The sequence below is a fragment of the Magnolia sinica genome, chromosome 3, assembly GCF_029962835.1.
Source record: "Magnolia sinica isolate HGM2019 chromosome 3, MsV1, whole genome shotgun sequence".
Classification (NCBI taxonomy): Eukaryota; Viridiplantae; Streptophyta; class Magnoliopsida; order Magnoliales; family Magnoliaceae; genus Magnolia; species Magnolia sinica.
Window position 1 is genome coordinate 58,714,601 of NC_080575.1, and position 72,089 is coordinate 58,786,689.

The 72,089-nt window shown below is 41.3% G+C and overlaps 2 non-coding genes across 2 annotated transcripts; both read left to right on the forward strand.

Moving 5' to 3' along the window:
* Window positions 1-35,372: 35,372 nt before the first annotated feature.
* On the forward strand, window positions 35,373-35,479 carry LOC131241631 (small nucleolar RNA R71). Its single transcript, XR_009169191.1, has one exon. It is a non-coding gene; the product is annotated as a small nucleolar RNA R71 (small nucleolar RNA).
* Window positions 35,480-45,072: 9,593 nt separating this feature from the next.
* LOC131241877 (small nucleolar RNA R71) lies at window positions 45,073-45,179 on the forward strand. The gene has a single exon (XR_009169443.1). It is a non-coding gene; the product is annotated as a small nucleolar RNA R71 (small nucleolar RNA).
* Window positions 45,180-72,089: the final 26,910 nt, after the last annotated feature.

A 72,089-nucleotide genomic window follows, 5' to 3' on the forward strand; every position in this document is an offset into this window, starting at 1 on the left:
ATATGCTGGGGCACAAAAAATTTGCATCCAAAGCATCATCAGGGTTTACATTATCTGCTCTGACTTATGTTTTGTGGGGCCACTGTAATGCCGATGGTATATCCACTTCATTTATCCATTGCACTTGCCTATTTTAGGACGTGGTTTTTAAAAATCAATAAAATTCAAATCTCAAATAAGCCACCCCACAAAAAGCAGTGGTGATTGAATACACACTATTGAAAACTTCTTGGATGCTACAACAATTTTAGATCTGGCTGATATTGGTTTTTCCTTTACTTCCCATGGGAATCAACTTATGAACAGATTAGATGGCATATAAGAATCAGGTGAGCCTTGGGAAAGTTTCAACGTGAGCATTTTCACCCCCACTATTTCCTTTGGCGTGGCCTACTTGAACTTTTGAACGATACTGCTAGATTACATCATAACATTGGCTGCCACAACGAATGAAGTGGATATAATTAACACAGATGTCATGTGGCCCTCACAGCGCTTAAGGTTACAGGGGATTCCTGCAACCTTTTGTTATAGGCAACTCACGTTTATGATATACCATCACTACAACAGTAGTATCTTATAGTGGTGGATTTTTCTGCGGCTATATATGTGTAAATCTGTCGTTATAACCTATAGCGGTGGATAAGCAGTGGAATAAGTATCGGCCATTGTTGCCACCGTAGCTATATATTTAGTGCTGGATGGCTAACATATGTCCGCCGGTATATACCATTAAAATACCGACGTGAATACTGCAGTCTACTGTGAACGTGTTGTTTTTTGTCTTAAATCTTATCAGAAATAGGGCATGTCAATGTCATCGATAGTATGTTTTATGCCACCTTTGATGGCATCGAACAATGCTCGATCCCATCAAGATTTTTCAGATTTTCTTCAGTTGATCACCAGACTATCAAGGTGTCTTTTCGATGCCATCGGAGGGTGCTCGATAACATCGAAGGAAATGTTCAATGCCATCGAACATAACACGATGCAATCAAGAATTTTCAAAAAAATCATGTTTTGTCTCTAGACAATTGAGGTGTTTATTCAATGCCATTGATGTGGCTTCAATGTCATCAATGTGGTTTCAATGCCATCGAAGAATTAATTTCCATGACATCAAAGACTTTTCAATGCCATTGACGGATTCCGCGTAGATTTTTTGAAGAGTTGCGATTTTGCGCAATTTGCTTCCGATTTTGCTTGGGATCCTTCAATAAGCTATATGTATGGGTGTAAACGGGATTGGAAGTGATAAGTAGGGTTTCTAATTCGTCCAAAGGGTTTCAAGGGTGTAGAAAAGGGTTTGATTCGAGGTTGTTTGAATTGGGTAAGCTCTCTTCCTTTGTAATTTATGCTTTCAAAGTGATCATTTGTCGCTTTGTGCCATGGTTTTTTCCCAAAAGGATTTTTCCATGTTAAAACCATTGTGTTCTCTGTGTTTTCTTAGTGTGATTGGATTACTTCTTTTAATTCTACTCTATGTGCTTCTGTGGTCCCCCAACAAGTGGTATCAAATCTAGATTGGGGCACGGGCTTGAATATGTAAGCAAAAGTATCAATGGCTATAAATCCTAAGTATGATATTGAGAAGTACTCAGGCGAAAATAACTTTGAGTTGTGGAAGATTAAGATGATAAGTCTAATAACTCGGCAAGAGCTGGATGAGGCTCTTGAGGAGTGATGTACGTCTATGGATGATGATGATGATTGGAGAATTCTAGATAAGAAAGTTAAATCCTTAATCCGTTTGTGTCTAATAGATGAGGTTCTCTACAATGTCATAAGGGAGAAAACCACAATGGAGTTGTGGGCAAAATTAGAGGACATTTATACGAAGAATTCCCTTAAAAATCGTCTACACTTGAAGTTGCAGCTATTCAGCTTCAAGATGGCAGAGGGTGGAGATGTGGAGGCCCAAATCAGTAATTTTAAAAAGTTGATTTGCAAGTTGCTAAACATGAAAGAAGTGGTCAAAGATGACGATCAGGCATGTATATTGCCGAATTCTCTTCCGGCATCTAGTCTTTCAGGGACTCTTTGTGCGCTGGTAATACATGCCTCAATGTGGACATCATTTTCTTAACCCTTCATAGAAAGGCCATGAGAAAGAAAAATGGTAGCATAGGGGCCGATACTGATGCACTGCTTACGAGGGACAGGAATAATGAGTGAGATACAGGATCCTCTCGGTCGAGATCCGAATCCAAGGGCAAAGGCAAGTTAAAGTGTTGGAACTATGGGATGGTTGGGCACATGAAGAAGGATTATACAAATCCTAAGTCAACGAAAGAAAACTCAAAGGCTTCTTCCAGGGAGGCCAACACTACTATGTCTGATGAAGAGACAAGTGAAGGTGATGTGTTGTCAGTGTCTATGATTAGACACTTATACAATGATCATGGAGACAAGTGGATCCTTGACATAGGGGTTTCATATCACATGACTCCTCAGTAGAAATGGTTCACCAGTTACAGGGAGTGTGATGGTGGATAGGTGTTTATGGGCAATGACAATGCCTATAACGTTGTGGCTATTAGTACGGTGCATATCAAGATGTCCAATGGGATGGAGCGTACCTTGACCGAGGTCAAGCACGTTCCTGATATAAAGAAGAATTTGATTTCTCTAAGTGCACACGAAATAATAGGGTGCAAGTTCACCAGTTGTAATGGTGTCCTTAAACTTTCTAAAAAGACGAGCTATCGATGTCCTAGAGGGGGGTGAATAGGACAATGCAAATAATTGAAATAAAAGCGAAATATATAAATAATACAAAATCTCAATCGCCTAATTATTGAAACCTTGATTCTAAATAATTCGTAGGACAACCTTCATCCAGAATATTAGGCAAAACAACCTTATTTCACGAATGTCTTTAAAATCAATCTTTCAAACTAGCAAGAGAAGATAAAAATAATTACAGCATTTACCATAAGAATAAAATAGATAACATTCACCATCAAAGAGAATAAAGCATTCACCACAAGGCACAAAGGGGTTATAGTGGTTCGTGCTTAAAACAGTCACACCTACTCCACTCCCAAAATTACTACCCTCATAATTTTGGCTTTCACTATAACAGAGTTTTCACAGGCTCACCTTAACAACCTTATATAGTTCCTTGTGATTTTTACGGGCTCGCCACAATAAAACCCCTTTTGTGATTTTGATGGGCTATCACAAACAAAAACCCTCTTTGTGATTTTCATAGGCTATCACAAATCAACCCACTGAGATTTTCACAGAATATCTCAGAAAAACCTAAATGAAGTAAAGCAATAAAGGACTTATCTTCAAATATCAATTCGAAGAAGCAGTTAAAGCTTGTAGCAAAGATCTTCTTTCTTGTAAATTGGTGAGGCAATATTCGCTCAAAAGAAAGAGTATAGGGTTTTAAAGATTTTTAGAAATGAAAAACCTAAGTGTTACTGATTCAATTCTCTTAAATATCAAGAGGAGTATATACTACTCTTTTAAAATAAGATTGAAATAATCTTGAGAAATGGAATCAAATAAGCTTAAAAAGAAACATATAAATACCACACAATTAGCTTGTTGAGAACCAAAGCTTCTCTCTTACTTGCAGAAGGTTTAGAGTGATTTTTTGTTGTTATTTATAATGAGAGAAGACCTCTATTTAAACAAAGAGATTGGAAATTCGACTAGCCTAAGAATAGGTTCGGCTGGCTGAATTCTACCGGATTCGCTCCAATTGCTATCGGATTGTGCGGGATAAGATTTATCCAAAGTTTGGCTAGCCCGATGATAAATTCAGCTGGTAAAATTCTCACGAATTTTAAAAATGTGCATTGCTAGATTTTCGCATTGCTAGATTTTGGCCCAAACTTCACTCGGGCTAGCCGAACTTCAGGTTAGGCTGATCGAACCAAAAGTTAGGCTGGCCAAATTTTCAATAAATTTTGACTTTTAGTCTGAACTTGAAGGTAGGTTAGCCGAGGAAGTTAAGCTAGTCGAACCAAAAGTTAGGCTGACTGAACTCCAGAGAAAAAACACTAATAAAAACCCAAAAATGAATAGACTTTTGAAAGTACCTAACTTAAGGTCTTTCTAGGGTTATATCACATGTTATTTAGCAAATACATGGGGTCGACTTGTCTTGAATTTGTCTTGAAATCGGGCGACATCTTCTTGAGATGATAGGCCAATCTTGAGCTGATCTTCAAACATGTAGAGTAGTTGCAATTCCATACTTGTGATCTGACTTATAATTCTTTTGTCTTACAAAATTTGACAACCTTATGTGTGCTAAACATTTAAGCACTTAAAATCTCCTCCTTTGTTAATTTCATGACAAAACACATATACATCCATACACATCACATCATACAAACATACATAAATCATCTCATGGACTCATCCATCATTTTGAAGCTTTGGTTGAAAAGGTCATCTACACACCACTTGTAGTATATCTTTTATCACGCCCCAGACTCGGAAACTGGGCTCATAAAATTCCCAATCGCCAAATCCAGCACTGACAACCTCCATAGTACACCATTCTCGGCTCTTGGCACCCACATACCAGGTTCCAATCCTAAGATCCTACAAGGAGGATTTTCAACATAATTTGTTTCATAAGAAGCATAACCATAAGCATAACCCATAATAACAACAAGAAACATTACCACATATCTAATAATATCAAAAAAATTTGGGTACAAGACATAAAAGGAAATACAATATGGATATCAAAAACTCCATAAACTCAGTCGAATGCTCCTACCTCAGCTCAACTACATCCTAGCGTCACCTACACGCATCTATCGTGCATAAGCTTATCGAAAGCTCAGAGGGTGGTGTACGTGGGTGCGCAATATAGGTGTCAGGCATACAATACAAGTCCATAAATCATATAATATCAGGTAAACGAAAATACTAACAAGTCCATGAATGTCATAAACCTTATTTAAAATGCGTAATCATAGTAAACCAAATGCCATATGCGGGGGATACAATGCAATATGACGCCATATGCGGAGGATGTAAAGCAATAAGGTATTATATGCGGAAGATGTAATGCAATAAGATGTTATATGTGAAAGATGCGATGCAATAAAATGTTATATGTGGAAGATGCAATGCAATAAGATGCCATATGCAGGGGATCATGTTGCTAGAGTGTGAAGTCAGGATGATAGTGTGTAGTATCGTAAGCCATAGGGCCCACCATAAGGGACTTCTATCCAAACCAGTCTCATACCTAAATTTGGATAGCTAGACTCAATGTGGTAAAGTCCTAATCTCAGGTTGGTCGCATACCTAACCAAAATCGTGGCTATTGCGAATGTACATATAATGGTATAATTGCATACTACCAGCCCGAGTGGCTAGTGAATGGATGAATGAGTCAATGTTGAACATGCAACCTCCACTCGATAGATCCACATATCAGTACCGCACATCTCTAGGATAACATATATTAGTACAGTTCCTCTCTAGACAATCATCGGGGTCTAATACACTCCACGTCAGCTTGCTACCCCATCTAAGTGCACAACTGGGTGAGTGGAAGAGACCTCACTTTTCACCTACCAATATCGGGCCCGGCTCGTCGATAACAGACTCATTCCTCAAGTTGGGTCAAACTCAGCCTAGCTATTGCCCCCTCACTCGAATGAGTAAGGCCATACCCCCTTCCAACCGACCATGACACAATGGGAGACATGGCCAACTGGTATTCGGCTATCATGCACTCATGCATCCACTCGTCTAGACATTGGAGTATCCGCTGGCCTCGGGAGTTTAGGGACTTTCATCCACGGACATATAACATGCCCATATGCTAGAACCAAACATTTCTAATGTCCCATCTAACCATCCACGATATGCCTGTGAAGGTCGCAGCCCTGATGTCACTACGGTGAATAGTGATTATACCACATAAAATGAGATGCATGAGTCATACCATCCAATCATGTATCAAACCTACGAATAACATACGATCATGTAAGGCAACTCCGTCTCACAGGGAGTCCCATAACCAATCAGCCCAATGTCATATGCTATGGTCAATCACTCCTCACAACAAGCATACATATGATGCGTATGGGCATGTATCATGATGTAATCATGTCACGCCCCAAACTCTGAAACTGGGCCAATAAAATTTCTGATCGCCGAATTCGGTGCTAACAGCTTCTGTAGTATCCCATTCTCGGCTCCCAACACACATATGCCAGATTCCGATCATTAGGTCCTACAAGGAGAATTTTTAGTGTGATTTTTCTTGAATGGTTAATCTGTTTAAGTGGTTACACATTTTATACATGGTATCAATGCATATCGAAGAGACAAACCTATTCAATAAAGTATATAAGCATGATTATAAGGCAGACAATAATAATCCACAATCGACCTTCTCTAGCATGACACATATGAAAAGTATAAACCAAGTGACATACTCCCTTTACAACTATAGGAGTCTATACAGCATGTCTAACATTAGCCTTCCAAGGCTCTGGATAATCCAAGATGGGGACGGTGGGTCTAGCCCATATGTCGAGATAGGTTCTATACACCTGATACCACATATTCTTCCATCTACAACATGGAGGTGATGATGATGTACTAATGTCAAGGATGCGCCTTACACTCATCCCAAGAAGGCGAACTATGTGGACGATATATATACATAACATGTGGTCCTAGCAATCGATCACAAAGGTAGGATACTTCCTACGTGGTAAGTCAAGCGAGTACACAACAAGTGATCCTTCTCATTATCTTTATCGTACAATGACCAGGCTTTTCTATGGGGCCCGATATGAATAAAAGGCAGGCCTTGATATAATTCACACGCCCAAGACTATGTGGCTTTACAAACAGATGGGGTAGCTCACTCATCATCTAAGTGGGCCTCTATTTTGGGTCACTAAACTTAAACAAACACATGTATCTAGGCGGTCTACATTTACCATGGAAGGCCTGGTATGAACACAATGAGGGCTCCAATACTTGGGTAGTCCTACAAGATGTGAGAGGCATCATTATCAATGGGGCCCAGTGGTTTGGGGTAGCCCAACAAGAGAAGGTGGGTGTCATAGGGGCCCAATGGTTTGGGATAGCCTAATCATGGCAAGGTATATCTGCCACTCATATAAGATTTGAGTGAAGGGAGGAAGAATGGGGAATGGGCTTAACAATGGGCCCTGGGGAGACTTTAATAGTGTGGTCCACTTGGGATTTCATCTGACTCATGATGGGGCCCCTGGCCCTTATGCTAGCTGGGAAGGTAGATGGTTAGCCTGTGTAGAACACATATGTCAAGGTGGGTAGCCCAAAGCCTAGAAAATGGACAAATAGTGCGCATATACACACAATATGGTGGGCCGCATAGGGCAGCCCCGTGGTCTAAAACGGATGGACTATGTGCATATGATACACCCATCAAGGTAGGCTTCAAGGTTTGGTCAATCCTTCTAGCATCAATGGGGGCCCAACATTTGAGATGGGTCATACTAGTAATAGTGGGGGCCCAACGATTTGGGTTAGCCCACTAAGAGGAGATGAGAATGGGCCTAACAACGGGCCCAAGGAAGGATTACAATGTGGACATTTAACCGTCATTGCTCTTACAATGTGGACATTTAACCACCATTGCCCCCGAGGCATGGCTTATAGAATCTATCTCATGATGGGGGCCCAAGGTCCTTATGCTAGCTAGGAGATGGATGGGCATCATAAACATAAATATATCATGGTGGAATCACACATCACAATTGGGCCTTATCTCATAGGCCTCATATCACCACAATGGGCCTATCATATATCATATTAGGCCTCATCATATGGGCCTCTCATACATCACATTGGACCTCACTCATGGGCCTTACATACATCACATCGAGATTTATACAAGGGCCTCATATATATATATATCACTTTGGGCCTCATCATAAGTGCCTCAAACACATCATATTGGGCCACACACAAGGGCCCATAAGCTAGGCACAAGGGATGGATAGTGTTTGTGAAAAGGGCAAGCTCCAAGCCATAGAGGGGGGGTGAATAAGACTATGGAAAATAAAAATAAAATGCAAAAAGATAACACAGATAGTAGAAATTAAAAGCAACCTCAAATGCACAAGTATTGAGAGGTTGATAGAAACGTTGTTCTGAGGACAACCTCACACCAAAAATCAATGGCTTATGGTAGGACAACCTGATTTCTACAACGTTTGTGAGTATCAAAAACTCAAAGTAATTCAGAGGCAGAAGAAATAAACCTAACTATTACAACATTCACCATAAAAGAATAAAATAGATTACAACATTCACACACATAATCAAATACAACTATCCACCACAACTCCAAGAATTATAGTGGTTCGTGTGTGTACACCAACTATTTGCAAACAGCCACACAACTACTCCACTCCCAATATCCACACCCATGGGATATTGGGAAAACCTTTACAATTGTTTTTCAATGGGCTATCATAATTAAAAACCCCACACTAATATTTTTCTGGCTGATCTCAGTCAAAACCACAAATACAGATTTTCCTGGCTGAATCTCATAAACTAAAAGTACAGAAAATAAAATCCATACTTATCTGAAGAATGTTCTTTGATGTAGACAGTAGAACTGCTTCTTTGTAGACGAAGATATTCAAAGTTCAATTTCACAAAAGAAGGGGTTCTACGTCTAGATGAATTTTAAATTAAATCCAACCTTTGGCTACTTGTATTCAATTTCGTGGACCTCACAAAGGGTTAAATCAAAATCCCCTTTTTAAATCAAATAGAATGGAATCAAGAGATCAAGAAATTAAATAACTAAAAAGCTATTAAGATAAATTTTAAATACCTCACAATAGCTTCTCGATAATAGGGACTTATCTCTCAGAGTGGTGGCTTGAATTGGCTTGGAATGAATGATAAATTCTAAGAAATGTCCACTATTTATAGGTTGCAAATCGGTTCCCTCGACTGGTCCTAGGTTCGGCTGGACTTGTCATACCCCAAACCCAGAGATCAGACTCACAGGAATCCCGATCGCCGAATCTGATGCCGACAGCCTCCGTAGTACCCCATTCTCAGCTCCCAGCACCCATACGCCAGATTCCGATTCTAAGATCCTACAAGGAGGATTTTTCAACGTACATTTATCTCGTAAAAAGCATAACCACAAGTTTACCCAAATCACAAAGGCAACATCATCATCACATATCCACTAATATAATCATTTGAATACAATGCTGAAAGAAAAATACATATATCAAAAGTCAAAGCTCCAGAGGTCCACTGCATGCTCCAAGCTCAATGCTGCTACAACCTAATGCCACCTGCACGCATCTATCATGCATAAGCTTATAGAAAGCTTAGTGAGTGGTGAAAGTTTGTGCACAAGGTAAGTGCCAAGTAAGTAATATCAGAGTAATCAGAGTAAGTGGAAATACTGACAAGATCATGAATCATACGATATCAGAGTAAGCGAAAATATACTGGTAAGTCCATGAGTGCTATCAGCCGTACCAAGGCTATGCGATGTAAGGCATGAATGCTAACGGCCATATCAAGGCTATGCGATGCCAAAATATAATAAGTCAATATCAGATGCTGAGGATGCAATGCAATATGCGGTGTGAATGAAATGACTAAGCTGGAGTGTGAAGTCGGGATGATAGTACGTAGTATCGCAAGCTATGGAGTCTATCATAAAGGACTTCTATATAAACCAGTCTTATACCTAAATTTAGATAGTCAGACTCAATGTGGTAGACTCCTGATCTCAGGTTAGTCGCACGTCCAACCCAAATCATGGCCATGAGAAGCTACACAATAATTAGTTACGCACCACCAGCCCGAGTGGATAGTGAATGAAATGAATGCATAAGTATGCAACTCTTACTCAATAAGTCCACATATCAGTACAGTTCCTCTTTAAAAAATCACTGGGGTCTATTACATTGTAACGTCTTAAAAAAATCCGTACAAAGACCCGAGTACTACCTTAGGCAGAAATTACCCAGGACCAGATCCTTTAGAAATTAGGTTAATATTAGCAAGTACTAAACTAGAGTGCTTATGAAATTGTACTAATCACTTTAAATATGATCTATAAGACCCAAAATGTGCAGAATCATTGACGCTACATTACCCTGAAATCTAGAATCCATCCTTAAACCCGGTTGCTCTCGGGAGCACACCAAAACTCCGTATCGGACTTGGACCGCACGTTGAAAGTTCGATTATCCCAAAAATATACAGTTATGATGGCATTACTGGACTTAACAACCCCGTTGGAAATCAAGTCCTAACTGTGTCTAGAAATGCACAACTTGAGCCCGGAGCGAAGAGGGTGAGAAACGTGAAAATATTTAAGAATAAAATCTGAATTTAAGTAATTTAAGTCGTGTCGCTTGCGGGCCAAATATAAGGATTCAGACCGTCAGAATCTGACCCAAATACACCCTCGGGTCAGGAGAATATCCCTCACATGTCAATGTACTTGTGGCCCTGATCGAGTGACCATGACCGCCGAACTGAAACTGGTCCGCCACGGCTAATCTGTAAATCCGATCGGTACGAAAACTCAGCCTAACCTAGATCCATGGTCAGGGAGCTTAATTTCGACCGCACATGGAAAAGGGGCCACCAGAAGTGCTCTATTGGACCGAAACGGCCCATATTTGGTTATAACCTAAGTATACCTTGGCCCTGGGGCCATTTCCATCAAACTTGAGCCTATATAAGGACCTTAAACCCCCTCTCTCATATCCCATACGAATTTGAGAAACCCTAGGAGAGAGAGAAGAGAAAAGAGAAAGGAAAAGAGAGAAAGTAAGAGTGAGAGTTGGAAGATCTTCCTGGGATTCGATCTCATTGCTCCTCGGCCTTAACTATCGCATCTACATCGCTATTCCTGCGAATTCCATTCCACTATTGGGTAAGAAATCCTAACCCTAATCCGGTTTAAGATTTCTGATAATGTAGGTTATCAAATAGCTAACCTAATTTATCCTATAAGTTGCCAAATCTACCGTAGACACACACTTAGCTTTAAACTGAGTTCGTTACAAGTCTACCGGCGAAAGGTGCGGACTATAAATGTATAGGTTATGGTTTTCAAGGATTTCAATGTCGGTGAATGGTTTATTATTGATGTGGGTGTAATTTCACATGCAAAATACGATATTTGTATTGTATTTCTGATATATATGAACTATATTGAGATTTGTGTATTCCATGTATATGTAGAAAGTATCGTATACGTATGAAATATGAACATGTGTTTGCCATGATTAATTGTCGTGTGTTTGTGTTAGTTGTATGTGTAATAACTCCTTGGCAAAAGGATTTGTCCTAATACGTGCTATCACCAACATACGTCGAGTATGTTGGAATATGTAGTCTAAGTGTTTGTAGAAATGTCGGAATGAACAAGTGTGTAATATATTGTACTTTATATGGGCGATGAGAAGAGATTCTCAACTACCTTAACGATGTGTATGATTTCCTTCATGCAAGTTACATTCTTTGTCTGCTTAACTTAGACACTACTTATGTGTGAATTCATGTTTAAGTTGAAATCCATCAAATGCTCACATGCTTGTATGATTAGAATTGTTGATCCATTACTGTTCTGATTTGCTTGTATGAGTATCTGTTATAATTGAATGTGTTTGGAACTATGGAATAGTCCAGGCAATCAGTAATAGGTTCTACTATGGTGGCTGAGGTTGTCTCGCCACATAGGACGTGATCGATGAATCCGAGCCGTACTTGGGATGTCGGCAGTGGTTAGGCCACACGGAGTGCTTACGCACTTCATGTTGATTAACTCAACATGCGCTCATACTAATCGAGCTCGTCAAGTAACCTGATTGACCCGATGTATGTTCACCATGTATGGACGCTACTGCTTGAATCTAAGGTACCAAACTCACCAGTGAAAACCCTTCTAAACCTTGGTACCTCGATCCACTAAGACTCATAGCTGGGCATGGTGGTATGGGATACCGTGGTCGATCTGTCAGCCTACGCTGGGGTGACGGGCCTCCCTGTAGTGACTAGTGAGTAACCCAGACTTGTGAGCTGAATACGGTGGTATGGGACACTGTATTCGAGCTGTTAGCCTACACTGTAAGGTGACGAGCCCTTTGTAGTGATGTTGAGGGTCAAATATTGCATGTTAGACCTTAATTATTACCTGATTTTACGTACATGATAATGCTTAATGCCCTACTTTAATCTTGTTTTTGGTGCAAGGTGTATTTATGAGCCTGGACCGAAAAGGATGTTAAAAGCATCGATTTAACGCTCAGGAATTACCAAGGCAATGGACGGGACTACAGGGGACTGAGATCGACAGATTTACACACCAGAGATTCGAGAAAATTAGGAAACTGAAGCTCAAGTAGCCCAAAATTTGTCCAGAATGCAAGATCATGGGGTTCCCACCTTCCGCTCGGCTCGAAACTTCATACATGGCAAAGGGACCACAAATTAACCGTACACGTCAAAATTCAGCCCTTGGATCAGTGTGTAAGTGACCCAATGGATAAGATTAGACAATAACCATTAAGAAAGCATCTTGGACATCCTTGGGAGATCAGGACCCAAACTGAACCGATGGAAAGAGTATGAAAAATGATGGATACCCGTCAAATTTCACTTCTTTTGGATGATACAGTAGGGAGAAACGAATGATAGACGTTTCTAAAAGGGAGAGTGGCAAATTTGTAAATATAATGAACTCCATATCCATGCACCTAACTGAGAATTGGCTTGCTTCGATGATGGGTAGTGACTCATCACATGTGGATGGTGCGGCCCACCTAGTGTTCAGATCTACTTCATACTTTGACTCATGGGCTTACACGTTACTAAGAAGAGGATGAACGGAGCAGATCTCCAAAAATACCATCAGAAGTGGGCCCCACCTATTTTTGTACAAAACATCCAAATAGTGCCAAAAACGTCCAGTGATGGACGTGCTTACGATTGGGTTTTGCCAGTGAGCCCCATCCATCATGCTTTTTCATGATCCGAACCATCCAATGCACTCAGAAGATAAATTTGACTGCAACTTGAGCGATTCCAAGCTTCCATGCACACGTTCAAGACTGCAGTAGTAAGAAAAATGCTGCTGCGTCTATTGATGGTGTGGCCCATATGAATAACAGATTCACTCCAAATTTGAGCCCGTGATCAGGCATGAATACAGAAGCTCTAATACTAGATTTGATGCACCATAAAGTCAGTATAAGTGGACCCCACTGACCTCATCCATGGAAACGGAAGTTTCTGTTTTCCTTCTGCGCAGCTGCTGTGCGCAAGGAGCGCGTTCGCAAGTTCCAGACGATCCGGGAAGTAGTGGACCACCACCGTTGTTTAGATGGCCAATCCGGACCATCCAGATGAAGGTTAAGCAAGAAACGACCCTAGTCATGGAGCTATGCTACAATGTGAAGCCGTGCACTGTCCTAAAAATCAAGCCAAACGCAACTATCCATGCGTTTTCGCTGCATGGGCAGTTCGGTTCCACTGCAAACTGCGAAAATAGTGTCGATTCTACCGACTCTTGCTGTGTTACCGATTCCACCACCCCTAGCACCTATAAAACAGAGAGAGAGAGAATGTGAGAAGGATCATCTTTGGGCTGGACGTGAAGCACAGGAGAGAGAGGGATCTCTTGGACAGTAAAGAGTGGGCAGCCGTGGAGGCAAAGTGGTCGGCCAAGATCTTCTTCTTTCTTCCCTTTTAGTTTTTCTTCTTCTTTTAGTGCTTTTATGAGACTTTAGTCTGATCATGATTATGATAGGCTAAACGTCTTAGCTAAGGCTAAACCTCTTAGCTAGGGCTAAGAGGTGAAGCTTGTAGTGTGATTAGGCTGTTAGCTTTGCTTTGATTCATGGTTATTGAACTCTTGTGGATTTTAGTTTAATTATTAAGGAATACTTTTAGTTTTTAATGGTTTATTGTGACTCAAATTACAGTAGATCTGCAATAGCTTTGAGTATGTTCTTTTCATTATGAGATTGTGAACTTAGGACGCTCTGTTGTTCACCATTGTCTCCTTGGCATGGTTGGGTGACGGAACCCCTTCCTAACTTTCACAATTCTCTTGTGATTGGCTGTGGTATCGGTAAATTGTTGTTGTTCACCATAGTCTCCTGGGCATGGTTAGGTGATGGAATTACTTCCAAATCTACACCAATCGTATCTGTTGATGATTAGATCCATGAAACATTCAGAGATCTGACAAATCTCTTCTTACCAACTGGATAGGATGGGACTCTGATTCCAGTTGTGTCCTTGAATCAATACAAGGTAACTTCCCAATTGCTACAAGTGGATCCTTGGCACCCTAGTTCCCACCTTTAATTTTATTAGTTTTTAATTAATCTATTTACAATTATTCCTTCATATTCGCTTGATTTAGATTACATCTTAGTCTAGTTCTAGTTCTATTTAGTTTTAGATTACGTGCAGGTATCGGTCCCTTGGGATTCGACCTCGGTCTCACCAAGTTTATTACTACATCAAAACCCTATACTTGGGGAGTGAACAATTTTTTGGCGCCGTTGCCGGGGATTGACGGTTACGATTCTTTGAAATTAATTAGTTTTAGAATTAGTTTAAGATTAGGATTTTACTAACTTTAGTTTTAGATTTTTATTTCTATTTGATTTCTAGAACTAACTTGTTTCCTGTTTTGTAGGATCCTGACATAAACTTCTAAATTGGTAATCATTTTCTAATTCCTCTACTTTTTCTATTTTTAGAATTAGGGTTTGAGTTTTAGAAATTTTCTTATTCTAGGCTTTCTTTTAATTTTAGAAATTTTCTATTTTCTAGTATTTTTATATTTTTAGGAACTAGTTTATTTTTAGAAAATTTCCTCTTTTGTTTTTAGAAACTAGGTTAGTTATTTCCCTTTTTAGAAATTCTTTCTAATTTTAGAAACTAACTCATCTTTCCTTTATTTTATTTTTGGAAACTTTCCTTTTTAAGAATTAGTTTATTTTTAGAAACTTTTTAATTTTAGGTTTAGATTTTCTATTTTAGAAACTTTCTAATTCTGGGTCTTCTTTTCAGAAACTAACTTAGCTTCTAGGTTTAGGGAACTTTCCTTTTTAAAAACTAACTTTCTATTTCAATTGTAGGAACTTTCTAAGTTTAGACTTTCTATTTTAGAAACTAATCTCTTTTGTTTTCTTTTGCAGGATCTTAACATAGGAACTTCTCATTTGGTAACATCCTTCTAACTTCTCCTCTTACTTTCTGTACTGCTATAGGAATTTTTTATTTTCTTCTAGGATTAGAATCAAAATTAAGGTTCACCATGGAAGCTTGGGTACATGTCTATGCTGAGATGGATAAGCAGTTTTAGGGAATGCCTGAGGGTTTTGGAATTCAACGTATACATCAAGATTTTTCTCCATCGAGAACCGACATTAAGAACTGACTAGAACGTTATGCTCCATCGGCTGATAGGTCTGTATACAATCATAATTATGGGAATGAAGATTATTATCAACCATCATGTTCTCCCATGTATGATCAGTATGACAATAACCAGTGGAACCATCAAAACTGGGAAGATGAACCAACAACATGTTGTAATGATTATTCTCTTGGATACCCTACCTTTGAGAACCAACCAGAAACGATCCAAGAGAATTCATTTCAGCATAACATGGAGTGTCTTGCTGAAATTAGAAAAGCAATGGAAGCACTCAATTCGCACCTCGATAAGATAGAGGAAGCTCGCTCATCCCAACTACAATCCAATCCAGAAATACAATGCGAGGAAAGTGATCCTCACTCGCTTTTGAAGAAATCTGAAATTTGGAATGAGGAGTTGGATTCCATTAATGAGCATACGGTTCAATTCCCAGATGAGTCGATCTGAATGAATGTTCAAAAGAATGGTGGAGATACATGGGTGTCTTTCAAATATAATGATGATGATATACTTCACTCACATGATACACTAGATTTCAATGATGGGGGAGAGGTTGGTTTATGTGAACCTAAACCCAATCTGAGAATAGAATGGGAGGAAAGTGATCCCATCCCAAATGTGCACTGCACTGAACTAGAATATGGTGAGTATTGGGATGACGATCATGAATGTGCAGCCCCAGTTCCCCTGGAATTAATCTCAAGTTTGGTCCAGGTCAATGATCAAGAAGTGCACGAAGTGAGTGGTCATAATGAACTACTCCACTCACCTGACATATCTGATTTAAAAGTGGATGAGCTCATTACAACCAACCCTTCTATCTCTTGTGAGACATGTTTGAACCACTCTCCTGAATTGCATGATGATATGATTCGGGAGATGGACGAGTCACTCAATACGACTCTGGAATTTAAAACCACCCAGTTGAGGCACCATCTGAACTATTGAATTTTGATGATTCACTGTCACTTCTGAATAGTATCAATGAACAGAGTCGGCACATCAATACTTCGTCTATTGACCCTCTATCTGTCTGTGTAGGGCTGGAGCAAGAGAGCATGCGTCCACCCACTTCAAAAGACGATGGAATCCTTGGGCTCATCATCACAGATTTTGATGCAGGAGACGAGTCACTCCCAGCTGACTTTCCCACATCTTTGAACTCATGCTTGGGACATCTTGTGGATTCCAACGACCTCATGATACAAGAAAAGGTGGACTCCTTGCATGACACTATCTCGGTGGTTGTCACGGACCAAGCGAACCCTTACTCTGAAGCCCCTTCTTCCACAGATCCTGAATGTTTACCATTAAGGGAGGAGAAACTGAAAATTGAACCGAAGTCTGACACTTCGGAATGTGTTGAGACTACATTACTTCTGGTGAAGTTTTTTAAACTTTATCTACCTGTAGTTTCTAACTCACTATGGGATACTAACGATGAAACTTCTTCTGTCACAAGTGAATTGTATATGCTATGGATACCTCAAGCACTTCAACGAAAAATTTCTTATGAGGTACATAAGTTTCTCTGGAAGGTCATGCTCCAAGGCGTCCAAGCCTATTGCAAAAAGGGATTTTGGATGATCCTGTTGAGGAACTTACTGAGAAACTTATCAAGATATTGGCCGGAAGAGGAACCTTGCGGCTTGACTCAGTAGTTTTTCCTTGCTTTCTTAGGACTAGGGTAGTTTCCTTTATGCTGTTTTAGGATAGACAGTAAACTTAGCGCTCATGGGAGCTAATCCAACTTTCCATTCCATTTCATTTTCCTAGTTAGTTAGTTCAATGTTTGTGGGTAACATTGCTGCAAACCCTCATGAGACTACAACTCGTCCACTGGGGGCAACCTAGGGGTTTAAAGGCTTGTTGCATACGCTAAATGTAATCGAGAGCACCTGCAAAAGTGGTGTTGGTAGGATTTTATTTTTGTTATTTTTATTTTACTTCTGTTAGTTTCTCTTTCTGCTGACCCGCTCTTACGTAGATATCTTTGGAAAGCCTCTTAATTCTTTCGTCCAAGTACTATCTTTCCATCACTCCTCTTGTACTTTCGTTATCCCATGTGCATTGCATGCTTATTTCTTTTACATTAAGGACAACGTAGATTTTAAGTTGGGGGTGGGAGATTAGGTTTCCTAATTAGTGTTTTCAAGGTCTTGAGCAAAAATTGTGAAAATTTTTAATTTTTCAGGAATTTCTTGTGAATTTGAAGTGATTTTGATAGCCATCTAGGGCACTTAGAATTTCAAGATACGTGATGTTGGCAATTTATGACTCTTGATTTCAGTATCTAGTAGATTTCACAGATTTTACAATTAAGTTTGAATTGTTAATCCATAATTAGAAGTTGTAAACATTGATTAAGTCATGATTTTACATGTCACATCTCGTTTTTACATTAAGGTTTCAGTTTGATATTCAAGGATTAACTTGGTAATCACTAAGCATGTAAGGAACCACAGCCTAAAAAATTTGCCCGTCATGATCAATTAAAGAAAAGAAAATACCGAGCTAAAATAAAAAACAGATACCTTTGGAAAAGGTTGGCGAATAATCTTCACCATAGGTTTGCTCCCTATAGGTGTAGATTTAATTCCCCATGGATGATATATGAAAATGGTTGAGTGTAAAGGCTTCACCATAGGTTTGCTCCCTATAAGTGAGGATTTGATTTCCTTTCTTGGCGTTACTTTTAATGGAAAAATCAAAAGCTGGAAGAATGAAAAGAAGAACTGTAAGACAAGTTCTATTTTAGGTTTTAGTTGTCCTAAATGCTCCTTGAATCATTAATGTTATCATGTAAATTAACGATTGAATCTCTTAATGATGATAAGTCGAGACTACACGATACACCCATGGAATTCAATGTTTAGAATTTTTTCTAATTGATAGATTAATACTTTGAACTTGATTATAAAGTTTATCATGCTCTTGAGTCCAGGAGAAAGTAATACCCAACATTCATAAATCTGAGAATTCTCATATCTGGATTATTTTTCAAAAATCACTCAAGTTTATATAAATTGTCCTGTACTTCTCAACTTATTTTTCGCATACTTTGCTCGGGACTAGCAAAATGCTGGTTAGGGGTTGTGTTGAGGGTCAAATATTGCATGTTAGACCTTAATTATTACCTGATTTTACGTACATGATAATGCTTAACGCCCTGCTTTAATCATGTTTTTGGTGCAAGGTGTATTTACGAGCCTGGACCGAAAAGGATGTTAAAAGCATGGATTTAACGCTCAGGAATTACCAAGGCAATAGACGGGACTACAGGGGACTGAGATCGACAGATTTACACGCTAGAGATCCGAGAAAATCAGGAAACTGAAGCTCAAGTAGCCCAAAATTTGTCCAGAATGCAAGATCATGGGGTTCCCACCTTCCGCTCGGCTCGAAACTTCATACCTGGCCAAGGGACCACAAATTAACCGTACACGTCAAAATTCAGGCCTTGGATCAGTGTGTAAGTGACCCGATGGATAAGATCAGACAATAACCATTAAGAAAGCATCTTGGACATCCTTGGGAGATCAGGACCCAAACTGAACCGATGGAAAGAGCATGAAAAACGGTGGATACCCGTCAAATTTGACTTATTTTGGATGATACAGTAGGGAGAAACGAACGATAGACATTTCTAAAAGGGAGAGTGGTGAATTTGTAAATATAATGAACTCCATATCCATGCACGTAACTGAGAATTGGCTTGCTTCGACGATGGGTAGTGACTCATCACATGTGGATGGTGTTGCCCACCTATTGTTCAGATCTACTTCATACTTTGACTCATGGGCTTACACGTTGCTAAGAAGAGGATGAACGGAGCAGATCTCCAAAAATACAATCAGAAGTGGGCCCCACCTATTTTTTGTACAAAACATCCAAACAATGTCAAAAACGTCCAGTGATGGACGTGCTTCGATTGGGTTTTACCAGTGGGCCCCATCCATCATCCTTTTTCATGATCCGAACCATCCAATGCACTCAGAAGATAAATTCGACCGCAACCTGAGCGATTCCAAGCTTCCATGCAAACGTTCAAGACTGCAGTAGTAAGGAAAATGCTGCTGCGTCTATTGATGGTGTGGCCCATATGAATAACAGATTCACTCCAAATTTGAGCCCGTGATCAGGCATGAATACAGAAGCTCTAATACTGGATTTGATGCACCATAAAGTCAGTATAAGTGAACCCCACCGACCTCATCCATAGAAACGGAAGTTTTCGTTTTCCTTCTGCGTAGCTGCTGTGCGCACGGAGCGCGTTCGTAAGTTCCAGATGATCCGGGAAGTAGTGGACCACCACCGTTGTTTAGATGGCCAATCCGGACCATCCAGATGAAGGTTAAGCAAGAAACGACCCTAGTCATGGAGCTAGGCTACAATGTGAAGCCGTACACTGTCCTAAAAATTAGTCCAAATGCAACTGTCCATGCGTTTTCGCTGTATGCGCTGTTCGGTTCCACTGCAAACTGCAAAAATAGTGTCGGTTCTACCGACTCTTGCTGTGTAACCGATTCCACCACCCCTAGCACCTATAAAACAGAGAGAGAATGTGAGAAGGATCATCTTTGGGCTGGACGTGAAGCACAGGAGAGAGAGGGATCTCTTGGACTGTGGAGAGTGGGCAGCCGTGGAGGCAAAGTGGTCGGCCAAGATCTTCTTCTTTCTTCCCTTTTAGTTTTTCTTCTTCTTTTAGTGCTTTTATGAGACTTTAGTCTGATCATGATTATGATAGGCTAAACCTCTTAGCTAGGGTTAAGAGGTGAAACTTGTAGTGTGATTGGATTGTTAGCTTTGCTTTGATTCATGGTTATTGAACTCTTATGGATTTTAGTTTGATTATTAAGAAATACTTTTAGTTTTTAATGATTTATTGTGACTCAAATTACAGTAGATCTGCAATAGTAGCGTTCAGTATGTTCTTTTCATTATGAGATTGTGAACTTAGGACGCTCTGTTGTTCACCATTGTCTCCTTGGCATGGTTGGGTGACGAAACCCCTTCCTAACTTTCACAATTCTCTTGTGATTGGCTGTGGTATTGGTAAATTGCTATTGTTTGCCATAGTCTCCTGGGCATGGTTAGGTGATGGAATCACTTCTAAATCTACACCAATCGTATCTGTTGATGATTAGTTCCATGAAACATTCAGAGATCTGACAAATCTCTTCTTACCAACTGGATAGGATGGGACTCTGATTCCAGTTGTGTCCTTGAATCAATACAAGGTAACTTCCCAATTGCTATAAGTGGATCCTTGGCACCTTAGTTTCCACCTTTATTTTTATTAGTTTTTAATTAATTTATTCACAATTATTCTCTCATATTTGCTTGATTTAGATTACATCTTAGTCTAGTTCTAGTTCTATTTAGTTTCAGATTACGTACAGGTATCAGTCCCTTGAGATTCGACCTCGGTCTCACTGAGTTTATTACTACATCACAACGCTATACTTGGGGAATGAACAACTTTTTGGCGTCGTTGCCAGGGATTGACAGTTACGATTCTTTGAAATTAATTAGTTTTAGAATTAGTTTGAGATTAGGATTTTACAAACTTTAGTTTTAGATTTTTATTTCTATTTGATTTCTAGAACTAACTTGTTTCTTGTTTTGTAGGATCCTGACATAAACTTCTAAATTGGTAATCCTTTTCTAATTCCTTTACTTTTTCTATTTTTAGAATTAGGGTTTGTGTTTTAGAAATTTTCTTATTCTAGGCTTTCTTTTAATTTTAGAAATTTTCTATTTTCTAGTATTTTTATATTTTTAGGAACTAGTTTATTTTTAAAAACTTTCCTCTTTTGTTTTTAAAAACTAGGTTAGTTATTTCCCTTTTTAGAAATTCTTTCTAATTTTAGAAACTAACTCATCTTTCCTTTATTTTATTTTTAGAAACTTTCCTTTTTAAGAATTAGTTTATTTTTAGAAACTTTTTAATTTTAGGTTTAGATTTTCTATTTTAGAAACTTTCTAATTCTAGGTCTTCTTTTCAGAAACTAACTTAGCTTCTAAGTTTAGGGAACTTTCCTTTTTAAAAACTAACTTTCTATTTCAATTGTAGGAACTTTTTAACTTTAGACTTTCTATTTTAGAAACTAATCTCTTTTATTTTCTTTTGCAGGATCTTAACATAGGAACTTCTCATTTGGTAACATCCTTCTAACTTCTCCTCTTACTTTCTGTACTGCTATAGGAATTTTTTATTTTCTTCTAGGATTAGAATCAGAATTAAGGTTCACCACGGAAGCTTGGGTACATGTCTATGCTGAGATGGATAAGCAGTTTTAGGGAATGCCTGAGGGTTTTGGAATTCAACGTATACATCAAGATTTTTCTCCATCGAGAACCAACATTGAGAACCGACTAAAACGTTATGCACCATCGACTGATAGGTCTGTATATGATCATAATTATGGGAATGAAGATTATTATCAACCATCATGTTCTCCCATGTATGATCAGTATGACAATAACCAGTGGAACCATCAAAACTAGGAAGATGAACCAACAACATGTTGTAATGATTATTCTCTTGGATACCCTACCTTTGAGAACCAACCAGAAACGATCCAAGAGAATTCATTTCAGCATAACATGGAGTGTCTTGCTGAAATTAGAAAAGCAATGGAAGCACTCAATTCGCACCTCGATAGGATAGAGGAAGCTCGCTCATCCCAACTACAATCCAATCCAGAAATACAATGCGAGGAAAGTGATCCTCACTCGCTTTTGAAGAAATCTGAAATTTGGAATGAGGAGTTGGATTCCATTAATGAGCATACGGTTCAATTCCCCGATGAGTCGATCTCAATGACTGTTCAAAAGAATGGTGGAGATACATGGGTGTCTTTCAAATATAATGATGATGATATACTTCACTCACAGGATACACTAGATTTCAATGATGGGGGAGAGGTTGGTTTATGTGAACCTAAACCCAATCTGAGAATAGAATGGGAGGAAAGTGATCCCATCCCAAATGTGCACTGCACTGAACTAGAATATGGTGAGTATTGGGATGACGATCATGAGTGTGCAACCCTAGTTCCCCTGGAATTAATCTCAAGTTTGGTCCAGGTCAATGATCAAGAAGTGCACGAAGTGAGTGGTCATAATGAACTACTCCACTCACCTGACATATCTGATTTAAAAGTGGATGAGCTCATTACAACCAACCCTTCTATCTCTTGTGAGACATGTTTGAACCACTCCCCTGAATTACATGATGATATGATTCGGGAGATGGACGAGTCACTCAATACGACTCTGGAATTTAAAACCACCCAGTTGAGGCCACCATTTGAACTATTGAATTTTGATGATTCCCTGTCACTTCTGAGTAGTATCAATGAACAGAGTCTGCGCATCAATACTTCGTCTATTGACCCTCGATCTGTCTGTGTAGGGCTGGAGCAAGAGAGCATGCGTCCATCCACTTCAAAAGACGATGGAATCCTTGGGGTCATCATCACAGATTTCGATGCAGGAGACGAGTCACTCCTAGCTGACTTTCCCACATGTTTGAACTCATGCTTGGCACATCTTGTGGATTCCAACGACCTCATGATACAAGAAAAGGTGGACTCCTTGCATGATACCTCAAGCACTTCAACGGAAAATTTCTTATGAGGTACATAAGTTTCTCTGGAAGGTCATGCTCCAAGGCGTCCAAGCTTATTGAGAAAAGGGCTTTCGGATGATCCTGTTGAGGAACTTACCGAGAAACTTATCAAGATATTGGCCGAAAGAGGAACCTTGCGGCTTGACTCAGTAGTTTTTCCTTGCTTTCTTAGGACTAGGGTAGTTTCCTTTATGCTGTTTTAGGATAGACGGTAAACTTAGCGCTCATGGGAGCCAATTCAACTTTTCATTCCATTTCATTTTTCTAGTTAGTTAGTTCAATGTTTGTGGGTAACATTGCTGCAAACCCTCACGAGACTACAACTCGTCCACTAGGGGCAACCTAGGGGTTTAAAGGCTTTTTGCATACACTATGTTGGTAGGATTTTATTTTTATTATTTTTATTTTACTTCTGTTGGTTTCTCTCTTATGCTGACCCACTCTTAAGTAGATATCTTTGGAAAGCCTCTTGATTCTTTCGTCCAGGTACTATATTTTCATCACTCCTCTTGTACTTTCGTTGTCCCATGTGCATTGCATGCTTATTTCTTTTACATTGTGGACAATGTAGATTTTAGGTTGGGATCACTTCCAAATCTACACCAATCGTATCTATTGATGATTAGATCCATGAGACATTCAAAGATCTGACAAACCTCTTCTTACCAACTGGATAGGATGGGACTCTGATTCCAGTTGTGTCCTTGAATCAATACAAGGTAACTTCCTAATTGCTACAAGTGGATCCTTGGCACCCTAATTCCCATCTTTATTTTTATTAATTTTTAATTAATCTATTCACAATTATTTCCTCATATTCGCTTGATTTAGATTACATCTTAGTCTAGTTCTAGTTCTATTTAGTTTCAGATTACGTACAGGAATCAGTCCCTTAGGATTTGACCTCGGTCTCACCGAGTTAATTACTACATCACAACCCTATACTTGGGGAGTGAACAAGTGACCTCGAGCGTATACTAAGACTGTGTAGATGTGACGAGCCCTTACGTAGTAACAAGAGTACACTAGGCCTGCACTGATAAGGTGACGAGCCCTTTGCAGCAACCTAGAACCGTATCATCGTATGAGATTTACTAGGATTGACGACCCTAGAATGGATCATTGTTTGGGAATTGATATAAGGGAGGTACCTTAGTTTCCCAATCCTACTGTATGAAAAGAACTAATAATAACTTGGTAATCACGCTCATGCACCGCATTACGTGTGCGTTTAGCGTAGCAGGTCAAGCACTGTGGGAATGTTTCATGCGCGATCATAAGATGAAGTCGCTAAGGGAGCGTAGGCGAGGGCATGAATCATTATTCATATCATTCTTGCATTAATCACAGTACTTAGGGATATTTGCTTGTATTGCGTTATCATTACTGCTTGACTGAATTGATAACATGTTAACCTTTGCTTTATTGTTCCACTGAGTTGATCACTCACTCCCATGTTCTGGGACGGTGTTTTGAACACCCACCAGACTCTGTCTTAGTTACAGATGATGATGCAACTCAGGAGGCAGAGCTTAATTTCTATGATGATCAGGATGTGTTCTCTTATATGTAGTTCTCTAGGGGTTTCGTTTTGGCCATCCGGATCGACGGGGACACAGGGTTTGTTTTTGGTAGTTGAACTATTTAAAACTATGACATGTATATGAGACTCAGTGATGTATTCATACTCTGAAGACCGATCGTGATCTTTTGGTTCATACAGTTTATATACATTTTTCCAGTCTTCGCTTGCGTTATATGAATTGATCTAGAGTATGAATTACTTTTTTGGTATAATCCCACTCATGAGTAATGCACTAACCCAGACAACATTTAATCATCATTAAATATGTTGCATAAGTGATGCGTTGGAACTCGGGAGTTGGACTTTACTTGACTCCCGATTTTCAAGGCGTTACAAGTTAGTATCAGAGCATGATTTGGATTAAACCGGACCTAGGCTATGGTCACCCAATGTACGCTAACGCATTTAGACCTAGGTGGGTGTGAGAAAAATGTAGATACAAGCTTAGGACTTCCAGTTTCGCAAATTGGCGAAAATCACCGAAATCGATCGCTTTGCTCGGGTCCCTAACCATCCGTGATCGCTTGAGGTGACCCCGGATCATCCCTAGACCGTCAATCGATGAGTTTAGACCATGATTTATCCAATCCCAGCCTTCAACAGTCAGAAAATGCATAGTTACACCAGAAATTATATAAAATGACCCGAAACGAGTCGAAACGTAGTGAGGGGCCAAACGACACACCTCCAGGGGGGACCCAGGGTGGGACCCACACCTTTTTGGGACCCAGGGGGCAGTAGGACCTCACCTAAAGGGCGAGCCCTCGCTAAAATCTTTAATGGTCGGTGAGGACCTCGCCGGTTTGCCAAGGCCTCGCCACCAAACAGGGCCGGCCGGCCCGGGCCGATCCTTCATGGCTATTGTGGGGCCCACGCACGCAGGTGGGGTCTGTTAAAAACCCTCCTACACCACCTCTCCTTCATAAACTACCACTCCAAGCTTTCCTTTCCTCTAAAAATTTTATATTTTTCACTCAAATCCCTCCTTCAACCACTCTCTTTCTCATTTTCGTGCAACCCTTGCACCACCCTCTCATAAACCCTCTAGCACCTCTGCCAACCCCTTCACATTGTCCCATTTAAGCTCTTAAACCCTCCCTTAAGTCTCAAATTCATGTAAGCTCATTCACCTCCTTGATTCCATCATTTTCCCTCTTTATTTCCCTTTCATTTGAGCCTACACATCCCCCTTTTGTAGCTCAAGATTCCAAAACCCAACAATCCCTCTCCTCATCTTCCCTATTCCTTCAACTTTCTTAATTTCTTCTCTTTTTGGAACACACAAATACCATTGTGTGCTTCAACACTCTTGTGAGCCTATAATCCATCTCATACCCACTTTTTCCTTCTAGTTCAATGGCTCTTTTTGAGCTTGTGGTGACTGTTTTGTCACTTTCTGCCCTTCTTTCTCTCATGGGAAAGAAAAGAGCTCCTATGGAAGAAGCTGGGCCTAGTCGCCCTACTCATTCGAGGAGACTGAGAGGTGCCGCCGCGAGTACGAGCATCACTCGGGAGTTTTAGACTAAACGGGATCTTGATCCCCAGACTCTCATTAGAAGGATGCTGTTGGCGGAGCTATCGCATGGAGTTTATGAGGGCCGTAGGGTCCTTTTTGAAGCTCATGTGGATGCAAGGCTATTTGGAGTATACCTCTTACTCAAGCGCCTGGAACAGGCCAGGTGGGGTCCACTATACGAGGGCGAGTACCGTGCTAATGTGAGCACTGTCCAAGCTTTCTATGCTCACATTCGAGAGCCTACGCTGGAGCCCTTATAGTTCAAGACCCCTTGTGGAAGAGATCGGGAAGCCACCATCGACGTTGGTTTAATATCGTGGCTTATGAATGTGCCTCTTGGCGAGGTACATGCAACTGAGAAGAATCTAAGGAGTGTACATGAAAGAGATCGTCACACATGGGCCCTTTGTGGCCAACTGATTCAGTGGCAATCCAACAATAGCCTTCTAGCGACCCATATGTCTGGTGACTTTAGTTTGCTTTACCATATCTTCACGTTCAACATCTACCCTAGGTGGAGCAACCGCAGCGAGTGCACGCACCTGATGGTAGATTTCCTATATCAAGTGGGGCAGGGAGAGAAGCTGTGTGTGCCCACTTATGTTCTGCGACAGATAGTTCTCACCGCACGCTCTAACAGGAGGACAGATTCGCTCCCATTCGGCCAACTCATATGCAAGATTGCACATGAGTTTGGCTACAGGCTAGGGGCGGAGAAGCCGGTGCCGATCCACTACATCAATGAAGCGACTCTCAATTAGATGGGTATCGGGCCGCGACAACAACAAGCCTAACTTGAAGAGAGTGGGGATGAGACAGAGAGTAAAGAGGAAGATAGTGAGGAAGAAGAGGGAGCTGAAATAGAAGAAGAGCAGAGCGAGGAAGAAGAGGAGGCCCAGGATAAGGATGAGGACTCCCCTCCTATCGAACTGTTCACCCCCCAAGTGCAGGGTTGTGATGTAGTAATAAACTCGGTAAGACCGAGGTCGAATCCACAGGGACTGATACCTGTACGTTATCTGAAACCAAGTAGAACTAGAACTAGACTAAGATGTGATCTAAACCAAATAGAATTTAGGAAATAATTGTGGAATAATTATTTAAAACTTTAAGGAATTCAGAGGACGAAAACTAGGGATTCAGAGGATCCACTTGTAGAGATCAGGGAGATCGTATGCCACTATCACAAATTATGAAAATTTACTGAACTGCCATTGATATAGGTTTCAAGAGATGAAAGGTGTATGAATTAGAGTGGATTCCATCACCAAACCATGCCCAGGAGACAAAGCAAACAACAGAATTAATCTAATTATCAATCAATCAACATGCCATGAAGGTCAGGAAGGTACTGTCATCCTACCATGCCCATGGGACAATGATGAACAACAGAGGTTCCTGACTTCATAAACATAAAAAGGAAAGGAATATTCAAAGCCATTGCACGCCCATTGTAATTTCAGTCACAATATGCCATTAAAAACTAAGAAAAATATTCCTTTAATAATCAACTATATCAACTTCAGTTTAGAAATTTAAATTAAAGGCATAAAGTAGGTTCTCCCATCTCGCTACAAGCTTCACCTCTTAGCCCTAGCTAAGAGGATTAGCCACACATGGATGGGCTAGATCTCATCAGAAATTTGAGAAGAAAAGCATAATAAAAAGAAAAAACAAAGAAAAAACCTTCTTTCTTCTCTCCCTGTCTTTCTCTCTCTCCTGTCAGATCTCCAGCCGTCTCTGTTCTTTTCTTTTATCCTCACGTTCCAGCCGTGCATAGCAGAAAACCACAGAAAAAAAACTCCCTTTTTCTTCCCTCCTTTTTTCCTTCTTAAAACAACCGGCCTGCTCCTCTTTATAGCCAAACAAAAACCATCAGTCGGTGAGAGCTTTCTCCCCTTTACGCAAGCAGGTGCGGATGTTTACGCATCAATCACCACAAGACCGTACGCTGGTTCTTCATAGGGCCCATAGTTGCTGTCGATGGACAAATCTACTCCGTCCATTGGATGCGGCTCGAAAATCCAGTCACCTATGTTGATTTTGGCAACGATTTGGAGTGGCCCGCAGATTCTTTCTTAGTGACATCTACCGGGCATTTGAACGGTTGAAAAACCAAACGTCATTGTCTTTTTCAAATCTGTCACCTAGGCGTGAATGAGATGGAATGAGGGACTCTCTTGGGCGGTTTGGATCAAGCATTTGACGTACGGTTGTGGCCCACAGAATTCATCCGCAGGCTTTGTTGCGAAACAGAGCCTGCGTCATTAGCGCTGCGATGGCTGGTGGGTCCCATATTGACTTCAGAAGGAAAATCCAATCCGTTCATCACGTTACTCTCGAAAAACTAGCTGAAATAAGGTAATTTTGTATGTCTTTTGGTTCCGCCCATTGAGTCTTTTCTTTCACCGCCCATCCTGCTTTTGATCGCTATGATCTTTCAATTTCTTGCATGATGCCAAAAGGTCCTCTAGGTGAGGTTAATAACCCACTTATCTACACAATGGACGGTCCAGATTGATTATTTGGATGATGAATGGGCCCCACTGAGAAGAACCGGCGGTCCCACGTTCGCCTGCTGTGATGAGGATTCTGTTTTGAGAAGGAGAGTCGGTCAGCGCTTGCTGACCGACTTTTGGTCTTTTGGTGAACGCCCGGTGCACCTATATAATGTGTACATGCACTACCTGTGTGGGTCCCACAGAGATGTTTGTGAGAAATCCAATCCGTCCATCTGGTTCTTCACATGATTTAGGGCGTTGAGACTGAAGATGAGGAGATTCCAGAGATCAGGCGGGCCCCAGATCAGTAATTAGTGGGCTGATCTGCCCGTTGGGCCACTTTCATAGTTATCCAGGGGCTGAAATTTTACATGTACGGTTTATTTATGGTCCTCAAGCCACGTGTGAAGTTTCGAACTGATCAGATGGTGGGAACCCTATGATCTTGCATTTTGGGCACTTTTCAGGCCACTTGAACTTCGATTCCTCGATTTCCGCGGACCCCTGGTGTATAATTTCGTCGCTCTTGGTCTTCTGGAGTCCGTCCCCTGCTTTAGTGTCATCAGATCGGTAAATCCATGCTTTTTAGTGTCCTTTCCCAGTCCAAGCTCATGAAGACGCCCTGCATCACAAATTCAATTAAATTAGGCTATTAAACGGTGTCATGCTTGTAATTTCATGCAATAAATGGGTCTGATATGCAATATTTGACCCTTAACACAACCCCCAACCAGCATTTTGCTAGTCCCGAGCAAAGTATGCGAAAAATAAGTTGATAATTACAGGAAAATTTCTATGAACTCGAGTGATTTTGAAAAACAATCTAGATATTCAGAATTCAACAATTCCTGAATGTTGGGCCTTACTCTCTCCTAGACTCAAGCACACGATAAACTTCATTCAAAGTATTAGTCCCTTAATTAGAAATGATCCTAAACATTGAGTTCCACAGATGTAAAGTGTAATCCCAACTTTCAACATTAATATTCAATTCTTTATTTCAGGATATCGTTGGTAATCAACAAGAGAATTCATAATAACCAAAGCTTGCCTCAAAGATCATCTTTTCATTCCTTCAGTTTTTTTTTTTTTTTTTTTTCGAAGACTAATAACCAAGAAGGGGAATGAAGTCCACACTTATAGGGAGCAAACCTATAGTGAAGATTCTTTGCCTATCCTTTGTCAACGGGATCTCTTCCTTTTAATTGATCTTGACGGGCAATTGTTCCAGTTGGTTCCTTCTATGCTTACTGATCACCAAATTAACCCTTCAGTTTCAAACTGAAATCTTAATGTGTAAGCGAGATGTGACATGTGAAATCATGACTCAATCAATGTTTACAACTTCTAATCATGGATTAATAATTAAACTTAACTGTGAAATCTAACGAGCAACTGAATCCAAGAGCAGTAAATCACCAATATTCCATATCTTGTAATTCTAAATCAAAGATGGTCGTCCAATCACTTTGAATTCACTAGAAAGTCCAGAAAAAATTTAAAAATTTTCAGATTAGGTAACCTAATCTCCCACCCCCATCTTAAAAGCTACATTGTCCTCAATGTAAAGGATAAGAGTATGGAATGCGCATAGGACAACAAAAGTAAAGAAAGAGTGAAGGGAAGATAGTACCTGGATGACGAATCGTGAGAGACTTTTCAAGAGATCGCAGCATGGAATCCGGTCAGCACGAGAGAGAAAGTGACACAGAACTAACAAAAATAAAATCCTACCTATACCACTTTCGCAAGTGCTCTCGATTGCATTTAGCGCATGCAACAAGCCTTTAAACCCCTAGGTTACCCCTAGTGGACGAGTTGTAGTCTCGTGAGGGTTTGCGGCAATGCTACCCACAAACATTGAACTAATGAATGAGAAAAGTGAAATGGAATGAAAATTTGGGTTGCGTCCTAGGAGCGCTAAGTTTAACGTCTTCAACTAGACAAGAATGGACCATGAATTAATCAATCTTGATAACCTGGGTCCGCCAAACTAAGAGATCAATCCTGGTAAACAGGATCAGTCAGAGGCATGGACATGTCCTCTGAATCAAATTTTTCGACAAATGGTTTTAATCGATGTCCATTACTTTAAGCTCTTTGCCATTATCGGGATCTCTTATCTCAACGGCCCCATGAGGATAAGCGATGACAACAATGTAAGGGTCGGTCCAACGAGATCGAAGCTTACCTGAAAAGAGATGTAGTTGAGTGTTATACAAAAGGACTTTCTAACCTGTGTCGTGAATGATTTTCGCAGAATATATTGATTATGAAACGCCTTCATCTTGTCCTTGTAAATTCTCGAGTTCTCGTATGCGTCATTCCGGATTTCTTCAAGTTCATTCAACTGAAGTTTGTGTAGCGAGCCAGCGTTGTCCAGATTGAAATTCAGATTTTTTATCGCCCAGTAGGCTCTATGTTCCAGCTCCACGGGCAAGTGACAAGCTTTCCCATAGACAAGTCTAAAGGGAGACATTCCAATAGGAGTTTTAAAGGCAATACGGTATGCCCATAAGGCATCGGTCAATCGGATTGACCAATCCTTACGATCGGGGTTAACCGTTTTCTCCAAAATGTGTTTAATCTCCCTATTAGAAATCTCGGCTTGTCCACTTGTTTGTGGATGGTATGGGGTGCTCACCTTATGAGAGATACAGTATTTCTTCATTAAGCTCTCGAATGGTCTATTACAAAAGTGTGAGCCCCCATCACTAATGATGGCTCGAAGCGTTTCGAATCGAGAAAGGATGTTCTCTTTTAAGAATTTAATGACCGTGCGATGGTCATTCTTTCGACACGGAATCGCTTCAACCCATTTAGTGACATAATCCACGGCGAGCAAAATATACAGATTTCCAAACGATTGGGGAAATGGTCCCATGAAATCGATGCCCCAACAATCAAATGCTTCAATGATAAGGATGGGATTCAAAGGCATCATATTTCGACGGGACAATGCTCCCAATTTTTGGACCACGCTCACAAGCCTTGCAAAACTCATGAGTATCCCTATACATAGTGGGCGATAAAAGCCACACTGCAGAATCTTGGCCGTGGTCTTTTAGCGAAAAGTGACCACCACAGCCTGAGAGTGACAGAAGGAGATGACACTTCGATGCTCATCGTCTGGTACACATCTCCTTAGAATTTGGTCAGGCAATATTTAAATAAGTAAGGATCATCCCAGGAAAAGTTGCGCACCTCGGTGAAGAATTTCTTCTTATCTTGGATGCTCTCCATATGGCACCTATAGCAAGATAATTAGCAATATCAGCGAACCAAGGTGAATGGGAGACTCTGAACAGTTGTTCATCAAGGAACATATCATTGATATGGGTTGCCTCAAGGGAATCAGAGGTATTAAGGCGAGAAAGGTGATCGGCCACTACATTCTCTACTCCCTTTTTATCTTTAATTTCTAAATCAAATTCTTGGAGTAGAAGGATCCATCGTATCAAACGGGGCTTAGAATCATTCTTAGAAAGAAGATACTTAAGTGCCGCATGATCTGTGTAGATAATGATCTTGGATCCCATAAGTAGGACCTAAATTTGTCCAAGGCGAATACTACAGCTAAGAGTTCCTTTTCCATAGTCGAGTAGTTCACCTGGGCAGAATTTAAAGTTCTACTTGCGTAATGAATGACGTAGGGCCTCTTATCTTTTCTCTGGCCTAGGACCGCCCCAAGAGCATAATCAGAAGTGTCGCACATAAGCTCAAAAGGAAGGCTCCAGTCGGGTGACTGCATGATAGGTGCAATGGTTAACGTGCCCTTAAGCTTGGTGAAAGCTTCCTGGCATTGCTCAGTCCACTCGTACGGAGCATCCTTTTGAAGAAGAGTGCATAAAGGACGAGAGAGGAGACTAAAGTCCTTTATGAATCGCCTGTAAAATCCTGCGTGTCCTAAGAAGGATCGCACGTCTCTGATGTTCTTGGGTGGAGGTAAGTTAGAGATAAGATCGATTTTTGCCTTATCTACCTCGATTCCTTTGGACGGGATGATATGCCCAAGGACAATTCACTTCTGAACCATGAAATGACATTTCTCCCAATTAAGTACCAAGTTTTTTTCTTCACATCTTTTCAGCACACATTTAAGACTTTCTAAGCACTCGCTGAAAGATGGACCGTAAACAGAGAAATCATCCATGAAGACCTCTAGATATTTCCCCACCATATCAGAAAAGATACTAAGCATACATCGCTGAAAGGTGGCAAGGGCATTACATAGTCCGAATGGCATCCTTCGAAGGCAAAGGTGCCGTAGGGACATGTAAATGTGGTCTTTTCCTGGTCTTCAGGGGCAATCTCTATCTGATTGTAGCCCGAATACCCGTCAAGGAAACTGTAATAGGAATGGCCAACTAACCTTTCCAGGATCTGATCAATGAATGGTAAAGGAAAGTGGTCCTTCCTCATGACAGTATTCAACTTTCTGTAGTTAATGCACATTCTCTAACCAGTAGTAACACTAGTTAGCACGAGTTCATTATTGGCATTGGTTACAATGGTAACTCCGGACTTCTTAGAAACCACCTGAGTTAGACTCACCCATTGACTATCGGATATAGGGTATATAATACCCACATCCAATAGTTTAAGAACCTCGGCTTTAATCACTTCTTTCATGTTTAAATTTAGTCTACGCTGTGATTACCGAGAAGTCTTCGCATTATCCTCAAGATAAATGCGGTGAGTACAAATTGAAAGGTCAATTCTCTTGAGGTCCGCAATCATCCATCCAAGGGCTCCCTTATACTCAATGAGAGTAAATATGATCATAGTGTCCTATTCTTACTCAAGGTGGGATAAAATCACCACCGGGTATGTCTCAACTTGACCTAAATAAACATATTTTAAATCAGAGAGTAGAGATTTTAGGTCAAGCTTCGGTTCCTTGAGGTTAAACGGTAGAGGCACTACATCGGTTGTGGTAATTCTTCAAATTGTGGCCTCCATCGGTTAACTTCAAGTACCTGCAATATCAAGCAAGGCGCACGTCTCCTAATCATGTCATCATCAAAATCATGGGAGTGGGCCAGGCACGTCTCAGATGGTCGGAGGATAAGGTCGGAGGTGTCGTATCTTCCACGAAAGAGTCAATCATGTTAATATCGTGGAAATCGTCATCATCCTCCGAGTTGCTGCCATTATTGAAAAAAATGTTTGACTCCAATGTCAAATTTCCAAAAGACATAGTCATGATACCATTCATACAATTGATAATTGCATTTGACGTGGCGAGGAATGGGCGACCAAGAATGACGGGAATCTGAGTGCTCATGTTATTGATGGGTTCGGTGTCCAGGATGATAAAGTCTACAGGGTAGTAAAATCTATCAACTTGGACCAACACATCCTCAATTATCCCTCTTGGTACACGAACAGAGCGATCAGCAAGTTGTAGTGTGGTTAGGGTGGGTTTTAATTCACCCAAACCTAACTGTTTGTATACCGAGTAGGGAATCAAATTGACGCTCGCTCCTAAGTCAAGAAGTGCGTGATCAATTCGATGGTTCCCGATTACACATGATATGGTTGGGCTACCGGGATCCTTGAATTTCTGCGGCACGTCTTGCTTCAGGATGGCACTCACTTTCTCATACAAGAAGATTTTCTTTTGAATAATTTTCCGTCGCTTGGTCGTGCATAAGTCTTTTAGGAATTTGGCATATGAAGGTATCTGTTTAACGACATCAAGTAGAGGAATGTTGACTTTCACCTGTTTCAACACCTCTAGGATATCCTGAGAGTTAGAGAGAGGTTTTGGTGAAACCAACCGTTGGGGGAATGGAGCAACTGGCTTCTCTAAAAGTTCCGGTTCCACTTTTTGTGGGACATCACTGGATCCATCATTGTTGTCCTCTTTTGGTTCTTGAGGCTTTTCGGGCCTAACCGGAAGAGTTTTATCAATGATCTTCCCACTCCTAAGAGTGGTGATGGATTTAGCATGCCCCATCTGATTTGAAGAGCTGGGATCATTATTCTCGTACTGCGGTTTAGGATTGGGGATAGGTTGTGCAGGAAGCATCCCCTTTTCTATAACCGTCATACGAGAATCTATCTTTTGCATAAAATCTGTGATTCCCCGCATTGCCTGAGCTAGCTCTTGTATGGGATTTTGAACCGGTTCCTCTTGAGGTTTCACTTGATTTGGATTTTGATTGAAGAAACCTGGAGGAGTCGCCGTTTGTCCATTCCTCCAACTAAAGTTTGGATGATTTTTCCAGCCAGGATTGTATGTGTTGGAGTTAGGTCCAGTAAAAGGTCTTTGATAGTTATTTACGGCATTGGCTTGTTCATTCAACACTCCTCGAAAGGCGGGTATTGTAAGTTTTCCGTTGTGTGAATGTTGCAATCACAGATGCCGCAAACAATTTCATTGACCTTATCCTTCTTTCCTTCCATGGCCTCAACTTTCCTTATGAGCGTAGTCACTTTACACTTGAGATCATCCTCTTCTTTCAAAGATATAATCCACCTTTCTCCTTTGATTGAGTTGGCCTAGACGTGGTGTTCGACTTTGGGTAATAGTCCCAAGATTGTGTTTTTCAGCCAAACTATCGAGGTAGTCCCATACCTCGTCGATGTCTTTATTAATGAACTCTCCATTACACATTGTCTCGACCATTTGGCGCATGGAAGATGTCACTCCATCATAGAAAAAATTTGTAATGCGCCACGTTTCAAATCCGTGTTGTGGGTATGAACTGACCAAATCTTTGAACCTTTCCCAACATTGAAAGAATGTTTCATCTTCCTTTTTGGCAAAGTTCATGATCGCTTTTCTGAGGGTAATCGTTTTATGATGTGGGAAGAATTTTTTTATGAATTCCCTCTGCATGTCGCTCCATGTGCCAATGGATCTAGGACGCAGTGAATGTAACCACGTCTTAGCTTTCTCTTTTAAGGAAAAAGGAAAGAGTTTCACCCTGTATCCTCATATACATTAGGAAAACATAATGTAGCTATAATTTCATCGAACTCTTTCAAATGTAAATATGGACTCTCGATTCAAGTCCATGGAATTTGGGAAGGAGTTGGATAACTCTGGCTTGATGTCCATTTGTCTGTGTTTTCAGGAAAATCATGCATGAGGGCGTACTCACTCCCGCCGGTTGTAAAAATCTCGTAAAGTACGAGGCGGGGTGCTGTTGCACCTCATTCTCATCTTGGGTATCCTCCACCCCGGGTGGAAGTAGAGGAGGTTGGTCTTCAGCCATGACCTCGGTTAACTCAGGGGATTTCGAGCGGTGTCTAATCCTCGCGATGGATAGTCAACCCCTCAACAATCCTCCTTCACCAAGAGACGCCGAGTGTTGTCACGGGCCCACTTGGGCATGAAACACTCGCACCCTCAATTAAAAACTTAACCTAAGAAAGGAAAGAAAATCTAGAAGAAAGAGAGGGAGAATTGGAAAGGATTACCAAATTGAAGCTCCTAAGTTAAGGACCCGCAAAATAAAACAAAAATAAGTTAGATTCTATAAAGGAGAGAAATGATACTTTAAAAGAAAAATAACAGTAAAGTAATTTCTAAAAGAAAGTATTCTTTAAAGAAAAACGGAAATTTCTAAAGTAAACTAGGAAAGCCTAAACTAAAAAGTAAATTACTACAAGAAAATTGAAAAATAGAGAGTAGGGAAGGAGTGTACCAAAATAGAGATTTCTATCTTAAAGGCCTACAAAATAGAAAGGTTAGTTTCTAAACAAAAATCCTAAAACTAAACTAAGAAACAGAATTAGATTCAAAAAGTGTTAGAATTAGAAAGTTAATAGAACCAAAATAGAAAGTCAATTTCTAAATAACCTAAATTCTAAAAATAACCTATTTCCTACAGAACAGAGGATACTAGAATTAGAAAGTTTCTAAGATCTAAACCCTAATTCTATAAAAAGAAAAAGTAGAGAATTTAGGAAAGAATTACCAATTTAGAGATTTTATGTCAGGATCCTACAAAACAGGAAACAAGTTAGTTCTAAAAATCAAATAGAAAAATCTAAAACTAAAGTTAATAAAATCCTAATCTTATCCTAATTCTAAAACTAATTAATTTAGAAAATCGTAACCGTCAGTCCCCGGCAACGGCGCCAAAAACTTGTTCACTCCCCAAGTGCGGGGTTGTGATGTAGTAATAAACTCGGTAAGACCGAGGTCGAATCCACAGGGACTGAAACCCGTACGTTATCTGAAACCAAGTAGAACTAGAACTAGACTAAGATGTGATCTAAACCAAATAGAATTTAGGAAATAATTGTGGAATAATTATCTAAAACTTTAAGGAATTCAGAGGAAGGAAACTAGGGATTCAGAGGATCCACTTGTAGAGATCGGGAGATCGTATGCCAGGATCACAAATTATGGAAATTTACTGAATTGCCATTGATATAGGTTTCAAGAGATGAAAGGTGTATGAATTAGAATGGATTCCATCACCAAACCATGCCCAGTGAGACAAAGCAAACAACATGATTAAATCTAAATATCAATCAATCAACATGCTATGAAGGTCAGGAAGGTACTGTCATCCTACCATGCCCATGGGACAATGATGAACAACAGAGGTTCCTGACTTCATAAACATAAAAAAGGAAAGGAATATTCAAAGCCATTGCACGCCCATTGTAATTTCAGTCACAATATGCCATTAAAAACTAAGAAAAATATTCCTTTAATAATCAACTATATCAACTTCAGTTTAGAAATTTAAATTAAAGGCATAAAGTAGGTTCTCCCATCTCGCTACAAGCTTCACCTCTTAGCCCTAGCTAAGAGGATTAGCCACGCATGGATGGGCTAGATCTCATCAGAAATTTGAGAAGAAAAGCATAATAAAAAGAAAAAACAAAGAAAAAACCTTCTTTCTTCTCTCCCTGTCTTTCTCTCTCTCCTGTCAGATCTCCAGCCGTCTGCCCAAGCTCCTTCAATCCCTGATCGTGCACAGCAGCAGCAACTGCTCCACGTTCGGCAGCCAATCCGTTTTCCTTCCCACGTTCTCCACAGCAGCCCCAAAACTCCCTATTTTCTGTTCTTTTCTTTTATCTCTCTCCACTAAAACAACCGGCCTGCTCCTCTTTATAGCCAAACAAAAAACCATCAGTCGGTGAGAGCTTTCTCCCCTTTACGCAAGCAGGTGCGGATGTTTACGCATCAATCACCACAAGACCGTACGCTGGTTCTTCATAGGGCCCATAGTTGCTGTCGATGGACAAATCTACTCCGTCCATTGGATGCGGCTCGAAAATCCAGTCACCTATGTTGATTTTGGCAACGATTTGGAGTGGCCCGCAGATTCTTTCTTAGTGACATCTACCGGGCATTTGAACGGTTGAAAAACCAAACGTCATTGTCTTTTTCAAATCTGTCACCTAGGCGTGAATGAGATGGAATGAGGGACTCTCTTGGGCGGTTTGGATCAAGCATTTGACGTACGGTTGTGGCCCACAGAATTCATCCGCAGGCTTTGTTGCGAAACAGAGCCTGCGTCATTAGCGCTGCGATGGCTGGTGGGTCCCATATTGACTTCAGAAGGAAAATCCAATCCGTTCATCACGTTACTCTCGAAAAACTAGCTGAAATAAGGTAATTTTGTATGTCTTTTGGTTCCGCCCATTGAGTCTTTTCTTTCACCGCCCATCCTGCTTTTGATCGCTATGATCTTTCAATTTCTTGCATGATGCCAAAAGGTCCTCTAGGTGAGGTTAATAACCCACTTATCTACACAATGGACGGTCCAGATTGATTATTTGGATGATGAATGGGCCCCACTGAGAAGAACCGGCGGTCCCACGTTCGCCTGCTGTGATGAGGATTCTGTTTTGAGAAGGAGAGTCGGTCAGCGGGTCTTTTGGTGTGCGCCCGGAGCACCTATATAATGTGTACATGCACTACCTGTGTGGGTCCCACAGAGATGTTTGTGAGAAATCCAATCCGTCCATCTGGTTCTTCACATGATTTAGGGCGTTGAGACTGAAGATGAGGAGATTCCAGAGATCAGGCGGGCCCCAGATCAGTAATTAGTGGGCTGATCTGCCCGTTGGGCCACTTTCATAGTTATCCAGGGGCTGAAATTTTACATGTACGGTTTATTTATGGTCCTCAAGCCACGTGTGAAGTTTCGAACTGATCAGATGGTGGGAACCCTATGATCTTGCATTTTGGGCACTTTTCAGGCCACTTGAACTTCGATTCCTCGATTTCCGCGGACCCCTGGTGTATAATTTCGTCGCTCTTGGTCTTCTGGAGTCCGTCCCCTGCTTTAGTGTCATCGGATCGGTAAATCCATGCTTTTAGTGTCCTTTTTTAGTCCAAGCTCATGAAGACGCCCCGCATCACAAATTCAATTAAATTAGGCTATTAAACTGTCATGCTTGTAATTTCATGCAATAAATGGGTCCGATATGCAATATTTGACCCTTTAACACAACCCCCAACCAGCGCATTTTGCTAGTCCCAGCAAAGTATGCGAAAAATAAGTTGATAATTACAGGAAAATTTCTATGAACTCGAGTGATTTTGAAAAACAATCTAGATATTCAGAATTCAACAATTCCTGAATGTTGGGCCTTACTCTCTCCTAGACTCAAGCACACGATAAACTTCATTCAAAGTATTAGTCCCTTAATTAGAAATGATCCTAAACATTGAGTTCCACAGATGTAAAGTGTAATCCCAACTTTCAACATTAATATTCAATTCTTTATTTCAGGATATCGTTGGTAATCAACAAGAGAATTCATAATAACCAAAGCTTGCCTCAAAGATCATCTTTTCATTCCTTCAGTTTTTTTTTTTTTTTTTTTTTTTTTTTTTTTTTTTTTTTTTTTTTGGAATGAAGTCCACACTTATAGGGAGCAAACCTATAGTGAAGATTCTTTGCCTATCCTTTGTCAACGGGATCTCTTCCTTTTAATTGATCTTGACGGGCAATTGTTCCAGTTGGTTCCTTCTATGCTTACTGATCACCAAATTAACCCTTCAGTTTCAAACTGAAATCTTAATGTGTAAGCGAGATGTGACATGTGAAATCATGACTCAATCAATGTTTACAACTTCTAATCATGGATTAATAATTAAACTTAACTGTGAAATCTAACGAGCAACTGAATCCAAGAGCAGTAAATCACCAATATTCCATATCTTGTAATTCTAAATCAAAGATGGTCGTCCAATCACTTTGAATTCACTAGAAAGTCCAGAAAAAATTTAAAAATTTTCAGATTAGGTAACCTAATCTCCCACCCCCATCTTAAAAGCTACATTGTCCTCAATGTAAAGGATAAGAGTATGGAATGCGCATAGGACAACAAAAGTAAAGAAAGAGTGAAGGGAAGATAGTACCTGGATGACGAATCGTGAGAGACTTTTCAAGAGATCGCAGCATGGAATCCGGTCAGCACGAGAGAGAAGGTAACATAAAAATAAAATCCTACCTATACCACTTTCGCAGTGCTCTCGATTGCATTTAGCGCATGCAACAAGCCTTTAAACCCCTAGGTTACCCCTAGTGGACGAGTTGTCGTCTCGTGAGGGTTTGCGAATGTTACCCACAAACATTGAACTTGCTAGAAAATGAAATAAGTTGAAAAGTTGGGTTGCCTCCCAGGAGCGCTAAGTTTACGTCTTCAGCGACCAAAGCAACTACCATAATCCTATGAAAGCGATAAACCTACCTATACCTCCATCGACTAGGAGATCATCCTGGTAAACAGGAGCGTCCGAGGCATGGACATGTCCTCGAATCAAATTTCTCGACAAATGGCTTTAAACGATGTCCATTTACTTTAAACTCCTTGCCATTGTCGGGATCTCTTATCTCAACGGCCCCATGAGGATAAGCAAGAACAACAATGTAAGGGCCGGTCCAACGAGATCGAAGCTTACCCGGAAAAGATGTAATCGAGAATTATACAAAAGGACTTTCCTGGCGTGAATGATTTTCGTAGAATATGTTGGTCATGAAACAGCTTCATCTTGTCCTTGTAAATTCTCGAATTCTCGTATGCGTCGTTCTTCCGATTTCTTCAAGTTCATTCAATTGCAGTTTGCGTAGCGAGCAGCGTTGTCTAGATTGAAATTAAGATTTTTAATCGCCCAATAGGCTTTATGTTCCAGCTCCACATGCAAGTGACAAGCTTTCCCATAGACAAGTCTAAAGGGAGACATTCCAATAGGAGTTTTAAATGCAATACGGTATGCCCATAAGGCATCGATCAATCGGATTGACCAATCCTTACGATCAGGGTTAACCGTTTTCTCCAAAATGTGTTTAATTTCCCTATTAGAAATCTCAGCTTGTCCACTTGTCTGTGGATGGTATGGGGTGCTCACCTTATGAGAGATACCGTATTTCTTCATTAAGCTCTCGAATGGTCTATTACAAAAGTGTGAGCCCCCATCACTAATGATGGCTCGAGGCGTTCCGAATCGAGAAAGGATGTTCTCTTTCAGGAATTTAATGACCGTGCGATGGTCATTCTTTCGACACTAATCGCTTCAACCCATTTATTGACATAATCCACGGCGAGCAAAATATACAGATTTCCAAACGATTGGGGAAATGGTCCCATGAAATCGATGCCCCAGCAATCAAATGCTTCAATGATAAGGATGGGATTCAAAGGCATCATATTTCGACGGGACAATGCTCCCAATTTCTGACAACGCTCACAAGCTTTGCAAAACTCATGAGTGTCCCTAAACATAGTGGGCCAAGAAATAAAGCCACATCAGAATCTTGGCCGTGGTCTTTTTAGCGGAAAAGTGACCCCACAGGCCTGCGAGTGACAGAAGGAGATGACACTCTAATGCTCATCGTCTGGCATACATCTCCTTAAGATTTAATCTGGGCAATATTTAAATAAATATGGATCGTCCCAAAAAAAGTTGCACACCTTGGTAAAGAATTTCTTCTTATCTTGCGCAGTCCAATGTGTTAGTATAGAACCTGTGATAAGAAAATTAGCAATATTAGCGAACCAAGGTGAATGGGAGACTCTAAACAATTGTTCCTCAGGGAACATGTCATTGATATGGGTTGTCTCAAGGGAATCGAGGTATTAAGGCGAGAAAGGTGATCGGCCACTACGTTCTCTACTCCCTTTTATCTTTAATTTCCAAATCAAATTCTTGGAGTAGAAGGATCCATCGTATCAAGCGGGCTTAGAATCATTCTTAGAAAGAAGATACTTTAGTGCCGCATGATCTGTATAGATAATGATCTTGGATCCGATCAAGTAGGACCTAAATTTGTCCAAGGCGAACACTACGGCTAAGAGTTCCTTTTCCGTAGTCGAGTAGTTCACTTGGGCCGGATTTAGAGTTCTACTCGCGTAATGAATGACGTAGGGCTTCTTATCTTTTCTCTGGCCAAGGACCGCCCCAAGAGCATAATCGAAGCGCCGCACATAAGTTCAAAAGGAAGGCTCCAATGGGTGGCCGCATGATAGGTGCAAGGTGGTTAACGTGCCCTTAAGCTTGGTGAAAGCTTCCCGGCATTGCGCAATCTACTCGCACGGAGCATCCTTTTCAAGAAGATTACATAAAGGGCGAGAGAGAAGACTAAAGTCCTTTATGAATCTCGTGTAAACCTCGCGTGTCCTAAGAAGGATCGCACGTCTCTGATGTTCTTGGGTGGAGGTAGGTTAGAGATAAGATCGATTTTTGCCTTATCTACCTCGATTCCTTTGGACGAGATGATATGCCCAAGGACAATTCCCTTCTGAACCATGAAATGACACTTCTCCCAATTAAGTACCAAGTTCTTTTCTTCACATCTTTTCAGCACACATTTAAGACTTTCCAAGCACTTGCTGAAAGATGGACCATAAACAGAAAAATCGTTCATGAAGACCTCTAGATATTGCCCTACCATATCAGAAAAGATACTAAGCATACATCGCTGAAAGGTGGCAGGGGCATTACATAGTCCGAATGACATCCTTCGATAGGCAAAGGTGCCATAGGGACATGTAAATGTGGTTTTTTCTTGGTCTTCAGGGGCTATCTCTATCTGGTTGTAGCCCGAATACCCGTCAAGAAAACTGTAATAGGAATGACCAGCTAACATTTCCAGGATCTGATCAATGAATGGTAAAGGAAAGTGGTCTTTCCTCGTGACGGTATTCAACTTCCTGTAGTCAATGCACATTCTCCAACCAGTAGTGACTCTAGTTGGCACGAGTTCATTATTAGCATTGGCTACGATGGTGATTCCAGACTTCTTAGGGACCACTTGAGTTGGACTCACCCATTGACTATCAGATATAGGGTATATAATACCCACATCCAATAGTTTAAGAACCTCGCTTTAACCACTTCCTTCATATTTGGATTTAGTCTACGTTGTGGTTGCGAGCGGTTTTTGCATTATCCTCAAGATATATGCGGTGAGTACAAATCGAGGGATCGATTCCTTCGAGGTCCGCTATCGTCCATCCTAGGGCTCCTTTATGCTCAATGAGAGTAGATATAAGCATACTCTCCTGTTCTTTCTCCAGGTGGGCAGAGATCACCACCGGTATGTCTCATCTTGACCCAAATATGCATATTTCAAATCATAGGGCAAAGGTTTTAGGTCAAGCTTCGGCGGCTTGAGGTTAGACGGCAGAGGCACTACATCAGTTTGTGGTAATTCTTCAAATTGTGGCCTCCATCGGTTAACTTCAAGTACCGGTGCAGTATCAAGCAAGGTGCACGTCTCCCTAATCATGTCATCATCAAAATCATGGGAGTGGGCCAGGCACGTCTCTAGAGAGTCAGAGGACAAGGTTAGAGGTGTCGTATCTTCCACGCAAGAGTCAATCATGCTAATGTCGTGGAACTCGTCATCATCCTCTGAATTGCTGCCGTTATTGAAAAAATGTTTGACTCCAATGTCAAATTTCCAAAAGACATAGTCATGATACCATTCCTGCAATTGATAATTGCATTTGACGTGGCAAGGAATGGGCGACCAAGAATGACGGGAATCTGAGTGCTCATGTTATTGATGGGTTCGGTGTCCAGGATGATAAAATCTACAGGGTAGTAAAATCTATCAACTTTGACCAACACATCCTCAATTATCCCTCTTGGTACACGAACAGAGCGATCAACAAGTTGTAGTGTGGTTAGGGTGGGTTTTAATTCACCCAAACCTAACTGTTTGTATACCGAGTAGGGAATCAGATTTACACTCACTCCTAAGTCAAGAAGTGTGTGATCAATTCGATGGTTCCCGATTACACATGATTGGTTGGGCTACCGGAATCCTTGAATTTCTGCGGCACGTCTTGCTTCAGGATGGCACTCACTTTCTCAGTCACGAAGATTTTCTTTTGAATAATTTGCCGTCGCTTGGTCGTGCATAAGTCTTTTAGGAATTTGGCATATGAAGGTATCTGCTTTAACGACATCAAGTAGAGGAATGTTGACTTTCACTGTTTTCAACACCTCTAGATATCCCGAGAGTTAGAGAGAGGTTTTGGTGAAACCAACCGTTGGGGGAATGGAGCAACCGGCTTCTCTAGAAGTTCCGGTTCCTGATTTTGTGGGGCATCACCGGATCCATCATTGTTGTCCTCTCTGGTTCTCGAGGCTTTTCGGGCCTAACCTAAGAGTTTTATCAATGATCTTCCCACTCCTAAGAGTGGTGATGGATTTAGCATGCCCCATCTGATTTGAAGAGCTGGGATCACTAATCTCGTATACTGCGGTTTAGGATTGGGGAGAGGTTGTGCAAGAAGCATCCCCTTTTCTATAACCGTCATACGAGAATCTATCTTTTGCATAAAATCTGTGATTCCCCGCATTGCCTGAGCTAGCTCTTGTATGGGATTTTGAACCGGTTCCTCTTGAGGTTTCACTTGATTTGGATTTTGATTGAAGAAACCTGGAGGAGTCGCCGTTTGTCCATTTCTCCAACTAAAGTTTGGATGATTTTTCCAGCCAGGATTGTATGTGTTGGAGTTGGGTCCAGGAAAAGGTCTTTGATAGTTATTTACGGCATTGGCTTGTTCATTCAACACTCCTCGAAAGGCGTGTATTGTAGGACAATTTTCAGTTATATGAATGTTGCAATCACAGATGCCGCAAACAACTTCATTGACCTTATCCTTCTTTCCTTCCATGGCCTCAACTTTCCTTATGAGCGTAGTCACTTTACACTTGAGATCATCCTCTTCTTTCAAGAGATATAATCCACCTTTCTCCTTTGATTGAGTTGGCCTAGACGTGGTGTTCGACTTTGGGTAATAGTCCCAAGATTGTGTTTTTCAGCCAAACTATCGAGGTAGTCCCATACCTCGTCGATGTCTTTATTAATGAACTCTCCATTACACATTGTCTCGACCATTTGGCGCATGGAAGATGTCACCATCATAGAAAAATTTGTAATGCGCCACGTTTCAAATCCGTGTTGTGGGCATGAATCGACCAAATCTTTGAACCTTTCCCAACATTGAAAGAATGTTTCATCTTCCTTTGGGCAAAGTTCATGATCGCTTTTCTGGGTAATCCTTTTATGATGTGGGAAGAATTTTTTATGAATTCCCTCTGCGCATGTCGCTCCATGTGCCAATGGATCTAGGACGCAGTGAATGTAACCACGCCTTAGCTTTCTCTTTAAGGAAAAAGGAAAGAGTTTCACTCTGATCCTCATATACATTAGGAAAACATAATGTAGCTATAATTTCATCGAACTCTTTCAAATGTAAATATGGACTCTCTGATTCAAGTCCATGGAATTTGGGAAAGAGTTGGATAACTCCTGGCTTGATGTCCATTTGTCCCGTGTTTTCAGGAAAAATCATGCATGAGGGCATACTCACTCCCGCCGGTTGTAGATAATCTCGTAAAGTACGAGGCGGGGTGCCTGTTGCACCTCATTCTCATCTTGGGTATCCTCCACCCTGGGTGGAAGTGGAGGAGGTTGGTCTTCAGCCATAACTTCACTTAACTCAGGGGATTTCGAGTGGTGTCTAGTCCTGCGATGGATAGTCAACCCCTCAACCAATCCTCCTTCAGCCAAGAGACGTCGAGTGTTGTCACGGGCCCACTTGGGCATGAAACACTCGCAGCCCTCAGTTAAAAACTTAACCCTAGGAAAGAAAATCTAGAACGAAAGAGAGGGAGAATTGGAAAGGGATTACCAAATTGAAGCTCCTAAGTTAAGGACCTGCAAAATAAAACAAAAATAAGTTAGATTCTATAAAGGAGAGAAATGATACTTTAAAAGAAAAATAACAGTAAAGTAATTTCTAAAAGAAAGTATTCTTTAAAGAAAAACGGAAATTTCTAAAGTAAACTAGGAAAGCCTAAACTAAAAAGTAAATTACTACAAGAAAATTGAAAAATAGAGAGTAGGGAAGGAGTGTACCAAAATAGAGATTTCTATCTTAAAGGCCTACAAAATAGGAAGGTTAGTTTCTAAACAAAAATCCTAAAAATAAATTAAGAAACAGAATTAGATTCAAAAAGTGTTAGAATTAGAAAGTTAATAGAACCAAAATAGAAAGTCAATTTCTAAATAACCTAAATTCTAAAAATAACCTATTTCCTACAGAACAGAGGATACTAGAATTAGAAAGTTTCTAAGATCTAAACCCTAATTCTATAAAAAGAAAAAGTAGAGAATTTAGGAAAGAATTACCAATTTAGAGATTTTATGTCAGGATCCTACAAAACAGGAAACAAGTTAGTTCTAAAAATCAAATAGAAAAATCTAAAACTAAAGTTAATAAAATCCTAATCTTATCCTAATTCTAAAACTAATTAATTTCAGAAAATCGTAACTATCAATCCCCGGCAACGGCGCCAAAAACTTGTTCACTCCCCAAGTATAGGGTTGTGAATAAACTCGGTAAGACCGAGGTCGAATCCCAAGGGACTAATACTTGTACGTTATCTGAAACCAAGTAGAACTAGAACTAGACTAAGATGTGATCTAAACCAAATAGAATTTAGGAAATAATTGTGGAATAATTATTTAAAACTTTAAGGAATTCAGAGGACGAAAACTAGGGATTCAGAGGATCCACTTGTAGAGATCAGGGAGATCGTATGCCACTATCACAAATTATGAAAATTTACTGAACTGACATTGATATAGGTTTCAAGAGATGAAAGGTGTATGAATTAGAATGGATTCCATCACCAAACCATGCCCAGGAGACAAAGCAAATTATATTAATCTAATTATCAATCAATCAACATGTCATGAAGGTCAGGAAGGTACTGTCATCCTACCATGCCCATGGGACAATGATGAACAACAGAGGTTCCTGACTTCATAAACATAAAAAGGAAAGGAATATTCAAAGCCATTGCACGCCCATTGTAATTTCAGTCACAATATGCCATTAAAAACTAAGAAAAATATTCCTTTAATAATCAACTATATCAACTTCAGTTTAGAAATTTAAATTAAAGGCATAAAGTAGGTTCTCCCATCTCGCTACAAGCTTCACCTCTTAGCCCTAGCTAAGAGGATTAGCCACACATGGATGGGCTAGATCTCATCAGAAATTTGAGAAGAAAAGCATAATAAAAAGAAAAACAAAGAAAAAACCTTCTTTCTTCTCTCCCTGTCTTTCTCTCTCTCCTGTCAGATCTCCAGCCGTCTGCCCAAGCTCCTTCAATCCCTGATCGTGCACAGCAGCAGCAACTGCTCCACGTTCGGCAGCCAATCCGTTTTCCTTCCCACGTTCTCCACAGCAGCCCCAAAACTCCCTATTTTCTGTTCTTTTCTTTTATCTCTCTCCACTAAAACAACCGGCCTGCTCCTCTTTATAGCCAAACAAAAAACCATCAGTCGGTGAGAGCTTTCTCCCCTTTACGCAAGCAGGTGCGGATGTTTACGCATCAATCACCACAAGACCGTACGCTGGTTCTTCATAGGGCCCATAGTTGCTGTCGATGGACAAATCTACTCCGTCCATTGGATGCGGCTCGAAAATCCAGTCACCTATGTTGATTTTGGCAACGATTTGGAGTGGCCCGCAGATTCTTTCTTAGTGACATCTACCGGGCATTTGAACGGTTGAAAAACCAAACGTCATTGTCTTTTTCAAATCTGTCACCTAGGCGTGAATGAGATGGAATGAGGGACTCTCTTGGGCGGTTTGGATCAAGCATTTGACGTACGGTTGTGGCCCACAGAATTCATCCGCACCTGCGTCATTAGCGCTGCGATGGCTGGTGGGTCCCAGATTGACTTCAGAAGGAAAATCCAATCCGTTCATCACGTTACTCTCGAAAAACTAGCTGAAATAAGGTAATTTTGTATGTCTTTTGGTTCCGCCCATTGAGTCTTTTCTTTCACCGCCCATCCTGCTTTTGATCGCTATGATCTTTCAATTTCTTGCATGATGCCAAAAGGTCCTCTAGGTGAGGTTAATAACCCACTTATCTACACAATGGACGGTCCAGATTGATTATTTGGATGATGAATGGGCCCCACTGAGAAGAACCGGCGGTCCCACGTTCGCCTGCTGTGATGAGGATTCTGTTTTGAGAAGGAGAGTCGGTCAGCGCTTGCTAACCGACTTTTGGTCTTTTGGTGAACGCCCGGTGCACCTATATAATGTGTACATGCACTACCTGTGTGGGTCCCACAGAGATGTTTGTGAGAAATCCAATCCGTCCATCTGGTTCTTCACATGATTTAGGGCGTTGAGACTGAAGATGAGGAGATTCCAGAGATCAGGCGGGCCCCAGATCAGTAATTAGTGGGCTGATCTGCCCGTTGGGCCACTTTCATAGTTATCCAGGGGCTGAAATTTTACATGTACGGTTTATTTATGGTCCTCAAGCCACGTGTGAAGTTTCGAACTGATCAGATGGTGGGAACCCTATGATCTTGCATTTTGGGCACTTTTCAGGCCACTTGAACTTCGATTCCTCGATTTCCGCGGACCCCTGGTGTATAATTTCGTCGCTCTTGGTCTTCTGGAGTCCGTCCCCTGCTTTAGTGTCATCAGATCGGTAAATCCATGCTTTTTAGTGTCCTTTCCCAGTCCAAGCTCATGAAGACGCCCTGCATCACAAATTCAATTAAATTAGGCTATTAAACGGTGTCATGCTTGTAATTTCATGCAATAAATGGGTCTGATATGCAATATTTGACCCTTAACACGAACCAAAGCATGGCACTGTTTAAGCTCGCTTAGCTCAACTTGAAGAAGGTCAGGCTATCCTACGACAGGATATAATGGACCTTCGGGGCCTCATGAAGCATAAGTTCAAGAAAGTGACTAGCACTTTGATGTCCATCCTGTGCTGCCCACAGGATAAGGGTGCACCTCCTCCGTCGCCAGACTCGGATGCCTAGTCATCCAAGTCATTGCCCCGTAGTTGTTTCATTGCTGTCTTAGAATGTTTGTGTTTTAATGATTAAGAGCTTAGTAGCATCGTGGGTAGTTAGTGTGTTTGTGGTTGGCAGTTGCTCTGCGTTGGTAGTCTTGCTTTGTAATAGCTTTCATCCATTTCCTGTCATGATTCATGTAATGTGTATTTCATGTATTGTGACAATTTTGGGAAATGAAAAGCATGCGGTCTCTTTTGCTAAGAAGTTGTGTGGAATGCTTAAAGGATTGTGTACTACTATGCTACCTCTTACGTAAGTGAACCCTATTTTCATATAGGGAATGCCACCTAAGGTCACGCGGAGCACGGCACGCATCACACTTATTGATTCGATAGACCAGCCCCCCCCCTCAGAGTGATGGTCATATGGACCCTGGTTTGGGCCCGGTTCGTGAGAACATGCCTGAGCCTCAGCCTTCTACTGGTCCTACGGTTAGGCCGCCACCTTACACACCACCGATCCATGAGCAAAACCGTGCATCTTCTTCGATGCAGCACGAGCCTCAGTTGGCCCCACCTACTGATAGGTTGGAGCAGTTGATGATGATGATGCACCAGCAACACCAGCAACTCTTAACCACGATTGCAGGGGCCCTAGCTCAGGGTGGAAGTGTGACTCCACCTTCACCATCTGTACGTCTTGTTGAGACTACGGGGCCTTTCGCTCAGGATGAAGGTGTGCCTTCACTTACACCTGCTATATACCCTACGGGGAACTTGGGTATGAGTGGCCTTCTCGAGCAATTTCAGCGCTTGCGGCCTCCTACATTTGCGGGTTCTTACAGACCCGAGGAGGCCGAATATTGGCTAGACCGCATCTCTAAGATGCTGAGGATGCTACATTGTACTGAGCCGGAGCAGGTTGAGTTAGCCACCTTTATGTTTGAAAAGAAGGCCAGCTTGTGGTGGGATAGTGTCCTGCGGACCGTTGCAGTCGACTATGTATGGACATGGGCAGCTTTTGAGTTCCGCTTCCATGAGAAGTACTACCTCCAGACGTACTGGCACGAGAAGGAGAATGAGTTCTTGCGCGTCAAACAGGGAGGCATGTTAGTGACAGAGTACGAGCACCGATTTACAGAGTTGGGCAGGTACGTCCCTACAGTACTTGCTGACGCGCAGATGCGGATGCGGCATTTTTCAGAGGGCTTGTGACCTAATATTCACTCGAAGATGTGTTGTGCTAGCATACCCTCCTATGCTGAGCTAGTACACATGTCTATGAGGGCGGAGTAGGATGGGGATCGATTGTCACGTTCTCATGGGCCTATGGTCCCTGGGCCACGACCAGATTTGCCGAGCAGACCATTCCTTGGCAAGAGATCCCGTACCGACTCTCCTCCCAGGATTGCGGCGCCACCAGTTCCAATGAGACGACCTGGTGTGACATGTACGTATTGTGGCAGACCAGGTCATGTTGTAGAGAGCTGTTTTACACGCATGAGAGATAGTGGGTTTTCACCGCCACAGAGAATCGATCGTCCTCACCCTCAGGCTCTATCGGCTCCACCCCTACAGACAGCACCTGCACATCCTTCTTTCAGGCCCCCTGCATCTCGATCTAGGCCACCTCAACGGCCTATGGCACCTCAGCCCAATCATTTTCAGCAGGCTCGAGTGCATTCACTTACAGCAAAGGCATCAGAGGCGGCACCTCCACCACCTATGGCTTTCGATGTTACGGCACATATCCAAAGTACTCCAGTCTTTTTATTAGTGGACACCAGGTCCACTGTCTCTATCATATCATGCGCAACAGTCAAGCGGCTAGGGTTGGAAACTAGTCCTATGGTTCGGGTGAGAATCCTTACTGCCGCAGGGACTTTCTCGGACGCTACTAGGATCTGTAAGGGGTGTTCGATAGATGTAGGGAGCGGGACAGCGCTCCTTGACTTGATTGTCACCCCATTACATCACTATGATATCATCCTCGGTATGGATTAGCTCACAGAGATGAAGGCAGAGATCGACTGCGATTGTAAAGTGGTGAGAGTTTATGGACCAGAGGGCATGACCTTTACTTTTCCAGTGCAGGTCAGTTGGCCCTATTGCATTGATTGTTATGCTTCCATGCTAGAGGACGCTCATGGTCTAGCGCTTGAGGACACTCCTGTGGTCCAAGAGTTCTCATACATGTTCAGGAAGATACCTGGACTACCCCCTCAGCACGAAATTGATTTCACCATTGATTTAGTGCCTGGTGTGTCACCCATTTCACTTCCGACGTATCGTATAGCTCCATGTGAGATGGAGGAACTGAGGAAACAGATCGACGATCTGTTAGATGCTGGTTTTATACAACCCAGTGTGTCTCCATGGGGAGCACCTGTATTGTTTGTAAAGAAGAAGGATGGTTCACTGCGATTGTGTATTGATTATCGCAGATTGAACCAAGTGACAGTGAAGAACAAGTATCCCTTGCCCAAGATAGACGATCTGTTCGATCAGTTGAAGGGGGCAAGGTATTTCTCGAAGATTGACTTGCAGTCAGGGTATCACCAGTTGCGCGTTAGGGATGAAGACGTGCAGAAGACGGCTTTTAGGACCAATTTTGGACACTATGAGTTTCTCATAATGTCGTTCAGCCTTACGAACGCACTAGCCATGTTCATGGACTTGATGAATAGGGTATTTCGGCCATTTCTTTTTCGATTCGTCATCGTGTTTATTGATAACATCTTACTATACTCCAAGAGTCGAGAAGAGCACGAGGAACACCTGCGAGCAATCTTGGATACTCTGAGGAAGAACCAGTTGTTTGCACAGTACAAGAAGTGTGACTTCTAGAAAGAAGAAGTGAAGTTTCTAGGACATGTGGTGTCCAGAGAAGGGATAGCTATGGACCTTTCCAAGGTAGCTGCAGTTCAGGACTGGAAGCAGCCCTGTTCGGTTACTGAGGTGAGGCGTTTCCTTGGCCTGGCAGGTTACTATCACCAATTTATTCAGAATTTCTCGAAGATAGCTAGACCTTTGTCTCAGTTGACACGGAAGGATTTGAAAGTTCGCCTGGAATGAAAAGGCGAAAGCAGCTTTTCAGGAGCTGAAGGACAAGTTGACGTCTGCCCCTGTGCTAGTATTGCCAGAGCAAGGGGTCAAGTATACAATATGCATGGACGCGTCTCGCGTCGGTTTGGGCGATGTTTTGATGCAGAAGGACAGGGTTATTGCCTACCTGTCACGACAGTTGAGGAAATACGAGGAAAACTACCCTACGCACGACTTGGAGTTAGCTGCCGTTATCTTTGCTTTGAAGATCTGGAGGCATTACCTCTACGGAGAGGAGTTCGAGCTCTTTTGTGACCACAAGAGCCTCAGATACATATTCACTCAACGGGACCTGAATATGAGGCAGCGATGATGGATGGAGACACTGAAGGACTTCAAGTTCGAAGTCTCTTACCATCCTGGCAAGGCCAACCTTGTGGCAGACGCACTGAGCCCCAAGAAGGTATTAGCATTCGCGGCTCCGTTGATAATAGTAAAGTGGGACATGGTAGAGCGAGACAATGAGCAGAAACTCATGGTGGAGGAGCCGTATGAGGGCGTTGCATATATTCGAGTACAGCCCCTTATTGATGACAGGATTATCGCAACTCAGGCAGACGAAGAGCTGTTGGCAAAGGTGAGAAGGCAGGCTAGCAGCGATGAGGACTCAGCGTGGAGTATTGGTACAGATGGGGGCTTACGTTACCGTGGTCGCCTATGCGTCCGAACCTCCCTGACCTAAGGAAGGAAGTTCTTGAGGCCACTCACGATTCTAGGATGGCTATGCATCCAGGCAACACGAAGATGTATCGTGACATGAAAAGGTCGTATTGGTGGGACAATATGAAGGCTCACATAGCAGATTACGTGTCTCGTCATCTAACGTGCCAACAAGTCAAAGCAGAGCATCGCTGACCTCCTGGTTTGCTTCAGCCCATGCCCATAGCAGAATGGAAGTGGGACTTCATCTCTATGGATTTCATTTCAGGTCTGCCGAAGACGAGGAAGGGTTATGATTCCATTTGGGTGATCGTGGACCGGTTGACGAAATCGGCTCATTTCCTCCCTATCAGAGTTTCGAACTCTTCAGACGAGTTGGCCAGGTTGTACATCAAGGAGATTGTACGTCTGCATGGAGTTCTCTTGGAGATCGTGTTGAATCGAGACACGCGATTTACATCTATCTTTTGGACTCGTATCCAGGAAGCGATGGGTGTGAAGCTGAAGTTCAGTACCACGTTCCACCCACAGACTGATGGGCAGACGGAACGGGTGAATCAGATTCTGGAAGATATGTTGCGTGCCTGTGTGCTGGATTTCAAGGATAGTTGGGACGACTATCTTCCCTATGCAGAGTTCGCCTATAATAACAGCTTCCTGGCGAGTATTAGCATGGCTCCTTACGAGACACTGTATGGGCTCCCGTGTAGAGCACCGCATTACTGGGAAGAGGTTGGCGAGAAGAGCTTGTTTGGCCCGGAGTTAGTGCAAGCGACTTCAGAGAAAGTCGACATTATCAGGCGCCGGCCGCTAACAACGTAAAGCAGACAGAAGAGCTACGCCGATACGAGGCGGCGACCGCTAGAGTTCGAGGTCGGAGACCATATATTTCTCAGAGTTTTCCCTATGAAGGGAGTCCTTCGGTTTGGCAAGAAGGGGAAGCTTACGCCTCGATTCATTGGCCCATTCTAGATACTTGATCGAGTGGGAGCGGTAGCGTACTGCCTTACTTTGCCCACACCACTTGCGGGTGTGCATAACGTATTTCATGTTTTTATGCTGAAGAAATACGCTCCCGATCCTTCCCACATTATCAGATAGGAGGAGGTACAGTTGAGTGAGGACGCTACATATTTACTGCGACCGATGCGTATCCTAGACAGGAAGGAGCAAGTATTGCGTAGCAAGGTCATTCCACTGGTGAAAGTGTTATGGATGCATCACACGGAAGAAGAGGCTACTTGGGAGACAAAAGCCGAGGTTCGAAAGAACTACCCTGAGATTCTTGAGGAGTATGAAAAGGTACTAATTTCGAGGATGAAATTTTTCTTTAAGGGGAGTAGGTTGTAACATCTCAAAAAAATCCGTACAAAGACCCAAGTACCACCTCAGGCAGAAATTACCCAGGACCAAATCCTTTAGAAATTAGGTTAATATTAGCAAGTGCTAAACTAGAGTGCTTATGAAATTAGCACCAATCACTTTAAATATGATCTGTAAGACCCAAAACATGCAGAATCATTGACGCTACATTACCCTGAAATCTAGAATCTATCCTTAAACTCGGTTGCTCTTGGGAGCACACCAAAACTCCGTATCGGACCTGGACCGCACGTCGAAGTCCGATTACCCCAAAACTATACAGTTATGATGGCATTACTGGACTTGACAACCCCCTCAGAAATCAAGTCCTAAATGTATCTAGAAATGCACACTTGAGCCCGGAGGGAAGAGGGTGAGAAACGTGAAAATATTTAAGAATAAAATCTGAATTTAAGTAATCTGAGTTGTGTCACTTGCGAGCCAAATATAAGGATTCAGACCGTCAGAATCTGACCCAAATACACCCTCGGGTCAGGAGAAATGTCCCTCACATGTCGATGTACTTGTGGCCCTGATCGAGTGACCGTGACCGCCGAACTGAAACTGGTCCACCACGACTAATCTGTAAATCCAATCGGTACGAAAACTCAGCCTGCCTAGATCCATGGTCAGGGAGCTTAAGTCCGACCGCACATGGAAAAGGGGCCACCAGAAGTGCTCTATTGGACCGAAACGGCCCATATTTGGTTATAACCTAAGCATACCTTGGCCCTGGGGCCATTTCCATCAAACCTGGGCCTATATAAGGACCTTAAACCCCCTCTCTCATATCCCATACGAATTTGAGAAACCCTAGGAGAGAGAGAAGAGAAAAGAGAAAGGAAAAGAGAGAAAGTAAGAGTGAGAGTTGGAAGATCTTCCTGGGATTCGATCTCATTGCTCCTCGGCCTTAGCTATCGCATCTACATCGCTATTCTGGCGAATTCCATTCCACTATTGGGTAAGAAAACCTAACCCTAATCCGTTTTAGGATTTCTGATAGTGTAGGTTATCAAATAGCTAACCTAATTTATCCTATAGGTTGTCAAATCTGGCGTAGACAAAGACTTAGCTTTAAACTGAGTTCGTTACAAGTCTACCGGCGAAAGGTGCGGACTATAAACGTATAGGTTATGGTTTTCAAGGCTTTCAATGTCGGTGAATGGTTTATTATTGATGTGGGTATAATTTCACATGCAAAATATGATATTTGTATTGTATTTCTGATATATATGAACTATATTGAGATTTGTGTATTCCATGTATATGTAGAAAGTATCGAATACGTATGAAATATGAACATGTGTTTGCCATGATTAATTATCGTGTGTTTGTGCTAGTTGTATGTGTAACAACTCCTTGGCAAAAGGATTTGTCCTAATACGTGCTATCACCAACATACGTCATATATGTTGGAATATGTAGTCTAAGTGTTTGTAGAAATGTCTGAATGAACAAGTGTGTAATATATTGTACTTTATATGGGCATTGAGAAGAGATTCTCAACTACCTTAACGATGTGTATGATTTCCTTCATGCAAGTTACATTCTTTGTCTGCTTAACTTAGACACTACTTATGTGTGAATTCATGTTTAAGTTGAAATCCATTAAATGCTCACATGCTTGTATGATTGGAATTGTTGATCCATTACTGCTCTGATTTGCTTGTATGAGTATCTGTTATAATTGAATGTGTTTGGGACTACGGAATAGTCCAGGCAATCGGTAATAGGTTCTACTATGGTGGCTGAGGTTGTCTCCCCACATAGGACGTGATCGATGAATCCGAGCCATACTTGGGATGTTGGCAGTGGTTAGGCCACACAGAGTGCTTACGCACTTCATGTCGATTAACTCAACGTACGCTCGTACTAATCGAGCTCGTCAAGTAACCCGATTGACCCGATGTATGTTCACCATGTATGGACGCTACTGCTTGAATCTAAGGTACCAAACTCACCAGTGAAAACCCTTCTAACCCGTGGTACCTCGATCCGCTAAGACTCATGAGATGGGCATGGTGGTATGGGACACTGTGGTCAAGCTGTCGGCCTACGCTGGCGTGACGAGCCTCCCCATAGTGACCAGTGAGCAACCCAGACTCATAAGCCGAATACGATGGTATGGGACACTATATTTGAGCTGTCAGCCTAGACTGATAAGGTGACGAGCCCTTTGTAGTGACCTCGAGCGTACACTAAGACTGCGTAGAGGCCACGAGCCCTTACGTAGCAACAAGAGTACACTAGGCCTGCACTAATAAGGTGGCGAGCCCTTTTCAACGACCTAAAACTGTATCATCGTATGAGATTTACTAAGATTGATGACCCTAGAATGGATCATTGTTTGAAAATTGATATAAGGGAGGTACCTTAGCTTCCCAATCTTACTGTATGAAAAGGACTAATAATAACTTGGTAATCACGCTCATGCACCACATTACATGTGCGTTTAGCGTAGCAGGTCAAGCACTGTGGGAATGTTTCATGCGTGATCGTAAGATGAAGTCGCTAAGGGAGCGTAGGCGAGGGCATGCATCATTATTCATATCATTCTTGCATTAATCACAGTACTTAGGGATGTTTGCTTGTATTACGTTATCATTACTGCTTGACTGAATTGATAACATGTTAACCTTTGCTTTATTGTTCCACTGAGTTGATCATTGACTCCCACGTTCTGGGACGGTGTTCTGAACACCCACCAGACTCTGTCTTAGTTGCAGATGATGATGCAACTCAGGAGGCGGAGCCTGATTTCTATGATGATCAGGACGAGTTCTCTTATATGCAGTTCTCCGGGGGTTTTACTTAGGCCATCCGAATCGATGGGGACACAGGATTTATTTTTGGTAGTTGAACTATTTGAAACTATGACATGTTGTAACGCCCTGAAATTCGGGGGTCGAGCATAACTTAGCTCCCGAGTTCCAAAACATCACTTATGCAACATAATTAATGAGAGATGTATGTTGACTGTATTAGTGCATAAAACATGGAATAGATTAAGCCAAAACACAGATATGATTCAGGGACAAGTGAATAAAGCAAGCGGAAGACTTATAGGAAAATATGTGTACAAGTGTAAATCCTTGAATTACATATACAAGCCAGATCGTAGGAAAGTGTTATGTAACAAAATCCGAGTATAAATTACATCATTTCAGTTCCAAAAATATAAGCCCAGAGATCCCGTGCAACAAACCGAGGCTCGCTAGAACCCGTCTGAAAACTGCATATAGGAGAAGGCAGCCTCGTCGTCATCCAGCTCCCGCTCTGCCTCAGACGTCGCATCCACATCTGCAACATCAGAGCCTAAGACAGAGTCTGGTGGGTGTGTAACACCGCCCCAGAAACGTGGGAGTGAGTGATCAACTCAGTGGAACAATAAGGCACTGGTTAACATGTTATCAGTTCAATCAAACAGTAATGATAAAGCAGAACAATTAAATAAATCCTAAGTACTCTTGTTAATGCAAGTATGAATGCGGTATGATGCGTGCCCTCACCCGTACACTCTCAGCGTCTTCATCTTACGTTACGCATGACATCGCCTCAAAGTGTGCCACATCTACAAAGCACATGCAAATGCGGTGCATGGATATGATTACCAAGTTGTTATTAGTCCATTTCACACAACAGGATTGGGAAGCTAAGATACCTTCCTCATATCACCATCCAAACAGTGATCCATACTAGGGTCGTCAATCCTAGACATCTCATACGATCATATAGTTGAGGTCGTAGCAAAGGGCTCGTCACCAATCAATGCACGCCTTTCATGCCTTTACTACCACAGATCGGCTCGTCACCTCCTTGCGGTATCCAGGTATGCTCGAGGTCACTACAAAGGGCTCGTCACCAATCAATGTAGGCCGACAGCACGAATATAGTGTCTCATACCACCATAATCGGCTCACGAGTTTAGTTGCTCACTGGTCACTACGGGGAGGCTCGTCACCCCAGCGTAGGCCGACAGCTCGACCACGGTGTCCCATACCACCATGTCCGGCTCATGAGTCTTAGCGGATCAAGTACCATAGTTAATAGGATGTCACTGGTAAGTTTGGTACCCTAGATTCAAGCAGTAACGTCCATACATGGTTAACATACATCAGACAATCGGGTTATTTGACGAACTCGACTAGCACGAGCGCACGTTGAGTTGAGCGACATAGAGTGCGCAAACACTCCGCGTGGCCAAACCACTGCCGACAACTCTAATACGACTCGGGTTCGTCTAATACGTCCTACGTGGCGAAAGCAATCTCAACCACGAATATAGAGTCGATTACCGATTTCCTGGACTAAGGCATAGTCCCAAACACTTTACACTACTACAGATATTCATATGGAATGTAAGACAGTAATGAAACAACAACTCAAATCATGGTACACCAGCACTTGAAGAATATCAACTTAACATAAATGTAAGCATAGGTAATGCTTGAATTTAAATAACTTGGAATGTAACTGCATAAAGGAAATCATCGCATCAATAGGAGTATTGAGAATCACTTCTCAACGCCCACAATTAGTGTAATCAGTTACACTTAGATCATTCATGCATTTCTACCAACACTTAGCATACATGGAACAACATACATGGCGTATGTTGGAATACATGCACTTAGACAATTCCTTTTACCAAGGAGTCGTCATACATGCATCTAGCATACATACAGGACAAATAATCATGGCAAACACAAGTGCGTATTTTATACGTATACGGTACTTTATAAATACACTTAGAATACACAAATCTCAATATAGTACATGTATATCAGGAAAGCAATGTAAATATAACATTTGGCATGTGAAATCTCATCCATAACGAGAACAAATCACTAACTGGGATTGAAAGCCTTGAAAACCATAACCTATACACTTAAAGTCCGCACCTTAAGCAAAGAATGAACCACCGAACTGATTTAGACGAGTTGTCTTCGTCAACGGCGCTAGAATACCCTAAAATAAGGATAGAAATGAGATACAACAACACCAAGACTAATCTAAGCTCTAACACAGGTTAGGGTTAGGTTAACTTACCCCAAAAGAACTCAGAATCGTCGGGAGAACGATTCAAAGTGAAGGTTCAAAGATGAAGATGAACAAGGAGGAATCCAAGGTGATTCACCAACTTATCTCTCTCACTTTCTCTCTCTTTTCCACTTTCTTTCCAAGCTAGGGTTAGAGAAAATCGTATGGAAAAGAGGGCTAGGGTTTAAGGACTATAAATAGGCCTATTCTTGATGAAAATAACCCTAGGGACAAGGTATACTTAGGTTATAACCAAAGTAAGCCTTTCTCGATCTAACGAAGCACTTCTGGTGGGCCTATAACCACGAAAGGTCGGACTTAAGCTCCTTGACCATGGATCTAGGTCAAGCAGAGTTTTCATACCGACTAGCTCTTCAGATCAGCCGTGGCGGACCACACTCAATTCAACGGTCACGGAAACTCGATCAGGTCCACAAGCACTAGGATATGCCTGGGCCAACTATCCTGATCAGAGGGTGAAATTGGGTCAGAATCCAACGGTCAGATAGCTTAAAATCGTCGCGCAAGCGACACGACTCAGATTTCAATAAAAGCTTAATAAATTCCAACCGTTCTCACACTCTTCACTCCGAGCTCAAGCAAATCGATCCAGAACATCACATGGACTTGATTTTTGAGGTGATAGTCAAGCCCAACTCGGTGACCGCAACAGCCTAAGATCATCGCCATCGGACTTTCGACGCGCGGTCCAGGTCCGATCCAGATCTTCCAAAAATTCCCCAGAACAACTGGATTTAGCGATGGATCCCAGATTTCAGAGTAACGTAGCGCTCACTAATCTACACGATTAGAGCCATGCAGATACAATTTAAAGTGATTGATGCGGATTTCACAAGCAATCGAGTAAAGCGCTAATTACCCCAAAACAACTACTTAAAGAAAGATTAGCACAAAAATTCCAAGGTCGTTACACATGTATATGATGACTCAGTGATGTATTCATACTCTGAAGACCAATCATGATCTTTTGGTTCATATAGTTTATATATATTTTTCCAATCTTCCGCTTGCGTTATATGAATTGATCTGGAGTATGAATTACTGTTTTGGTATAATCTCACTCATGATTAATGCACTAACCCAGACAATATTTAATCATCATTAAATATGTTGCATAAGTGATGCGTTGGAACTCGGGAGTTGGACTTTACTCTACCCCCAATTTTCAGGGCGTTACATACACTCCAAACCAGATTGTCTCCCCATCGCGCGCAACAAGGTGAGTGGAAAATACCTCACTATCAACCTACCAATATCGGGCCCAGCTCATCGATAGTGGTCCCATTCCTCGAGCTAGTCAGACTCAGCCTAGCATTGCCCCCTCCTCTCTGGCAGGTAAGGTCATACCCCCTTCCAACCGACCACGATACAATGGGAGATGCGGCTTAACGGTATACGGCCCTCATGCGCTCATGCATCTACTCGGTCTAGACGTTGGAGCAGCCTCTGGAACCAAGAGGGCTCTGGGACTTTCACGTAGGGATATCTATAGCACCCCATGTATAACAGATTTTTGGTGTCCCATCTGGCGATCCACGATATGCATGTGGAGGCTACGGCCCTGATGTCGCTAGGGCGTACTGTAATCACAGCACACAATGCAAGATGCATGAGTCATACAATCCAATCATGCATCAATCCTGTGCATACCGTGCACTCATGTGAGACAATCTCCGCCTATTAGGGAGTCTCATAACAACCGGCAGTATGGCATATGCAATAGTCAATCATATCTCATAATAAACATACAAATGATGCATATGGGTATGTATCATGATGCTATGTTATCACATACTCATAATCAGTATTAACAACTGGCATCGACAATCGACCTCGATAATGTAGACATTTAACTAACATTGCCCCCAAGGAATGGCCCTATTTATAGCCTAACATATAGTGGACCCATGACCTCACACAAGGGCCAAATATACAACACCATGGGCCTCACTCAAGAGCTTAATACACATCACAATGGGCCTTTCACATGGGCCTAACATATATCACGATGGGCTCCATCGCCTGGCCCTCAAATGCATCACAATGGGCCTCATCACATAGGCCTCATATACATCACATTGGGCCTTAAACACGGGCTGAATATACATCACAATGAGCCTCAAATACGGGCCGCACAAACATCACATTGGGCCTCAAACATGGGCCGAATACACATCACAATGGGCCTCAAATACAGGCCGCAATGTATTTCATTAAGCCGCGATAATCGGAATCAGAATTGACAATTGGAATTGGTATCGACAATCGGAATCAGCCTCGATAATCGGCCTCAACAATCAGAATTGAAATCGGCCTCAACAATCGGCTTCGACAATCAGAATTAACAATCGGAATCGGCCTCGATAATCGGAATCGGCCTCGACAATTAAAATCGGAATCGGCGTCAACAACCGGCCTCAACAATCAGCCTCAACAATCGAAATCAGAATCGGCCTCAACAATTGGCCTTGACAATCGGAATCGGCCTCGATAATCGGCCTCAACAATTGGAATCAGAATCGGTCTTGACAATCGAAATCAGAATCGGCCTCAATAATCAGCCTCGATAATCAAAATTGGCCTTGGCAATCGGAATCGGCCTCCACAATCAGAATTGGCCTAGATAATCGGAATTGGTCTCGACAATCAGAATCAGAATCGACAATCAGAATCGGCCTTGATAATTAGCCTCAACAATCGGAATCGGAATCGGCCTCAACAATCGGCCTCGACAATCGAAATCGGCCTCAACAATCTGCCTCGACAATCGAAATCGGCATCAACAATCGGAATCGATAATCGACCTAACAAAGGGCCTAAGAGAAGGTCACGATATGGACATTTAACCATCATCGCCCATCAATGTGGACATTTAACCAACATCGCTCCAAGCAGTGACCATCATAAACATCATTACATACATCATGGTGGAATCTTACATCATAATAGGCCTCATAAACATCACATTCAGCCCACACAAAGGCCTCGCATACGTCTCATTAGGCCCACTCATGGTCCTTATATCATTACATTGGGCCTCAACCCATGGGCCTCAAATACGTCTCAATGGGTCTCATATACATCAAGTGGGCCGCATCATGTGGGCCGCTCCAATGGGCCAACATGCATTAAATGGGCTACATCATATGGGTCGTACCAATGAGCCCATATACATCAAGTGGCCACATCAACGGGCTGCACCAATGGGCCTCATATACATCAACTGGGTCGCATCATGTGGGCCTTAAATACATCAAATGGGCCACATCATGTGGGTCTCAAATACATCAAATGGGCCGCACCAATGTGGGCCTAATACATATCACAATGGGCCTTACCCATATGCCAAGGATACATCATAATGGGCCTTGCCCATAGGCCTCAAATATACATCATGATGGGCTTCATGGATGGGCCACACCATTGGGCCTCAAGTGGGCTTGGGCCACACCAAAAAACATTTCAATAGTTATAGGCGTAACATGTGTATCACTATACACTATCATTCCATGGGACACATGGCCTACTAACGATGATTAGCATTGTCCAAACATTGTCCAGGTAAATCAGCACCATCCAAACATTTCCCATGTAAATCAGCACTGTCCAACCATTATCCACGTAAATCAGCACCGTTCAACCATTAGACAGCATCATCCAAACATTGTCCAGCACTGTCCAGCATAATCTGGACGGTGTGGATTATAATAAATAAATCAAGGTGGGTCCCACATAGGGCCACCATAATATAATATTATATATGTGTGTGTATATATATATTATATAAAAAAATACATCCACGTACACGTGGTGGGTCCCATGTGAAATTTAGATCTATCCCATTCTCCCTGTAATACCATGAGAGAAAATAATAATAAAATAATAAAAGGAAAACGTCTTTTAATGTTTGGATGGTGTGAGTATATCTCACATACATCAGGTGGCCACCCACCATCCAGATGATGGACGGCTGGTATAAAACACATAACATCAAGGTGGCTCACGTCCCACGATCTAGACAGACTGGATATAACACATATCGTGGTGGGCTCACGGATGCACGATGTGGATGAGGCACGTACCTCACGTGATGTCCACTTATGGACAGTAGACACATCAGGTGGGTCCCACGCGGGGCCCACCATATAACATTATTTTATAATATATATTATATTATTAGTATATTATATATATATATATATGTGTGTGTTTTATATTACAAAAACCCAGCGTCCAGGCCACCTGGACGGTTAGCCTAGATATGAAGCACGTGCATCCTGGTGGGCCACACCGTCCAGGTGGATGTTGTAGATAAAACACATACATAAAGGATGGCCCCACGTATAGGGTGCACACGTCACCAAGGTGGCCCCATATGCTAATGGATGGACGGTTGAATATAACACTTACCTCATGCTGGTGGAGTCCTGCACGGATGGACAGTTAGGATCGTTGCTGGCCCGACGTGTGGGTGCCGCACATGCATTCCAATGGACCCCATAATGTACGGCTGGGATATAACACATATCTCATGTGGGCCCCATGCTTGCTGATGGTAATCCAGCAACAGATGGATGGTCTTGATATAACAACACATGCATCACGGTGCAACCCACATGATGGACGGCTGGAGAATCCATAGCTTCAAGGTGGGCCGCTAAAACATACATCATGGTGGCCCACGACCACGTCCAAACCACTGGACGGTCTGGATGAAACAGATGGACAACGTGGGTATAAAACATATACATCAGTGTGGCCACGCACCATCCAAACAGTCCAACACCGTCCAGATGTTCTGGACGGTGTGGAGAAAGGCATACATCAAGGTGGATCCACGTGGTGGTCCACCACTGCTTGGATCAACTGATATTTATATTTTTTTACTTCATCTAGGCCCATCCAAATGGACGGTCAGCGAGGTGGGTCTCGCAATCAGATGGTGTGGATCAAACTCATCATAGTGGGCCACACAAACACACATCGTACAAAAATGCAAAAGAGAGAGAGAGAGAGAGAAATAGAGAAAAAGAGAGAAAACGGTGGAAATGGGAGGGAGACCCTGCCACTATGGGCCCTCCCTATACATGCATCCATCAAGATGGGTCCCACCATATGAGGGCCCTCAAATCATAATAAAAATAATTACAAAAATCATAAAATCATCCACCATTCGATCTTCTTGGTCCGATGGAATCCCTAGCTCCTTGGCTTCGACTTTGACGGAGGATGATGAAGTTTGGAGGGTTAGGATGAAAGATGTGGAGGTAGGAAGATGGGCCACACCAAGCTCTTCTCATGAAGAGCTTGGAGGGTTGGGTTGCTTGGAGAATGAGAGAGAGAGAGAGGTTGAGAGAGAGAAGTTGTAAGAGAGAGAGAGATGGTGAGTGATGGGGTGTGATGTGTACTTGACATGTAAGGGATGGGTTGCTTTGACTTTGGGGTTGCTTTGGTAAGGGAGTGATGGGATATATACTTGACCTTTGATGTGTACTTGATTGATAGGATGTGATGTGATTGATTTGAAAGATTATCTTGGGTTTGCAAATGCGCGGCGTTTTTCTCGAACTGAACGCGGGCCCACATCTCCTGGCCCGAGTATCGCCTCGGCCCGAGAGACACGACGTCGGAACCGCAGTGAAGCACGGTCGCAAGGGTACAAGTTTCAAGTCGATCCGACTCTAATATATGAGACACGACTCAAGATCGCGTGCAAATGCCGATAACAGATCGCGGGTCGTCGGAATTCAACCGGGAGGACCACGGAAGCCTACGGAACGGTACGGGCTAGGATACAAATCTTACACGACTGGTCCTAGCAAAACCAATTTTCAAATTTTCTAGCGTGATCAGATAAAATAGACCCTCGACTGGTAGAGTGGCTCACTCGACTAGTCGAGTGAATAAAAATCGCGTTGCTAGAATTTGAGTCGAGTCACACTCGACTGGTCGAGGACCTACCAGAAAATTTTGAAATTTTGAATTTAAATCTGGACTGGTTGAGAAAAATCCTAGACAGGTCGAGCCAGTGCCTGGACTAGTCGAACCAAGACTAGGACTAGTCGAAGTAAAGCCTAAATTAAGTACAATGACCCAAATTAAACACGCAATGTTAATAACCTAATCCTAAGGTCTTTCTAGGGTCATGTATACTTTAAATGTGAGAATTGAAATTGAACCATCGGTCGCTTCTGTAGATAGGACACTGTGAAGCACATGAAGCTTGACCTTGAATTCTTGAACTTGTGTCTTAAGACTTGAGCAAAAGTACTTGAGCATGTTCTTGTGACTTGAGCTTGAAGTAGTGTACTTGATCTTGAGCTTTAACATAAGCTTGAACTTTAAGCTTGAGGATTGAAGTAATGATGCACTTGAGCTTAAATACCTCGACTTGATGAACTTCAACTAGTTGTTGTAGTTGAATATGCGTACTTGTAGCACATATAACGTTGATGTAGATAACACCATGCTCATCTCACAGGAGGATCAAAAATTAAACCTAAACAACTGATAACATGCATTCACCATTCTTCTCATCATTAAAACAATCAATCATCATAACTATAAAAATATTAAACTAATGTGCTTCCCTTCTAGCTTAGACTAGAGGGAACTTAGAAAAACATAACTATAATAGAGAAAGAAAGTAACAAGAAAGAATAAATATTTAAAATATTGTAAAGAAAAATAAATTAAAACTATAAAACTCTCTAAAAACCATAGATCTTGCTTTGGAATGCCTTGAATGATGCTTAGGAATGTCATGGGAAGCCCTATTTATAAGTGGGGAACTCCATCTTCCGTACCAAGTTGGAAAACTCTAAAAACCACCTCAAATTTATGCAATTTGCTAAAATAGAATTCAAAATATATTTTTTCAGGATAATTTTAGAATTCCTTTTCTTCACTTCAAATCTTTGATTCTCTTCATTCCTCACTTGATTTTCTTGGATATTTGGCATGTGAATTCTTTAATCTTGGTCTCCTAAGATCTATCTCCTGCCATGGTAATTCTTAAGCATCAAATCCATGCTTTTTGCACCCTTTTCAATCTAAGCTCTTAAATTCACCTTGTAACACAAACATGAGTAAAATAGAACAAGTTGATTAATGTTCATAAAACCAAGATAAAAATGGGGGAAATTATGCAATATTTGAGTCTCAATACACCCCCCACCAGCATTTTACTAGTCCCGAGCAAAATAAGTGAAGATAAATAAAAATAAGAATAAAAACTAATTCTAAAAAAATTAAAACAAAAATAAAAATTCTAACTACACCACTTTCGCAAGTAATCTCAATTGCATTTAACATATCCAACAAGCCTTTAAACCCCTAGGTTTCCCCTAGTGGACGAGTTATAGTCTCGTGAGGGTTTCTAGAAATGTTACCCATAAACATTGAAAATATGAAAAATAGTTCAACACTCAGAAATTTATACAATTATGCCTCCATTCATCATATGAATTTCAAAATAAAATAATACTTACCCTAAGTCTGAAGTTCGTTAGAATCTCAATTTCCTAATTCATTACATCCTTGAGTTCAAAGAACTAATTAAAATTTAGAATAGTTATGATCCACTATACTTTGGTGCTCGATGACACTAGTTTAACTTTGATAAATATGCATGTTCCCTATCCTAACTCCTTTCAATCATCTCAAGAATATGAAATCTCCAGTTATCTCATTTCCTTCATGTCATTTTTTCTTTTTTCATCATATCCTCATTATTATAGACCACCCTTAGATGAAGATTCCCACTTGGTTTGCTTCATAACCTAAGGTATCGTACTTGTAATGGTAACAGTAATGGATACCTAGGCATCCTTACTCCAAATTACTGACATATTGTTATGGTCATTGCATTCATGCTCTATAATAAATTTTTTTTTTCTTCAATATTCTCTCTTTTAAGCATATATCAATGGTACTAGTTCATTTAACCTTGTTTAAATTAAAAAAATTTATTCTAGTTCACATATCATATTCCTCACTTAGTTAGCTAGGTTGTATTGTGAATTCAGTACATCAAATTACAACTCACTTTAAACTAGTGATTAGATAATCGAACTCAAGTCTATAATTTTCAGTTATCAAAATTCTGACTACTATCAACCTAGACTAAGTATTAACTTTACCTTTGGAATTCGCGTAATATCATGTTCACATTCTTGTATATAAACATATTATTTTGAAAATGTTGAAAAAAATTTTCCATAAACCTAAAAAATAAACCGAAACCTAAATAATAATACTAATAATAAACTGAAACAAAAAAAAAAAACTCACATGACTATCCAATGTAATGATAATGTGATGCAGAGAACAATAAAAATAAAAGAAATGGTGGATAATACCTACCATGAAGAACTCACCTGCTAAGTGACACTAAAAAAATTGAATATGATATAAATCCTACATAAATGCTCCGTCAGAATAGGAGCATCAATCTGAATATTCTAGCTCATGAAGAGGGACAGACTCCTCTCCCAAATGAAAGTTTTCCACATAAGGCTTCAATCTCTGACCATTAACCTTATACACATTGTCATTACGTGGATTCTCAATTTCAATAGTCCCATGAGTATAAACATTCTTCACAATGAAGGGGCTTGTCCATCTAAATCTTAATTTTTTTCGAAAATAACTGGAGACAAATTATACAATAGGACCTTTTGCTGAGGTTCAAAATTCTTCCTCAGGATGTTTTTGTCATGAAAAGCTTTGGTCCTTTCTTTTTAAATTTTAGAATTTTCATAAGAGTCTCACCTCACCTCCTCTAATTCATTCAACTCTAATTTCATTTGTCCACTTGCTTGGTCCATATCAAAGTTTAATTTTTTTAATTGCCCTGTATGCTCTATGTTCCAATTCCACAGGCAAGTGGCAAGCCTTCCCATACACCAATCTGTATGAGGACATTCCAATCGAAGTCTTATAAGTAATGTTATAAAACCATAAAGCATCGAATAGTCTAAGGAACCAATCCTTCCTATTAGGCCTTATAGTTTTCTCTAAAATGTGTTTAATTTTTCGATTAGAAATCTCAGCTTACCTACTCGCTTGTGGGTGGTATGGGGTGCTCACTTTATGCTTGATGACATATTTCTTCATCAAAGCCTTAAATGTCCTATAGTAAAAGTGAGACCCGCCATCACTAATGGAGGCCTTTAGAGTTTCAAATCTAAAAAAAAAAAAAAAATTCCTTGAGGAATCATATGACCACTTTGTTGTCATTAGTCCTACTTGGAACTACCTCAATCTGCTTGAAAACATAGTCCACACCAACCAATATATAAAGAAATCGTTTAAAAAAAGATGGAAATGGGCCCATAAAATCAATACCCAACAATCAAAAATCTCCAATGGTAACATTGGGGATAAAGGCATCATGTTGCACCGGGTCACTCTTCCCAATCTTTGACCTCTATCATAAACAACACAGAAAGAATGGGTGTCTTTAAACATAGTGGGCTAGTAAAAACCACACTATAGGATTTTTGCAGCGGTTTTCTTAGCAGAAAAATGGCCACCACATGCTTCCATGTGGTAAAAGGAAAAATACTCTAAACTTCATCCTCTAGGACACAACGTCTAAAAATTTAATCAGTCCCATATTTATATAAATATGGGTCATCACAGAAGAAGTTCCTAACCTCGGTTTCAAAACACTTCCTATCTTATGACTGCCAATGATATGGCATTTTTCCAGTTACAAGATAGTTCACTATATCCACATACCAAGGCAATTTGGAGATCGCAAATAATTGTTCATCAGGGAAAGTGTCCTGGATATGCATCTCCTCAGTAGAATCATCTAACCCTAATCTAGAAAGGTGATCGGCCACTACATTTTCTACTCCTTTCTTATCTTTTATCTCTAAGTCAAATTCTTGGAGTAGGAGGATCCATCTTAAATGTCTCGGCTTTGCATCCTTCTTAGATAGCAAATATTTTAAAGCCGAGTGGTCCGTGAAAATGACGACTTTGGATCCCAGCAAGTACGACCTAAACTTATCTAAAGCAAAAACTATTGCAAGTAACTCCTTTTCAGCTGTTGAGTAGTTCACTTGAGCCGACTTTAGAGTTCTACTCACATAGTGAATAGCGTAGGGCCGTTTATCTTTCCTTTAGCCCAAAACAACTCCTATGGCATAATCACTTGCATCGCACATTAGTTCAAAAGGAAGTGTCCAATCTGGTGGACGCATGATAGGTGAAGTGGAAGGGATGATTTGATTTTATTAAAGGCACTTGCACACTCATCTGTCAACTTAAATGGGACACCCTTTTAGATAAGATTAGTCAAGGGTCTAATAATGGCACTAAAGTCCTTAATGAATCTTCTATAAAAACTGACATGCCCTAGAAGTGATCTAATATCTCTAACAGTTCGGGGGATAAGTAGATTAGCTATAATATCGAGTTTTAAACAATCTACCTCGATTCCATTTTTGGAGATAACATGGCCTAAAACAATTTATTTTTGAACCATGAAATGACATTTCTCTCAATTTAAGACAAGGTGCTTCTCTTCACACCTAGATAAGACAAGAGATAAATTGTTGAGGCATTCCTCAAAACTACTCCCAAATACAGAGAAGTCGTCTATGAAAACCTCAAGAAACTTCCCAACTATATTTGAAAAAATACTTAACATACACCGTTGGAAAGTTGCTGGGGCATTACACAATCCAAATGGCATTCGTTTAAAAGCAAACGTGTCAAATGGACAAGTGAACGTAGTTTTCTCTTGGTCTTCCAGGGCTATCTCTATTTGGTTATATCCGGAATATCCATATAAAAAAAACTACAGAAGGAGTGACCTGCTACCCTCTCTAAGACTTGATCAATGAATGGTAAAGGGAAATGGTCATTTTTGTGACCTGGTTCAATTTTCTATAGTTAATGCAAACACGCCAACCTATAGTGACACGTGTTGGTATGAGTTCATTATTAGAATTTTAAATGATAGTTATTCCGGATTTCTTTGGGACTACTTAAGTTGGACTCACCCAAACACTATCGGATATTGGGTAGATAATTCCTACATCCAACAATTTGATCTCCTCATTTTTTACAACTTTCATCATGTTTAGGTTGAGATACCTTTGAGGTTGTCTAATTAGTTTGGCGTCCTCATCAAGGTGGATCCGATAGGTATATAAAGAAGGACTTATACCCTTGATGTCAGAAATGGTCCAGCTTAAGGCTCCTTTATAGTCCCTTAGAACATTCAACAATTTAATCACTTGATCCTTGTCTAAAAATGAAGAGATCACCACAGGCTAAGTTTTATTTTTACCCAAGTATACATATTTAGGCTTATTTGGTAGTGCTTTTAGATCAAGCTTTTGAACATTGGTTGGTGATGGCAGAGGTCGCAAGTCCTCGATAGATAGGATTTGAGTGTGCAGTTTCCATTGGTATATACCAATGTCTTGGGTAGTAATGCTCTCATTATCATCACAAATTTTAGCAAGCATTTTTTCTAAATCAGAATTTTTCAAGTCCCCAAAGAATTAAATCAATTCCTTAGTCAGACTAGGTTCCAATTCCTCTTCTTCTATCAAGCAGTCCATGAAATTCAGCTCATGGATCTCATTATTGCCAATGGGCTACTTACATAGATTGAAAATATTTAGCTCTAGAGTCATGTTACTAAAAGACAAGTTCATCATTCAATTCCTACAATTTATGATTACATTTGAAGTTGCTAGGAATGGGCGGCCTAAAATGATGGGAACTTGAGCGCTAGCAATTGCACATGGTTCAGTGTCTAGTACAATAAAATCTATGGGGAAGTATAATATCTTCACTTAGACTAGCACATTCTCTAAAATTATCCTTGATACCTTAATGGAGCGATAAGCGAGTTGAAGTATAATCGTGATTAGTTTAAGCTCGCTTAACCCCATTTGTTGGTAAACCGAATAAGGTACTAAGTTGACACTTGCACCCAAATCTAGCAAAGCATGCTCAATTTGGAAATTCTCAATAATGCAAGGAATAGTGGGACTTCCTAGGTCATTGTATTTAGGAACGGCCCTTTGTTGAATGATAGTGCTCACTTTCTCAGTAAGGAAGGTCTTTTTGTGCACATTTAATTTCCTCTTTACAGTGCACAAGTCCTTGAGATATTTAGCATATGATGAAATTTGTCTAATGGCATCAAGCAGAGAAATATTGATAGTATAACCTTTTGGAGCACATCCAACATCTCTTGATATTTTATGGGGACAATGTGTTCCGAAGTCTACATGGGAACAAAACTAGAGGTTCATATGACTTAGTCTCTTTGTCCTTTTGTTCTTGTGAGTCTTGAACCATAGCCGGTTCATCATTTTCTTAAGATGGTGGCTCATCCTCTGGTATTTCTACCAATTGCATTATCTTATTATCGACCTCTTTTCCACTTCTCAAGGTAATGATGGCCTTAACTTGTTCGTGATGTAGCTTTGAGTCTCCATTAAAATGTGTATTTCTAAGGTTTGACATAGGTTGAGAAGGAAGTATGTCTTTTTCCCTAGCATTTAGTTGAGTCTCAATCCTATCCACGACCGTCTTTAATTCCTAATTTGATTGGATTAAAGACTAATTCATTTGAGCTTAAGAGTTCATTAATGTGGTCAATGCATCTATAAGACCCGTATCCTAGCCCGTACCATTCGATAGGCTTCAACGGTCCTCCCGGTCGAATTTCAGCAACCCACAATCCGTAATATAGTTGCATACGACCCTGAGTTGTATCCTATATTCCAGAGTCGGATCAACCCAAGACTTATACCTTAGCAACCGCGTCATTGCAGCGGTCCCGATGCCGTGTCTCGCGCGCTAAGGCGATACCCGGGCCAGGAGATGTGGGCCCACGTTCAGTTTGAGGAAAACGCCGCATGTTGCAATCGCTAGAAAACATCACATCAATCAAGTA